Here is a 55,983-nt window from a genome sequence, read left to right as displayed (position 1 = left end):
TTTTTTACACGAGGAGGTTTAGGGCCCTGTCAAAATGGGGTGTATACGGTAGGAAGCTTGGGCTATCACATGAGGCTTACGTTGACAAGATATTGGCAAGGTTTAATATGACAGATTCTAAGAAGGGATTAATCCCTTTCAGGCATGGAATCAGGCTATCCAGGAAGATGTCTCCAAAGACATCTGAGGAGAAGCAAATGATGGATAAAGTTCCCTATGCTTCGGTTGTGGGAAGTCTTATATACGCCATGTTAAGTACAAGGCCAGATATCTGTTATTCTGTAAGTGTGGTTAGCAAATATCAATCAGACTCAGGTCCTGAGCATTGGACGGCAGTTAAACATATTTTTAAATATCTTAGGAGAATGAAACATTATTTTTTAGTTTATGGGGCAGACGAGTTAGTCGTTTCTAGCTTTACAGACGTGGATTTTCAGTCTGACGTTGATGACATGAATTGTTTTTACTTTGGCTAGTGGAGCGATATCTTGGAGGAGTTGTAAACAAGACACCACATCAGATTCTACCACTGAAGCAGAATATATCGCTGCCAATGAAGAGGCGAAAGAGGCAGTCTGGCTGCGAAAGTTTTTGGATGACCTTGGCGTCGTTCCCTCTGTTGAGAGACCAATTACATTGTATTGTGATAACAACAGGGTTATTGCTCAAGCAAAGGAACTAAGGTCTCATCAGAATTCCAAGCACGTCCTTCGGAAGTATCATGTGATACAGGAGATCATTGACCGAGGAGATGTTGCCATAGCAAAGGTGGCTTCAGCGGATAACGTGGCAGACCCTTTCACAAAGTTCCTTAGTCAAAAAGTGTTTGACAAGCATGTAGAGGGAATGAGTCTTAGATATATGCACAACTGGATCTAAAGTCAGTGGGAGATTACTTTAGATTCCAGTGTACCTTGCATTTTTATTAATAAAGAATTACTTCATGACATCTATGGGTGCTATTTTGTTAATATGTGAGATGTGCTTGTTTAACACATATTAGTCCTTAGGTAGCAAAGTAGGAATACCATGCTCAAGGATTCACAGATCCTAGGGGGCAGGGAGATATGGAATTCCGGTTCTTTGTAAACCTTAAAAGTTCCTGGTTGGGGTGGAGATTGGACATCTCCTCTTGTACACAACCAACACCGATCTTGCGGACATGCACATGTCGTGAGGTGACTTATCCTAGTCACTTGGGTAGTGGACCCTAAGCAAGAAGAGTGGGAGCGACGATTGAGATCGCGCTCTGAACTGAATCTCATTGGAATAGCTTGTGGACAGGAGATAGTAAGGTCATTCCACCAGACAGGACCCTTTACATGTCCTTTGACCTGAGGGATTTTATTGCTCTGTAGGCCCGTCCCGTTATCTTGGTCCATATAACAATGGTTCTCTTAGGAATCATTTGAGGGTGGTACCAGAATCTTAACAAACCTATGAGACTAATAGTGATACTCGACAAAGAATTCTTTGCCTCATATACATGAGGGTACCATCTACAGTTTTGGTTAGAGCAGTAGGCCTATAAAATACTTGGCCAGGTGGATTTGATATTTTTACGAAAATATTTTGAATGGTTTTAGCAAATGCATTTGCGGGCCTAAGCTGCTTGACTGAAAGGTATACCCAGAGTGGGCCCAGGGGGTAGTGTATGTCCACCCCCCGTAGGGCTCAACTCAGTAGATGGAGAACGGAGAAAGGACTTGCACATATTGGATGTGATTAGGGGTAAGATGATTTGACGGTCATCTTCAAAGTTACATCTCGATGGAGGCCATTGACTCAATGCAATTGTGGTTTGCGAACTACGGAAAAAAGTAACAGTGGGATCCTTCATTGGGTTCTGCAGGATCAACTGTTGAATCCCTGCAACGATCCCACTTACAACTCGATTGATCTATTTGTATCTACTAGATACGAGTCCCGCATTTATTTGATTGAACAAACGAATTTGTTTCGTTGCATTTGATGCAAAGGGAACGGATATCATAGTGTATGTAGTACACTATGGGATAGATTGGGAATACCAAATTGGTTAAGTGTTAACCAAAAGGGTATTAAAGGTATTATATAATGTCTAGATGGAGCTTTATTTTCATTGGATGGGAATCATTTATTTAATTGGAAGAATTAAATAAATATTTGAATTTAACCTTATTGGACAAAATTTCATATTGAGGGCAAGTGAGAGATTGTTAGTAAAAGTGCCCTAAATAAATGGAATTTCTTCCAAAGATCAAGGGTTAGATTGGAAAGATATGATTGTTAAAATATCTTAATATTTATGATAAAAGGAATACAAGTTGCATAAGGAAACTTCTTTCCTTGGAGATAAAGAGAGAGTGAGAGATCTTTTAGGAGATTATTTTGGAGTTTTAAATGCAAACAAATTTGTGTTTAACAAATCACATGCCCAACTTGGGGAAGCAAAAACGTCCAATAATGATTGGAATTTGTATTTTACAGATAGGAAAAGTTGCTGGGCTATATATGTGAATTTTTCCTCTTCCTGTGTAGACGTGTTTTCAGCATCTCCAAGGGGCGGGCCCCACGGAGTGGACTGGGCATGGTTAGTGCTGCTGGAAAACAAAATCGGAGAAGGTAGATGACCCAGAACCGAACAATATCTACACTGTGGGGTCGGAGCGTGACATAATAGTATCAGAGCGGGACCTCCCATCCAGTACGGTATGCTAGCAAGGACGCTGGGCCCCAAGGGGGTGGATTGTGAGATCCCACATCGGAAATTATTTTATTTAATTAGAAGAATTAAATTTAACCCTATTTGACGAAGTTGCATGTTACGGGCAAGTGGGAGATTGTTGGATTTAATGCCCAGAAACAATGCAATTTCATGGACCCACTCTCTTTTGGAGGATAATTTTTATCTTGGATTACTTCTATCTCACCTAGTGAGAACCGAACTTAATTTTTCTCTCTTTCCGATGTGGGATCTCACAATCCCCCCTTGGGGCTCAGCGTCCTCGCTAGCACACCGTACTTGATGGTACTGGATGGGAGGTCCCGCTCTGATACTATTATGTCACGCCTCGACCCCACTGTGTAGATATTGTCCGGTTCTGGGTCGTCCACCCTCCCCGGTTTTGTTTTCTAGCAGTACTAACCGTGCCCGGTCCACTCCGTGGGGGGCCGCCCCTTGGAGATGCTGAAAATGCGTCTACACATGGAGAGGGGAAATCCACACATATAGCCCAGTAACTTTTCCTCTATGTAAAATACAAATTCCAATCATTATTGGACGTTTTTTCTTGCCTAAGTTGGGCGTGTGATTTGTTAAACACAAATTTGTTTGCATTTAAAACTCCATAATAATCTCCTAAAAGATCTCCCATAAGATCATCTCTCTTAATCTCCAAGGAAAGATGTTCCCTTATGCAACTTGTATTTCTTTTATCTTAAATATTAAGATATTTTAACAATCATATCTTTCCAATCTAACCCTTGATCTGTGGAAGAAATTCCATTCATTTAGGGCACTTTTACTAACAGAAATGGCGAAGGCTGCAGAGCATATGAAGAAGGTTGTTTCCGTAATTCCTGGAAATCAAGGTTGGAAGCCTAATCCTAAGGTGATTACAGTTGTATTGGGTTGGTTAGGTGATGAGGGTGATGTTGGAGAGAAGAGGATTTCGGCCGAAATTTCGGTAAAATATTAAAATAATTTAAAAAATTAAATTTCGGGGAAAAACGAAATTTCGACCGAAATAAAATACCACTTCGGGTAATGGCGATTTCGGTGTCGGTCTCCACCGAAATTTCGGTAGAAATTTAAAACCATGGATTTGAGTCATTTCACGTAAAAAAGCGTTAAACTAGGGGTGGCAAGATTGGCCGAACAAAAACCGAGCCGAAACTAAATTGAAAATTCGGTTTCGGTTTGGTAAAACCAAACTGATTCAAATTTCGGTTCGGTTCAGTTCGGGGGTCAAACCGAACTGTTGCCCCCGATTTCTAGTGAATATGAGCAAGGGGTAGCGAAATTGGCCGAAACAGAACCGAAAATTCGGTTTCAACCAAACCGATTCAAATTTAAGTTCGGTTCGGTTTGGCGTCAAACCGAACCGAAACCGAACCATTGCCGCCCCTAACTCAAAGTCTCAAGCGAGTAGTGCCATTAACATATGCCAGTGCGGATATCAGCCTTCCAAAAAAAATTATCTCTTCGTTCTTTTTCACTAAAAACCTCCGCTCAAAATCTCTCAAACCGGCTTGCTGAAAACCCTAGCTTTGGAAGGGAATGGCGAAAGATCGGAACGGATCTCTACCAGAACGAGATCGCAAGGGAGAATCTCCTTCCACGAGAGATCCTGGCCGGAAATCAAAGAGGAAAAAGGATGAAACTTCCGATTCATACGAATCTGAAGAAGCAGAAGAAAGGAGCAGAAACAAGACAAAGAGCTCGAAGAAGAGATCTAGAAGTAGTGGTAGAGATGATGAAAATTCTTACGAATCGGACGAAGAAGGAAAAGAAAGAATCAGAAGTAAGAAAATGAGCTCGAAGAAAAAATCTCGAAGTAGCGGCAAAGATGAAGAAGATTCTTATTCTTCTTCAGAATCCTCTTCTGAAGAAGAATCTTCGAGATCTAAATCGGACGGTTCCGATTCAGAGGAGAAGCGTAGGAGGAAGAGGAAGGAGAGGAGGAGGAGGAAGGAGAGAGAGTATGAGAAGGAGAGACGGCGGAGGAAGAAGGAGAAGGAGAGAAGGAGGAGGAAGGAGAGAGATGGAAAGGAGGAGGAGAAGAAAAAGAAGAAGAAGAAGAAGGATAAGGAGAAGGAGGCAGGGAAAAAGGGAGCTGTGACGAATTCGTGGGGGAAATATGGAATTATTAGAGAAACTGACATGTGGTGAGGATTCTAGGCTTTCATTTCTAGTTAATTTGCATCTTGCAATTCTTTTTGCTTCGTGTGTTTTATTTACTAGTGCCTTTTGAAATTAGGGTTCTGATTTCTTTGCTGCTAGTATAAACCATTATCCTTTTTTTTAGATATTTGAAGTTTTGTTGGCAAAATTTTGGTTCGCTAGTGTTATGTGCTAATTGGCCATAACACAAATAAAGAAAGAAAAAAGGTAGAAAAAGAGAGGGAAAGAGTTGATTCGAGGCAACCGGAATTCCTAGAGGTTCAATTCGAGAGGAATAGTGGGGCTCTCTTAAAACAAAGTTTCCTTTGTTGCTGTAGAATTCTATTTCTTCCTTATTCCATTAAATGATAGGATTTTAAATACAAACGTGCCGCTTGGCACATGCACAATGCAACCACTACCAACAAAACCACCTTAACCAACTACCACTGTTATACATGCCTACAACCCATGACTCTTAAGTCTTAACTAAACACCTATTGAAAACCATTCACACTGCATCACCTAGCACAACTTGTTGGAGGTAAAATCAGACTATCAACTGCACAACGCCATGTGGCAGCCCCCGCAAGGGCAGGACAAAGCCACTCGGATAGTCATGGAGTTGAGTGCCACTAAATCCAACAGTGCAAGGAGTCGAATGACCGACTGGACGAAGGGCCTTCGGACCATAGTCCCTCGCTCGAGTGCCGCCTCGTAAATACCGCCCGAGTACCGCCTCGTAAAGATCGCTCTCCTTCAAGTGGAGAACCCTTGGGGACTCCTTCATAGCGTAGCCACCAGGCCAGCTCACCTCCACTAACCTGGGAGATCACACAACATGCCATCACTAGGGACAAACCGTACAAGATCCAAGGATCCTGCTACCGGTGTACAATATCTATGTATCTCCTTGCCGTCATAGGAGGAGACAACGCCTCTAATCCGTCAACATCATATCACGGGCTTGACATTTTTGGCCTGCCGTACAACGTCTGTGCTGGCGCTTGCTCCAGCGATTATCATAGTGTTACGTCACTGTCACATCATGCCCAGGAATACGGAGCTCTGCCTATAAAGGGAACCCTCCACTCCACGTTCGAGGCTCTCTCTCTCTCTCTCTATCGGCTTTTGCATGCTCTTCTCCTCTCCAAGCCATTACGGCTATAGCACAATACCCAAACACCACCCCCAGGTGCGTGTATCTACTCGGACCTCCTAGCGGCCGCTCATCTACTCTCTCTCTCTCTCTCTCTCTCTCTCTCTCTGGTGTTCCGCTCTCATTCTGGTGCCTTCTTTTGACTTGAGTGTTGAAGGGTTACTTTGGAGTTCCAACTTTGGTGGTCTTAACCTTTTGTCTTTGAGGGCAGGTCACAGTCATAGGTCGAGGCAATCTCTCTCCCTGCCGTCAGAACTAGACATAAGGCGGGACCCAACGTATCAGGACCGTTCGAGCACCTGGCCCGATTCGAGCAGCATCACCACTGCTTAGTAACCACACAGCACTACCACAGTGACTCCACATTACATAACAATACCTAATAGCCACAAACAACTAATGCCACTAATATGCATGTATCAATCCCTCCCCCTTACAAACGACCTTGCCCTTAAGGTCGAATTATTGGAGAAAATGCTTTAATCCATCGTGGTCCCAATTTGTATCGGGCATAATTTTATTGAGCAACACAATTAACGTTGGACTTCCTTCTTCAAAAATAATGGCCGCAATCTTTTGAACTCCACTTTCAAAATCCGTTGTGAGCAAACTCGCAAAGAAAGATGATTTTTCATCTTTGTCGCCATCAGTTCTCGCACTTCTCTCTACACGAACACCAACTTTTTCAAGTTTCAACTTTTCATCTTCTTTGCGCATTTCGTCTGTCGCTATGTCGATTTTGTCCAAGCCTTCTGTAAATCGTCGGTGTTCTTCTATCAATTTTAAAACAAGTGTGTTGATCTTTCAAAACTCATCACGCATGGAATCCAAAATCTCCCAAGCTGTAGCCATGGCGTAGGATCGACCACTATGATACCACTTGTTACATGCCTAATTGGCTGTAACACAAATAAACAAAGGAAAGAGAGAAAAAGAGAGGTAAAGGGTTGATTCAAGGCAACCAGACCTCCTAAAGGTTCAATTTGAGGGGAATCGTGACTCTTCTAAAACAAAGTTTCATTTGCTGAAGTAGAATTCCCTTTCTTCCTCATTCTATTAAATGATAGCATTTTAAATACAAGCATGCCACTTGGCACATGCACAATGCAACCACTACCAACAAAACCACCTTAACCGACTACGACTACTATACATGCATACAACCCATGACTCTTAACTGAACACCTATTGATGACCACCATAACTCACCGACACTACATCATCTAACACCAGTACTTAGTAACCACACACCACTACCACAATGACTCCACGTTACATAACAATATCTAATAATCACACACAACTAACTCCACTAATATGCATGTGTTTTGTCAGCTTTTCGCTGTAGCCCTGAAAATGAGGCTATTTTCTGATATCAATGCATTACCTTGCAATTTTTATTGATGGATTGACTCGGCTTAGTGGGGTCAGCTCGGTTTGGCTGGCCATGTGTCATCGAGTCCTACCTCTAATTTATCATGTGGTCAAGAGAACAGAAATGTTTATAACAATCTGCATAAACAGGCTTTGTTTCACGCAAACACGGCCTTCAACACATTTTAAATGCATCACTGAGTTTCTTTAAAATTCGTCCTAAAAGCAACCTAAGTAATCAGTGTATCTTTCATTTGGTAAGAGGATTGAATGCTGATAATTTTGCGGTTAGACTAGCCACTTTTTTTCCTTATGCTCACATTGTTGTGTTTTATGTTTTTTCTTGCCATATATGAATGCAGAATGAAGTATTATTGATATCTTATTTACCATTGTTCTATATTTTGGGTGTTAATCCGTTCTTTCTCTCTATCTCTTCTTTTGTAGGAACAAACGGCCTGAGTTTACTGCATGGTTAGCAGAAGTAAAGCAGGTATCCCCTTCTTACATTGTGCCATATGGTGTATTGCATCTGTCAAGTATGTGTGATGCATTCACATTGTATTAGTAAGAAACTTCTGACAAGGGATGCTTTTATATCTTATCATAGTCAACTCTTTATCATTGCTTACTTATCCTAACCATATATACTATTATACAATCTAGTATCTCGATTCTTTGAATGATAAATCATAAATCAAACGTAGACGGTAGTTTGAAATTTGAAACATATCTTGGGAATTCTAATACTGGAGAGAACAAGTCTTTGAATGCAGTGGATAGTTGTTTTTTCTTGTTTCCAGTCTGTGTCCCTCTCTTCATTCTTATGCTCATACTTCATACCAAGCATCAACCATAGCTTGGAACTAAACAACATAAAGCCCTACAGATACCTTCAGAGCTATGTTGCATCCGTGCGGATACGGGTGTCGGAATCCGACACGAGTATCGAGTGTCGGATTCGCCAGACCTCAAAAAGAAGGATTCGTGGATTCACCAAAATATTTTAATCAATTCTCAAGTTTTATTTCTTTAACACAATAATATGACTGTAACAAGTAATATTTTGAAACTTTTAATAAGTTAAATAAACATAATATTTTATTTCCATTTCAGAAACTTACTATTAGGATGGGTAAAATTCAAAACATGCGGTAATTTTAAATTTGTGGTTGGTATTCAGAAGAAAAACAGAACAAATAGAAGAGATCTAGAGGTGTCTCAACTAATCTTGAAGTATTGGAATCCTAGATGTGTTCAACATGGATTCTTCACCCATTCAGAAGAATCCATATAACATGGCTCCAGAGGGAGTCATTGTAAACGAATTCTGAATTTGTTACTCAACATTTTTACACTTTAAATTTGGCTAGCCAAAGAATTGATATGCATTTCTGTGGTTTTATTTTGACCTGAATTCTGAACTTGTTGCATGCTTATTTTCATTTTTGCCAGTCAATTTATGTTGTTATATTTAGATCCGATGCTTTATAGTAAAATACTTTTTTACGAGGATCTCTGTTTCTGGTACAATTAATTTATAGGTAAGCCAAAAAGGACTGATAGGCATTTCTGTGGTTTTATTTTGACCTGAATTCTGAACTTATTGCATGCTCATTATCATTATTACCATCTTTTGCTAGTCAATTTATGTTGTTATATTTGGTCCGATGTTTTATAGTAAAACATTTTTTTAGGAGGATCTCTGTTTCTGGTACAATTAATTAATAGGTAGTGACATTTAATTGGAGATTGCTTCACCACTTTATAATTCCTTGGAGTTTGAACTACAGGTAAACCTAGAAAGTCTACCCAACTGGGAAGAGAAGCAAATGTTCAAGCAGTAAGGAATATAACTCTCTTTAGTTTAGTCATGTTACTATTTGAAGTATTGTTATCACTTTTCATGTCTTGAGCTTACAATTATCACTCCTGCAGGTTCATGGAGGATCATAATACAGCTACTTTCCCTTCCAAAAAGTAAGTCTCTTATCTATTTCACCTTCCATTCCTATGGCCATTTGATTTCAAATGGCCATACAAGCCATTAAAAAAAGGATACCATACTTTCTTTTTTGGTTAACACGTCTTTATCTAGTTTCATCTTCAAAATACAAACACTATAATTCCCACCACTCAAAATCTCTAAACCCTAATGCAATCCAGTTGAAAATTTCCAACCCTATTCCCTCCAATTTGAAAGTCCAAACCCCTACTTTCCTCCATTCAAAACTCCAAAATTCTACATCCTCCCTTTCGAATATCCAAAACCACATCTCTCATTTTTCGAAAACTCTAAACCCTCTTTCATACCAATCAATCACACAAATAGCCCATTCAATTTCAAGCTTCTTTTGGAACTCTAGTCTTCGCTTATCTTCCCTTTAGGACCTTAATTTTCATTAGAATACCCTAATTCTACTCCTACCTCATTTCAATCCCTAATATTGTCAACTCTATCGTCGACACACTATATTCTTTCCACCTAAATGTAGAAATCATAATTCCTCTCTCCCCTACTGTTCTTCCTCGCTAATCCTAATTCTTAAAAAAGGGGGGCGTGGGAGATGCCTTATCCATTCCAATGATTTCATCTTCCAATAACAACTTTTCTTTCTCTTCTCTTGCTAATTAGTAAATATAAAATTTTCTTATTGTAAATTTATGCTTTGGAAGGGGCACATCACAATGATTGCATGTGCCCAAGGAATATTTGATCACGTCACTTGAGTTTTTGTGGCACCTAGTGAATTTATCAAAAGTGGGGCGAGCGAATCTACCGTTAGCAAAGAAAAACACCCTTATGAGAAAATAATCCTGCATATAATGAATGTTTGTGCAAAGATCAGCTTATCAATGCGTGGTGACTTCCACTCTTACTCTCGAAGTACTTGCTCAAATACTTGAAATCTTGTATTCTCGTGATTTGTGGACTGCACTACTTGAATTGTATTCACACCAATCTTAGGCTCGTATCATGCAACTCCTTATGGAACTTCACTCCTATTGTATAGGCAATCTTTCCATTTTCTCATTTCTGATAAGAATGGTCTTTTTACCAATTAGCTGTTATCCAGATGCCTCTTGATGGACATGATAAGGTTTGTTATGTACTCTATGCTCTCGGGAGATGATTATGTCATGTTTAAAATTTCAGTTCTCACATGTGCAAGGCCACCTACATTTTTTGAGCTACATGTACTACTCCTTCAACATGAGGGCTGTCTCACATGTGCAAGGCCTCCCGCTCCCACACAACAATCAAACTCCTAGGACTCCTTTGAGACTGTCTATGCTGCTCGTTCCTCTGGTCCCGAATCTGAGGGGTCGTGGTCTAGACAACTCCTACAATCAACAATAAAGGTATGCCCCTAATCAACTACAGCAGATGTACTGCCCTAATTAGCGTCCTAGTCAACGTCATGGGTTGTCCTTCTCAAGGAGAGCTATCTCTTGGGTTTCTACCTGATCTTCTTTTTCCACATGTCCGCACCAAGCCCTTCCTATCCTCGGAGCCTAGGTTCCCCTACTCCCTCTTCACGGTCACGGTCACGGTCATGGTCACCTCAATACTCCACTGACTATCAGATTTGTGGGTATGGGAATTGTTAAGCCATGAATTACTATCATTTCTTTAATTTTCAGTACCAGTGGAACTCTTCCATGGGCCTCACCCATTAGTTGAGCGATCTTTTATTGTCTACTCCTTCGGAAGCTTCTTGGTTGTTGGATATGGGTGTTAACTCATCATTTATTTGATAATTCCGATAATTTGTCATCCGGGGTGTTCTCGAATTGTCATTGGGGATGGGTCCTCTTTACTGGTCACACGTCACTTTAGTCTTTATTTTGTCTTCCCATGCTTCTTTTCACATTCCCGATGCTTATTTTGTCCTGGGAATTTAACTTAATTCTGTACAGTGTTTAACAGGTTACATTAGTTTTACTCTTATTTTTGTGAAAGATTTGAATTCGGGGAAACTCCTTGCTAAAGGATTTTGTCAAGGCAATCTCTATCTCCTCTTAGCAATCTGCGTTGAGGAACTTCCTTCAAAAGCTCAGCAATTAAGTCTTTTCGGCATCTGCCTCTCTCTCTCTCTCAGTGTGGCATCATTGTCTCACCCTCATTAGTGATCACATTCCACTGACTTTAATGTCTAATGCTTTCATTTATATTTGTAATAAAGCTCCCAAGCATAAAACTCTGGCACAATTATCGACTCGGGAGCATCATAAATGCCGTTTTCATCATATGATGAAATAAAGAGTATTCTTTTTAGATAATTCTTTCTGATGTGTGGGGATTCGCTCTTATTAGGTCGCGTTGTTATGTTGTCTTTGTAGATGATTTACATGTTATACATGGATTTTCTTTCTCAAACTTATGTCTGATGTCTACCTTTATCGCTCCATCTTATAGCACTCTCATCAAAGATCTAAGAAGCGACGAGGATGGAGAATACAACTTCATCCCATTTAGTGAATTTTGTCATTCCCATGGCATTAATCAATAATTCTCACTCCCCAGTCCCCATCTCATTATGGAGTTGCTGAACGGAAACATTGGCATATTATTGAAGCTGGACTGTTGCAACTTGGATACCAAGACAATATGCCCTCTTAAATTTAAAGAGCAGCAAATATGAGTGAACTGTTTATGCAGCATGATCTTGAATTGAAAAGTTTAAGCAGTTATGACGGTTATGGGCGTAAGGTCACAAAGTAATAGGGCACAGGTAGAATTTTGGTTGTTGAACATGAAGGATATGGTCAATCACTTCTTTGTGCGAGAGAGATGCAAGCCACTCGAGCTCAGGTCTCATCGAAAGGTGAATTTAATGGTCTACCAATGGAAGATGGATCAGCAGTTGTTGGTAGACTATCGTTGGGCCGAGTAGCAGAGATTGGAGGAACTGTGCTAGGCAGAACTGGAACTCCCAGTTGAGGGTGGTTGGTGGGAAGTGACGAGAAGTTGAAGAGGAAAACGCATCGAAACAACGACACAGATGAGGCTAGAGAGAAGGCTGGGTGATTGGACGTGTTCCCATTGCAACTTGGTCAACTTTAAAATAAGGGTTCAATACCGGCGATGCAACAAAATCTGGTCTACAATGGATAGGAACATTGGATGTGAGAGAAATCTGGAGCAAAGATCCAGTGGAGGCAGGCATAACCGAGAAGAAAGAGAACCTCTTCCTTTAGAAGAGAAGTATCCAAGAGCCAGGGAAGACAGGGAGAATCAGGAGCGAGAGAAAGAAATGCAAGCAGAAGAAGCTAATACAGAATCAGTTCCTATCCAAACAAGCCCTGATCCAGAAGAAGTTGATGGGAGGAACTAGCCCCAAAGTGGTCAGGTGCTCTTCATACACTCGGGACATGGCTTGAAAGAATTAGTAACATGTATGGAAAGATAGCTATGTTCCAGCTCGATGCCTTTGAAGTGGCTATAATCCCCCACTAGAAGAGATTGCAGAAAGCTCGAAGGAGATGTGGATGGCAAAGTTAGGATCTCAATATGTTGATAAGGAGCTGTGGTTCACCAAGCTTGCAAATATACTTGTGGGAACTTGATGGGAAATTACTAGGGTTCCGCCTCAGTCCTGGTGTGAGGAGAATTTCAGGAAGATCGTCACGAGAATAGGCAGGGTGCTAGTGGTGGATAATTCAGCATGAGAAGGTCGTGGATACAAGTAATGAAATCTTCTCATACAATATTCGTTGGAGGCCCCAAAATCCATGCCTATTCTGATGTTAATAGATGGCAACTGTTGTTGGGTCTTGGGGAGTAACATCCGTTTTAATCCGGTGTCCTCCGGAGAAGAAGATCCAGGAGTATCCAAGGGGAAGTCCAAAGGGTTCCTCCACCTGTGCATCGTTGACCGATCGGTGGTGGAAGGAGGCTTGGTGTGTAGGTCACTCTAGAGATTGAGATGTCAGCTGTGGAACCCTTGAGCGAAGTGGATCAGCTTCGTACCAGTTTTGGAGGCTATTGGGCATTGGCTGGCAGTGATGCAAGAATCAACATCAAGGTCGATGCATCCAGACGCCTCGCAATTTTGAATCTGCTGTGCGGTGCAGATAGATAGAGTGGTCAGGGAGAAGGATGTGATTGTGAAAGAGATTATGTATTTTTTACAAGTTTCTCTCCTCATCGGAAGATATAGTTCGCCCTACGCCCGAGGGGGTGGACTTTAGCTCCTTGGAAGACAGAGTCGCTCTAGAAAAACCTTTCACAAAAGAGATGAGAATGAGGCTTTTTGCACTTGAGAGATAGCGGGTCGGGTCCTGATGGATTCTGCCTAGCTTTCATTCTTGTTGGGATTACGTCAAAGTGGATATAATCAAGTTCTTCAAAGAGCTTTATGAAAGTCTGGAGCTAGATAAAGGCATGGGGCTACATTCACCACACTGATTCTAAAAGTGAAAGGGATTTTTAACATAAGAGATTTCCGTTCTATTAGCCTAGTCGGATCTCGGATGCTTATATATGGTGTTAGCCAAAATATTGGCAGGGTGATTGAAGCGCGTACGTCCAAATCTTATATCGCCTAACCAGTCCACCTAATCAACCCATTTCCATAGCATCAATCATTGGTTCATGGTTTCTTTTACATTTTTTTCTCATTTGTCCCGAGCTAACCCGAATGCAACCCAATCCAATCTGATTTAGAAAATTCAGGTTAGACGGCTTGGGTTAGGGTTGAAAGATTTATAGGCAGGTTGGGTTGGGGATGACCATCCTAGACCGGAGGCTCAGGTTCGGATTGAGGTAATGCCACCTCGGGTTTGGCCAGGGCTGGCCACAACCCAACCCAACCCAACCTTGACCAAGTTGCACCCCTACTCATTAGGCCTCCACCAAGAAAAAAATAACAACTGATAAACAACTTTATCTCTTTGAGGTTACTCCATGATGTAGTTGTATTACTCCTATTGTTAGCTAACAGAACGTATGTTTAAAATATCGTATCTCTTGTAGACCACTAACCATAGTTAATCACATCCACTTAATGTAAACTAACAAGTAATATAAACGCCTTACTTATCCCAATAAATAGAAAGTGCATAAATTTAGGAGTGATGAAGTTTAGAATGGTGGGTTCCGACAAATAGGGCAGGCCCCGCCGATGATGAGCCACTCATCAATGCATAAGCTATGGAAGTAGTCCCCGAGCAACAGGACCTTAAGATTGGGCCGTGACTTTTGGAGGTGGTTGTGGGACAGGATTGCCTCTGCCCTGCACTGCCATTTGTTGAAGTTGTTGCCAACGCCAACAGAGGTAACATTATGCAAGGGCAATTATAATGCCCAGGACAATTGCTCAAATCATAACCACCTTAGTTGAAATTTGGGTATGACTTAATCCTCTTGTGGGCGATGATGGAACATGCTTAAAATGCCTACATTTTGACTTCAAATGCGAAAACATTGTCATCCTCTTCAAAGAGTAAAACCTTGCAATTATTAGGAAAATTTTGTTTTAAAAAAACGAATGAAATATTTTTTGTAAAAACTAAACATAATAATTAAAATGTCATCATGGCCTGATATATTAAAGGAGAAATAATACAGATAGAAGATTGTTGTACATAATAATTAAAATATCATCATGGTCCGATATATTATAGGAGAAATAATACAGATAGATGATTCAACAACATTAGTTAACCAAGATAGAAGAACTAATGCATTCATCGGTTAACTTATGTTATTGAATTAATTTATATGGATTCATCTGTCCAAAATAAAAGTATTAGAACTCATTGTTAATAATGAATTCATTACCAGTAACATTCTCAACAACGAGTCCTTTTATCTTGCTAAGATAAAAGTATCAGACATTGGGATTACTTAGATAAAAAAATTGACAATTAGTATCAGTATGGCTTCATGCCTGGACGATCGACTATGGAAGCTATCTTCTTGATTATGCGATTAACGGAGAGATTTAGAGAAAATAAAAAGAGCCTTCATATGGTTTTCATTGATTTAGAGAAAGCGTATGAGAGGGTTTTCAGGAGTGTTATGTGGTGGGTCCTCGAAAGGAAAAAAGTGCCTACTAAATATGTTGATATAATTAAGGATATGTACAAAAAAGACCTTCATATGGTTTTCATTGATTTAGAGAAATCGTATGATGGGGTTCTCAGGAGTTTTATGTGGTGGGTCCTCGAAAGGAAAAAAGTGCCTACTAAATATGTTGATATAATTAAAGATATGTACAATGGAGCAGTAACTAGTGTCAGAACTACGGATGGCACGTCTAATGAGTTTCCAATTACAATAGGACTGCACCAAGGATCAGCTTTAAGTCCTAATCTTTTTACTCTAGTTATGGATGAACTTATGGAGGGTATCCAGGACGAGGTGTCGTAGTGTATGTTATTTGTAGATGACATAACATTAATTGACAAAACCAAAGCAGGAGTTAATGCTAAGTTAGAGTTATGGAGAACTACTTTGGAATCCAAAGGTTTTAGACTGAGCAGGACTAAGACCGAGTATATGGAGTGCAACTTTAGTAATGTAAGGAGGTGGGGCGAGGATGTAGTAAATATGACTGGACAGGAGGTACCTAAGAGGAATATCTTTCGCTTTCTTGGTTCAATCCTACATAAGGAAGGAGAGATTGAAGAAGATGTTAACCATAGAATAAGAGCAGGTTGGTTGAAGTGGAAGCATGCTTCAGGAGTTCTGTGCGATCGTAAAATACCTACCAAGTTGAAGGGAAAGCTTATAAGACAACTGTGAGGCCAGCCATGCTGTACGGCTCAGAATGTTGGGCCACCAAGAAGCAACATGTGCATAAGAGGAGTGTAGCAGAGATGCGAATGCCTAGATGGATGTGCGGCCACACTAGGTTAGATCGAATTAAAAATGAAGACATCCGTAAAAAGGTGGGGGTGGTACCAATTGAGGAGAAGATGAGAGAGCACCGCTTAAGATGGTTTGGGCATATTCGACGTAAGCCTTTGGATGCTCCAATAAGAAGAAGTGACTCGTGCCAAGTTGATGGAGTAAAAAGGGGTAGGGGCAGACCGAAAACAACTTGGGTAGAAACAATGAGGAAAGACTTGAGGCTAGGAACATAACAGGGAACATGACCCTGGATAAGATAGAATGGAAGAAAATGATCCATGTTGACGAACCCATCTAGTGTCAGGATTAGACTTAGTCAATTTGAGCCGGGTAGATCCTTTCACCTTCTTCATGAAAATTTTCTAAAGGATTCATTAGCTAACCCCAACTAGTAAGGCATAGTTGAGTTGTAGTATCTACATAGATTAATATTGTCAAGATATTAATTGGAGCCATGAGACATTGGGATTATTTATATGACTTGACTTCTTAAATATCCTGATTAAATAGAAAAAAATAACAGAAACAAGTGGGTACGTCATTCTTCTCCGTAAATAATCCTAATTAACTAGAAAAAAATTACAGGAACAAGTTGGTAACTCGTTGGCCTCTTTTGCTTCTCTATGATGGTGACAATCCGGCGGTTGTCATCGTGTAAATCAGGATATTAGTTCTTTTATCTTGGTTGACTAATGTTGTTAAATCTTTTATCTGTATTATTTCTCCTTTAATATATCGGATAATGATGATATTTTAATTATATTGTTCAACAATCTTCTATCTGTATTATTTCTCCTTTTAATATATCAGACCATGATGATATTTTAATTTTTATGTTTAGTTTTTGCATGAAATATTTTATTCGTTGCTTTTAAACAAAATTTTCCTAATAATTGTAAGGTTTTACTCTTTGAGGATGATAACAATGCTTTTGCATTTAAAGTCAAAACGTAGGCATTGTAAGCATGCTCCATCTTCGCCCATAAGAGAATTAAGTCACACCCAAATTTTAATTATGGTGGTCATGATGGGAGCGGTCGTCCTAGGCAATATAATCGCCCTTTCATATACGTACGTTGGCGTCAGCAACAACAACTTCAACAAATGGCAGCGTAGGGCAGAAGCAATCATGTTCCACAACTAGGGGTGTAAATGGATATTCGGAAATTCGATTACCGTCCGCATCCGAATCCGTTTAAAGCGAATATTATCCGAATCCGTTTCAAGCGGATATTATCCGAATCCGTTTATGAGATATCCGGCTCTTAGCGGATGCGAATCTGGTGAATGGTATATCCGATCCGTTTAACATCCGAATCCGAGAAGTAAATCCTTTTTATTTATTATTAATAATATCATTAATATTTATTTTTAGTAATGACACACTATCTTTTGTTTCTATAAGAAAAGTGAATATTCTTTTTAGAAAACTACAAATAAAAACAAAAATAGCCCAAACCCATTCCATCATATACAAAAAAAAAAGGAAAAACCCAAAGACCACTACCAACACTATCATCCATCCCCATCGCCTCCCTCTCTCTCTCTCTCTCTCTGCCTTTGTTTTAAAAGGAAGAAGAGGATCTCATATATTTTAGGGTTTGAGAGTTAATTTTGTGAAGAGAATGTAGAGGTCTAGTTTTAGGGTTTGGAAAATTCATTCGAGTAAGTAGGAGAAAAAAGATAAAGTGCTGCAATAAAATGTTCGAATTTACCGGATAAACGAATACGGATAATATCCGAATTCGAACAATATCCGACGGATACAAATTCGGTAATAGATATTAAATATCCGGCGAATCCGAATTCGGATAGTGTATACTGTAATCGAATTTGGATATAGCCATATCCGCTCCGAATTCGATCCGTTTACACCCCTACCCACAACCATCTCTAAACGTCACTGCCAAAGTTCAAGGTCCTGTTGCCTGGGGGCTCTTTCGATAGCCTATGCATTGATGAGTGGTTCATCATCGACAAGGCCTGCCTTATTTGTCGGAACCCACCACTCTAAACTCCATCACTCTTAAATTTATGCATTTTCTCTTATTGGAATAATTGAGGTATTTATATTATGGGTTAGTTTACATTAATTGGATGTGATTAACTATGGTTGGTAGTCTACAAGAGATACGATATTTTGATCATACGTTTTGTTAGCTAACAATAAGAGCAATACAACTAAATCATATAGTAACCTCAAATTGATATAGTTGTTTATCAATCGTTATTTTATTTTATTTTGGTGAAGGCCTAATGAGTAGGGGTGCAACTTGGCAAGGTTGGGTTGGGTGTTGGCCAAACCCGAGGTGGCATTACCTCAATCCTAATCCTCAGGTCTAAGAGGGTCATCTCTAACCTAACCCACCTATGAATCTTGCAACCCTAAGCCAAGCTGTCTAACCGGGTTTTCTAAATCAGGTTGGGTTGCATTTGGGTTAGCTCAGGACAAACGAGAAAAAATGAACCTATGATTGATGCCACGGAAACGGGCTGCCTAACCAGGAGTGGAATTAAACAAATCCCTACACACCACACGACATTGGGTGGGGTAGTTTTGCCATTTTAAGAAAAAAGCAAAAAAATAAAAATAAAAGTAGTTGTTAACGTGTGAAGAGGCTATTTACTTGTTCCATACTCAGGTTCCCAATTCGGTTGCCATATCATTTTTCTTTTGAAAATCACAATAGAATTAAAGGGTGCCCTAACCCAACCTAATAGGAAAAGGCCAACCTAACCAGGGCTGAAATTGTGTTGAGGTGAGCATGCCCCAGATTGCACCCCTACTATTATGGTGGCCAAAGATGAGCGTTCAATGTGTTCTCCACGGCATTTGACAAGAATTATGATTTTCATCCGGATCCATCGACCCGATCACATAAACAATGCAAAAGTAGTGTGCACAATTTAGGAAGGAGCTCAACGACTCTTGTTCTTTGCATTTTCCACTATAAAACTAAACATTGAATACACAGGTAAATAGGGTGCCAATACGGCATGAAGGGAAAGTATCCATCACCCTTGGAGATTTGCCACCTAGGTTAGGGCCTAAGACCCCTAATTAACTCTGTTTTAAGCATGGTCTTCACAGGATTCTGAGTAAGGGATATGGTTACATTCGGGGAAGGTGTTAGGCACCCCTCATGCCCAGGTAAACCGGGTCTCTTGACTTGACTTGGCGGATATAGGAAAACTTTAGCAAAGTTGGTTTTTAAAACACTTGTTACAATAGGGCTTATTCTCAGGGTAGTGATTTAAACAAAAAGTGAAAAGAGAGTGGAGAGAAGAGAAAGTGGTTTTTTTGCTCCAAATGGGGTAGAGGATTTCTGCTATATGACTCGGGGCTATTGGATCCCCGAATCCTATAACTACTGTCGCCCCGGAAAAGTAAATGTAATGCAGAAAGCAAAAAGAAAGCCACCGGACCTCCAAACCATATAGCTATCCTCAATCTAGATATTACGGCATGTAAATGACTAAAAGTAAATGACAGAAAGTAAAGAAATGGGTTCAGTTCTCTCCGTTTCTCCAACATCGTAGGAGTATAAACTCACTTCTCTACCTCTCCTGACCTATAGTGGGGCCCGAGATATTACATTCAATTATTTTCAAAGTAAGTTGCGAGTAAGAAATTTGGTAAAGTACTCTTTCAAAAAAAAAAATGGTAAAGTCTTGGAAGAATTTTATGTTATTTCACAAAAACTCGGGAAACACAAGGTTTTGAAATCACAAAATTTTTCGTTTTCCCCATTTATTCAAAATTTTATGATATTTTTAGGATTGTGAAGATGTTTATTTATTTTTATTGTTATATTGAATAATATGATTGGGAAAATGTTAGAGCCATTTGTGACATTGATGGCACTACTGTGGACTGTAAGGACTTGATAGTCAATTAGATGGAAATCCTATGCTTATTTTATTGATGCAAACCTTTAAAGTTTAAACCATATCACAGCCCACAAGATGATTTAATTATTGATAAAGTTTACTTAGCACCAACATAATCTAGATTAGACGGCCTAGAATATGAATCCATCATATTCTCTTACGTTTCAAAAGTTTTTTTTTTTTTTTCTTTTGGAAATTGTTATAAACATTATAATGATCATTCAATTTGTTTCAATTATACTTGGGAAAAATGATTTTAATATTTATCCATCCTTGCAGATATTATGGTTTAGATGCCTATCACCGGAGGATGGTAGCCAAAGAAATGAAAAAAGGTTTGAAGAACGTTGGAAAAACTGAGCGCACAATATTCAATGATGAAGAACAGCGTCGGTATGTTTTAGTGGCATTTAATGTCATTTCCCATGAAAACAGAAGTTACAAACTGCATCTTTTATTGAACTGTAGATTATTATAAAGAACACTGGTTTCCATGGTTCATTTGTAAATTTTAAAATAAATTTAGTTTGCTTGATGTTTTTATTTTGTTTTTGTTACTGTCAATACATTGTTCCGCATTTAAAGTTCATACTGTCATTTTTATCGCCAACAAGGTTTTCTGCTTCAGGTTCTGAGGTCAATAGGACACCTTAAAATCCGGTAAGTATTGTTGATATGCCTTAGATGTTATGTTACATGAGTACGAGTAGGAGTGCCAGAATGCGACACAGGTGTCCAATATGGTGATCCTCGAGAAAAAGGATTAGTGGATTCAGCAATATATTTTAATCAATTCTAAATTTTAATAGTTTTACGTAATAATATTGTTATAACAGGGTTATATATTGGGAATTTTATGTCTCACGGAATCCATATAAGTGTTGGAATCTGACAAGTGTTTGACACTGGTACTTCACCCATGATGACATTGGTCGCCATGCCAAGGAGTGGTGGATGAAGTTGGAGAGTCGACAACACACATGGAAGCAACTGCCAATTACCCTTTAGGAAGAGATGCGGAACCAATTGATGAAATAATATTTGTCAAGATCCTTTCAGAGAGGTGAGTTAATATTTAAATGTTTTGAAACAATCTAATATTGGGAGATCCAAAGGAAGAAATTGAGAAGAAAAGAACAGTCCACACAGATGACCAGAAGAAGATGACAAGAGATCAGCCAATAGTGAGATTCAGGACAGAGTGGTGGATTTCCCTGTTCACTTCCAGCATGTCAAGAGATCAGCCAATAGTGATCTGGATAGATTAGACCGGGATCGGGAGGGTGTCTTTGGAGATCTTTGACTTCCTCCTTGAGGCCTTTGTTGTTGTTTTTTTCCCTATTGTAGTTTTTCTGTTTTTTGCTGTTTCCCTTCTCTGATTTGACCGTCTCGGTTGTGGGATTCTCTCTTCTTTTTAATAATCCTGTTCTCTATCGTTCACAAAAGGGCCACTTGAAATTGCATGACACCATGTCACTTAAACTTAAGTGACCATTGTGGGCCACTGTGCAACAAAAAGAGGCCTTGTTTGATTAGGAGACTTATTAGTAGGACTTTGAGTGCCCTTGTAATGAGAGGATAGGAGACCTAGTTTGACGAAGTCCTAGTTTATGTGGCAATTTATGATTGGTTATTATTGATAGATGCATAGTAGGATAAGAATTTTAAAGCCCCCACCTTAGAATTTTCATGGAGCTTGTATGTCCTATAAATATGTAAGGTCTTTTGGCCTTAAAACATTATTGAATAAAGATTTGAACTTGGATAGCCTGGGAGCGGAGGAGATGTGGAATGCTGAGGATCAGTGTTCAGAGGTGCAATGATCTAAAGAAAAATGCCCGGTGCATGGAAACAAGCAGGAGTGGAGGACTGGCGATTGGAGTTTTCACGATTGTGGTCTCATAATTTCCTAGTTTTGAAAGTTCTATTTCCGATGTTAACCTCATTTAAATGTTGGCATTCCGAATGAGCTTGATATCAAAGAAGTTTGGATGCTCCTGGTAAGTATGAAGAAGAAAAAACCGATGCCTTGGCTTCACTCAACTTTGGGGATTAGGCTGGACTGACGATGTAGTTCTTGCGCCTGCACAAATTTTAGGTGGAAATTCGCAGGTGCTATCCTCAGGCAAATATACCTAATAAGTTGGCTAAAGATGGTGATCTGAGTAGCACTTCCCTTAGTATTGGAAGCTTTCCACTGCTTCAAAGTGCTTCACATGGTTTTGCAAACCCTATTCAGAAAGATCTTGGAGGAGAAATTTGGCCTAACGGTGGAGCTTGTCGTGCTCCCTACCACAACACCATGATTGTGGACGGAGTTATAACTAGAACCAGGCGTGTATTCCTTCGTTTCTGCTTAATCCGAAAACCAAGTGAAGTTTTTGTCAGGGTTTGCGTCTTGGTGAACGTGTGGAGCCCTATATTTGATCACCACTTTCGTGAAGTTGAAAAAAAAAATAGTGAAAGGTTAAGCAAGAAGTTTAGACCGGCGAGGCAGAGGGGAGCAATTTGCTGATAGTATCTTTCATCGGGCAACATGAAGGAGTTATTGGGCCGGGCCAAATTCTTAGGATCAGTCAAGACATTTTGAGGGTGCTGTTATGCAAATAGCTTTCCTACCATCAATCAAGTCCAAAAAGGGTTCAATGATCAGGATCTTAAGCAAAGGATTGGAAGCATAGGAATCCACCATTAGGCAAAGGATCTAATGGTTCGATACGATTTTGAGTCCAACATTAGGTTTAGGGTGGAAAATAGGAGGGGCATTAGTTTTGGGAGGACCAGTGGTTAGGTGAGGGTCCTTTATGCCATGCATTCTTGAAGCTTTACATACTTGGTAGCCATTGAGGGATCAAAATTTGTGATTAGGGTTATGTGAGAGGGATTGATCATTTTTTTGGACATTCCTTTTTGGATAAATCTCAAGCAATCCGAAATTGATAGCCTTGCGACGCTTCTCTGTGACACAGATGTGGACCATGTCTCTCCTAGTAGGGGTGATGACCGTATTTGGGATCTCCTTATATTCTCTATAAAAAATTGTTCAAACTCTCTCTCTCTCTCTCTCTCTCTATAGGTAAGCTGGAATTGAACCTCCGACCTCTAGGTCAAAGAACAAAGCCTAAAATTGTTCAAACTCATCACGGATGGTCCGAGCCAAAGTTACCGGGATCGCCCTCCCACCCTCTGACTAAGGGTGGCAAAATCAACCGAACCGAAAATTCGGTTTCAGTTTGGTTAAACCAAACCGATTCAAATTTCGGTTCGGTTTCAGTTCGGTAGAACCAAACCGATGGTTGGTTCAGTTAGGTTTCGATTCGGTTCGGACAATGATAAATGCGCCCCTTTTCATAGGAAAATGATAAATGTGCCCCTTTTCATCTGTTCGGTTTGGAGTGTATGTTTGGTTTGGTTTGGAGTGTTTCGGTTCGATGTCAGTTTGAAGGTAAGTATGTCGGTTCGGTTTCGGTTTGGGGGTCAAACTGAACCGAAACCGAACAGTTGCCACCCCTACCTCTGACCCGTGATTCGGGGTCGCTGATCCTAGACATGGGTCATTTTCGACCTGGATCACAAAAAATGGCAATCCGCAGGAAAGGGAGAGGTGCATAGAGAGAGAGAGAGAGAACCAAAAAACAACTCTCATTCCCAGCTTTAATCTAATCATACCTCATTGGAGGTCGGGAAAAAGAAAGGGGGGGTAGGGGGGGAGAAAGGGGGAAACAGAACCAAAAAACAACTCTCCTTCCCAGCTTTAATCTAATCATACCTCATTGGAGGCCGGGAAAAAGAAGAAATTGGGAAAAGGTAAAGAGACTAAACTGAAACTTGTTCCGACAAACTTCCACTGAAGATCGCCAATCGAAATACAAATAGTATTGTAAAACCTCCTTCCGTACTTCCTTGCTTTTGCATAGAGAGAGGGGGGTTTGTAAATGACATAAGAGATGAGGGAATAGGGAAACGTGGAAGGAATGCAACCACCTAAAAATCCTAAACAAAAAATCCGACCACAAACCTACTGATATTGACACTACAAGTTTTAACCTCTTTTTTAAAGAGTTGTCAAATGGTATTGCCTTTCCCAAAAACTGATATTGGCACTACAAGTTTTAATCTCTTTTTAAAATAACTGTCAAATATGATTCCCTTTCCCAAAAACTGTCAGCAACCACTAGTTGATATGCTTGAACGTCATATTTAAGATAAGGCCTAACAATGCTTTAGCATCTCTTGGTATGACATTAAACTAGAGAGAGCACCAGAGCGACCCGGATTAGCGCTCCAAACCGACCCGCGACCCCATATAGCGAACCAACTTAGCCTACGCTCATCGTACTGCGTACCAAGATACCATCGTACCCCGTACCCGTTCCCGTACCACGTACCGGAACAAACCGCTTTCCAGGTAACCTTGGTCTGAGCATTGATCGCCTATTGCTAAGGCTTGGAAGCCATTGAGCCCTTCTAGGGTTGCCGCCTTTTCTTGGGCGATGGAGTTGACTAAGATTAATCCGTGTGAGGGTTGAAAAAATAGATTTTTTTTGTAGGTGAAAAGGCAGATTTTTTTTGTTGAAATGGTTGAAAAAACAGAGATTTCTCCTTGCTAGCCATTTATTTATTTTATTTTTTTTGCAAGGACGTTGATGAAACTATGATCACTCGTTGCTTCATTCTCCACACGTGCATAACCTTTGGATGTAGTTGTGGGGGGCATTGTCATGACCTTATTGGGGGGTCAGGTTCCTTTGGCTGGGATGAGAAATAACTTTGATCAATTATGTCTTATGTTGTGATTTGGAATTTGTGGGAGGAATGAAATTATGAAACTTCTAGAAATGTTTGCAAAACAATTGGAAGGAGACTCATTGAAACAACGATTGACATTAACCATTGGCTCTTCATAAACTCAATATCAATGGCACCCCAATCAGTCTCTTTCTCCATAATTGGAAATCCATTGCAGTAATTTAACAATCAAACTCTAAGGTGATCGATGGTGCAGAAGGCCAGAAGCAAACTTTCAAAAAATTTATCCCTAGATCTTCGAACCAAGCACGAAATCACGTAGATTGCCACTCGTAAACCAAGATTGGATTGGATGGAGTGAAAGACAATCGATACTCCTAAGGATTTTTTTACGTACATCACTAGGGCGTTCACCTGTTAGATCTCAAGCCAGATGAAGATGAATGACAGATATCAAAGCTGGATACTCATGACAGATATCAAAGCTCAGGGAAAGAGGAGTGGAGGGTTCTCACCTTCTCTACATTCGTTGGAATGAATCCCATAATTCATATTTATAGAAAATAGAGACCCTAATCATAATTACACTCACTCAAATTATTAGGAATTCTAACTATATCTCCAAAATCTCTACACATCAGGGGCATCATTGTAATTAACTTTTCTCCTGGTAATTACAAGTATGCTATCAGTAAACAAATACCTTTAATATTTAATATATTCACAATAATGCCACAATCTGTTAAATGTTAAATATCAATGTACTTTCCAATCAAACCGATAACATATACTAAACGCTAATTACCTCCCGACAAAGCATCCAACTCCGATCCTTCATTCTGAGACCTAAACAGGTGAGACCTCCGGAATTGAGCATCCTCGCAATGCTGAGAGCCCCGTACAGCCATACCAAATCTCCATCTAATCAGCACGACAACATTCCAATTCCATATATATATCGAAGCTACTCAGCTCCAATCCGACACGAGCTAATAACTCAGAGCCTCCATCCACTGCAACACACTTATTAGTTCATCGAGTAAACAAATGTTTCACAAACCTCTTTTTACAAAATTAGTATATTTTACTAAATAAATATATTTAGAAATCAGTTTGCAAATTTTTGATAAAGCACTGAGACACCATCAGCAGATACGAAGACATTAGTGTGCCGTGACCACCTTATCACGATCTTAGATCGGCGATCAGTTCCACAAAGGTCGCAATATAATATCACGAAATCTTTTCCAAGCACTAATGTCATTTCGTATCAGTCTAAATGCTATCCCAGGAATGCTCCGACTGATTGAATCGATCACTAACATAGGTAATCATGACAAAGTAGAGGTCACCAAATTTCAATTTCCTAACAAGTTGAAGGGGGTTGCTAAGGGCAAAAGGCCACCTACAAGACTGGATTCTCACAGGGTAACAAGAATAGGGATTAATCTTGTGCCTGCAGGTGCTGTTCTACAGCATGTGGTATGATACACATATTGTGGTATAATTCCAGAAAGCTTCGAGCAATCTCGAACTAGGTGTCGCCCAATTTCACCATGCAGGATAAGTCCTAATCGACTCAGGTCATCTGACCAATCTCAGATACCCCATCCTGGCATATTAATATGCATTCATTCATCCTAATCTCCTGAGGAATCAAAGCAGCTTATCAACTACGTGTGATCAGGCTCATCCCACTCAACGGAGATGGTCTCGCTGTGCGAGTAGCAAAACAGCCTGTGGACGATCATTAATTAATTACTCATTAACTTAATTAATTGTCCTAGTTCATTAGTGGGTGCTATGAGCTGGTAGTAATCATGTTCCTCCCACTTTTGCCCGAGGAGGCCAACATATTCTTCAATTGGTAAATTGCCTTGCTGCATATTTGCAATCTCCATATATAACTGGTAATTCGGGCTCAATCCTCTACATGAGAGTTGATTCTAGCTACAAGTTTCCATACATCCTTCGCAATTTTCAAAGAAATCAAACTTCTAATATTGGGTTCCAAATTTAAAAGCCATGGCATAGCATTAAGGTCCTCTCTTTTACGATCATCATTGACTGAATCATCTTCTAGTAGTTCTTTAACCTTCCCGGTTGTATAACCCATAGTTGCTAGAGTGGGAAACGAGTGCAAGAAGCGATGCGGGAAGCGAGGGGTTTAGAAAATAGAAAATGTGGGAAGCGAAAAGATTTAAAGAAAACAAAGAGAATGTGTGGGAAGCATCGTTGAAAGTCAACATGAAACCTCTAATAAGCCTCATTGGAAGCCAAAAAAAAAAAAAAAAAACAAAGCAATACAAGCATTGTATGAGCACGGAAAGGGGGATATTGTGTGGGCCTTCTTGAGTCCTATTGGGGTGGAAGGAAATTTGTATGAGCACGGAAAGCAAGCAAGAGGTTGAAGAAAAATGGGATCCTCCACCTGCAGGCCATCTAGAGCTAAATTTTGATGGCTCTAGCTTGGGAAACCCGGGGCCGGCAGGAATAAGGGAGTGCTTTGAAATGATCAAGGGGATATTGTCCGGGCCTTCGCGGAGAAGCCGAGGTTCGTGCTGATCATCAAGGTATCAAACTTTTGGCGTCAAAAGGGGTGGATAATGTGGGGGTGGAAGGCGATTCATTACACGTCATCAAGTGGCTTGGAGGATCCCAAAAGAACCCGTGGAGGTTCGATAAATACATTGATGAGGTGTCAGATTGCTCTAGAAGACTAGAACTATGGCTCTTTCCTTTATGCATGTGCGTTGATCGGCAAATGAGGTGGCTGATAGTCTGGTTAGATTGGGGGTGTCGAAAGAGGCTTTGGCCCTTTTTTATTCCCTCCACCCCCATAATTTCTCCCTACTTTTGTTGCTATCATTATTGTATCTCTCTTTCTTTGTATTTTGAGCATCTCGGTCTCCTAATAAAATTGGCGATCATCATTCAAAAAATACAAAAATACTAGGATTGTAGTAGTTTAGGAAGGGTTAATATAGCTAAGGATTACAAGTAGAAAAGAAGACTTCGTGAAGAATTAGAATTACTAGTTTTAAGAATTTGCAATTTCACATGTTTTATTCATATTTATCTAATGTTAAGTTCTTGTTATCATTTGAAACTGAGGATGAGTTTTTAAGTTTTAAATGCATTTTTTTAAAATAAGTATCAAAAGAAGGAAATATTCTTTTAAGAAGAAATAATCACCTAAATAGGAAGCATATTCTTAATTAGGTGGAAACGCGTAGAAAGCGTCTAGGAAGCGTGGTTCCCCTAAATTTGGGAAGTGAGTAGCTTCTGAAGCTGAGTTTCTGGGAAGCGAGCTTCCCATCGAACTAGGAAGTTTCCGGCAACTATGGTATAACCCACCTGCCAATGATCGTTCTAGCGAATTGCACCCACTCCAAATACTTTTTTCCTCTATATTAAGCATTGTAATCATCAATCCTAGGTGGTCATTGAGACCGCTTCCAATGGGAGTGATTACCCTTTGGTTCACATCAAAAACATTTCTTGATCCCTCTTCCAGAGTCAGCAATACAAAGAGATCTCATCTAAAGATAACATAGTTGACATGAAACAAACGGAAAAACATACCTTGGATTTTCTCCATGTAGATCGTCTTCCACTACCTCGATCTTAATCTTAATCTTAATCTTAATCTTAATCTTGTTCTTGATCTTGATTATCTTTTCTCTCTCTCTCTCTCTCTCTCTCTCTCTTATCTGGCATGAATTCACATCACTTTGGTATCATAGATAAATTCACATTAATTTGGTTTGAGTAGGATTCACATCAATTTGGTATCTGAGCTAGTTTTCCATCACATCCATGGCTGCGAGATTTTGTAACCCCAATTGACACGACCATCTCCTTGTGCATTGTTGTTGGTGATCTTTGATTTTTTCTAAATGTTTAGCAATATTGAAGCACCTCTTCCAAGGGAACTAGAAATGAGCAATCCATTTCTGGCCTTCCCTTAGAAGCATACTCTATTGGAAGAAAGAGTGATGAACCAAGGTGGAAGGCATCAAAGAGGAGCGAGGCGAGGCAATATAGGCACAAATTATATCACTAGTGCAAATTATGGAAGGAGAAAGACCTCTAAAGATCTGATTGTTCCCTTCTTTCTGAATGCATCACAGCAAGTCGTAAAAATTTTGGGTTACTTGTATAAAAGTTAATTATTACAGGAGCTACACTCTGTACTTTCTACTCCAATAAATAGTATTCTTTCATTCTTATGGATCTAAGCAAATGCCTATATTTTCTTCTATATGGCATGGTAAATTTTACTTACCAATTGAACCATGTCGATGTTATAGTTGATTGTCTTAGGTCTAATCAGGATTTTTTCTTTACTTTGCAGGCAAGAGTTATTGAGAGAACGTGAAAGACAAAAGGAAGAACAGGTGGAAGCTTTACAGCAATCTATGCAGAGTGGAATGGTAAAATTCTTCATGATTATGGAACCATAATTTCTTTTCTTTGAAGAGTTAAGAGTTTGCTTCTTGTTTTTTTTGAATGGTGAAAAAAATTCATTACTGAAAACGAGACCGAGAAGGTCCGAAGATATAGCGAAGCAAGGAAACATAATAAAATAGGAAAAGGTACAATGAAAAATAGGAGCTAGGTAGCCAGAAAATCAAACAGCTCTAAACTCTCCCTCGGAACTCCTTCCCTTGCCAATTTATCCGCCTTCCCCTTGGCCGACCGCCTAATGTGGTGGAAGGAGAACGATGCCAACCCCAATCTATCCTTCATCTCATCAAATATAGCAGCAAATCTCCAAGGTGCAACATGTGAGCCCCTTAGCCATATGATGACATTAAGGGAATCCCCTTCATTCTCCACCCTATTCAAGTCTACGGTGTGAAGCATTTTGATACCTTGGTGAATAGTTTCCGCCTCATTTGCATATGCAATCCCAATCGGCCCTCTAAACGCCCATAATACTACTTCATTCTATAGCAAACCTTCAATACTAGAAGGCCCTGGGTTTCCCAAACTAGAGTCATCAAAGTTTAGTTTTAAGATCCCTTGGGCCATTGGTGACCGAGCTTGAATAATTTTGGTTAATTGCTAGACGTGCCACATATCTCCTTCCATCCATGCCATAATTCGTAAGATGATACAAATCTAAAGCTTTCTAAAGTTTTTACCTATGATATTGTTAACGCAATTACCTTATTGAACAGGAAATGAGCTCCTTGAGTGAACCCCTTAAAAATTCTTGTATTCCGTTCTTTCCAAAGGAGACCCAAATTGCAGCAAAGGAAACATGCCATAATATTTTTCCTTTACTTTTTCCATGGCGCCATTGCCCAGCTTTCCATTAACTCTAGAAACTTAGCCGGGAGTACCCAGGCTATTCCAAATCTGGATAGTAATCTGCCCCATACCTCACTAGCATCTTACAATGGACTAGGAGATGATCCATAGACTCACCAGCTCAATGCACAATGCACAATGCACAATGATTAGTATGTTCCTTTCCTGTAGTAAATATATGGTCTGGATCCTCTCAAGGCATGTGGCCTAGCCAAAGATGCATACCCTCGGCGGCGCTTTGATGTTCCACACTTAGGCTACTTTGGAGGTAGCGAGGCAAGGTAGAAGGATTTAACCGTGAATTCCCCATCTGAGTTCCAAACCCATATTCTATTATCTTCCCTATCTAGCTTGATATAGCAATGCTCCAATGTCTACAAAAATCTTCCCACCATGTCCAGCTCCTTATCAAAGAAGTTCCTTCTGTATGGAGGGGACCATATCACCCTATTGTCTAACGATTGAAACACTCCTTTACCACTACATCCTTATTTGATGCCAAAGCAAACAATTGTGGGATGACCTCTTTAAGTGGGATGTCTGTACACCATTTGTCCCAACAAAACCGTACTTTATCCCCAGAATATACTCTGAATCTGACTCCTTCCGTGAATTTAGCTTTAAAGCACATTACATCCCACCATATCGTTCTCCCTGTCTTTCTAAACTTATCCTCTGACTGCCAATTCCCTTCAAGGAACCATACTTACTTTCAATGAGTTTAGCCCATAATTTAGATTCCTCCTCCTTAAACCTCCATAGCCACTTGCCTAGCAATGCCTGATTTGTCTCTTCTACTCTTCTGATACCCAATCCACCTGCCTTAATGGGCTTACAAACATCTTCCCAGCTTACCAAAGTGATACGTCTCTTGTCATTTGTCCCTTGAAGAGTTTGCTTTATCTTCTCCTTGAAGAAAATAATTAATGTAGAAATTCATTTCTTTTATTCTAGTGCAAAAACGTTATCACTAGTTATATATTACTAGTAAAGTGCAAATGCAGTACACATAACAGAAATGCCATAAATACTTAGCATATATATGCAATAATGTATAGGATGCCTATGGGAATAAAAGATATAAATAGGAAGAAGATCTGCAATATAGTGGATGGGGATTTCAGAACAAATAGTATTAAATATGTCAGAAAATTAGCAATCTAATGGATGAATTTATTATGATTATTAAGGGATTTGCTAGGGAATTTCGCAGAAAGGCATTTTGCAGCTGACTTTTTTTTTAATGGCATTTTGCAGCTGACTTTTGCATGAGAGAAAAGCCACACAAGCTCACTTTTCAGCAGATTTTGTCTTATTAATTTAATTCATCTGAGGTGGCTGTTCTCTCATGCAAAACTCACAGCCGAGAAATGCCTTTCTGCAAAATTCCCTAGCAAATCCCGAAAATTAATTGTATGATACCTAGGTTGGTATAATGTGAGGGGGAATTTTGGGCATATATACTATAAATAAGACTGCAAATTAACAAACTGATGGGGGTTCAGAGTTTGCATATTATAGGTCTGTTATCTATAGTATGAATTTCTTATAGTTTATGATAAATGAGGGCCTGACTGGATGCTTATAAAATATTTTCTGCAGTGCCTTGGTTTAACCACGGCATTCCTATCTGTCTTTGACTTTTTTCATTAGCTGTTAACGGTTGGCTTCAATTTCCCAAGAAGTTATCCACAGCCAATCAAGGAAGTGTTTGATAATGCAAGATTGCCATCATCAAAATAAGGCAATGGGGATATCATTTCCCATTTCTTATTTTGATCATTCTTTCTCTCACAACACTGTGAGAGAGAATTAAGAAAGAGGGTGAGCCTTGGCTCAATGGTAAGGTTGCTCCATTGTGACCTTGTGGTCACGGGTTCGAGTCACAGAAACAGCCTCCCTGCAAAGCAGGGGTAAGGCTGCATGCATCTAGCCCTCGCCAGACCCCGCAATGGCGGGAGCCTCGTGCACTGGGCCGCCCTTTTTTTCTCTCTCTCACAACACTATATAATTTATTGCATAGAGCAAATAAAACTTTCAACAGGATATTTTCTCATCAGAGACCATGCGTAATACGTTCATTTATGCCATATTTTCTCTTATAATATATTATATTTTGTGGGTGTGCCATAAACAAATGATGTTATTTTGCATCCAATCAGGCCCCAAATTTTAAGTTTTATCGACACTGAATGGATGAAGTTTTTACATTATAACTTAGCAGACTGAATGACTGAAGTTTTTACTTTATAACATAGCGTAAATTACTTAGCTTTACACAACACTTGCAAATTGTTGCCACACACACATTGCTTTAAAAAAAAGGCTGAATATAGTTTCAAATTTCCATCGAAATCGACACGTAACAACCGAAATTGTATGGTTTCCATTTAAAACTGAAACACATACCGAAACTAAAACCATAAATGTATTAGTGGTATACTATATAAGTATTTGTTGCATAATTATATTTATATTAATTGCATATAAAATATGATGTACATATTATATATATATATATATATATATATATATATATATATATATATATATATATATATATATATAGTGGTATGAAGTACACTTGAAATGTGGTATGTACTGAACTATTAGACACGCGCGACAACACAAGCCATCATGGATGGGTATCTTGCTCTTGTGTGTGTGTGTGTGTGTTCCAAAGTCCCATCTTAAAAATCCATCAGTTGTATACATTTTCGTGATTTTACAGGATCATCATCGAAAATTTCAGCCAAAACCGAAACTGAATTTGAAATTTACAACCTTGGGCTGGACTCTACAATCATTTAAAAGGATCTTAACTCTTTGAAATAGAACTGGAGCAGGCTTTTGATTCTTGAGTTCTGATTTCACCCTGAATGTGAAATTCTATGAAACAAAAACATTTTCTATTTTCTTTTTCTCAATTTTATAGCCATGTTAGATCTATTTAGAAACTAATATGTGTCCCTTCCTCTTCGAATTCTTAGGCACAAGCAATGAAAGAGCAGGCCCAATTGAGGGAGAAAATGCTTTACGAGTACCGAGTGGGCAATGTTGAGGTGAGGGTAACCCAAATAGTTCATATTGTCTTTGTATCATTTGTGAAAGGTAATTTAGTTTTGTATTTATCTTATCTCCTTAGGCTGCAACTGCAATTCAGAAAAGATTGGACCCGGATGTTGCTCTGTAAGGTTTTCAATTGGACCTCAATACTTGTACTAGGCAAGTTCCAAATACTTGTACAGTAGGCCTTTTAATTATCTATATTTCCATTGTCTTTTTGAACTAATTATAGTTGATTTTGTTGGGATTGCACATGCATCCTTCTATTTTCAAATTCTGTTATTGAAGAAGCATGTCATGAGTAGTCCTTGTTATTGTTCTTGTTCTTCAGGAGAGAGAGTTGCAAACATAATGAGATAGATCTAGAAAAATTGCTTAAAGGATGTGGCTGTGCTCTTTCCGAATGGCTAGTTTTTGGCTCATGTTCCACATGGACGTGATCTGGTCCGTTGATCAAACTGGCAAGCACATGTCTTGCCCCTTTCTATTGACCCCACCTCGATTGCATGATCTTACATCCTCGATCCATCAAGCCTTGTTCAGGGTTCTGCTAATGAAAGCTCTACTGAATGTTAATTTTTGTAGGCCCTGTTTCTCTTTTGAGTGATTCTCATTCCTCTGTTCATGCCCATCGTCTGCTTTTCCAGCAGGAAATTGAGAGTAGTTAGTGAACACGAAGCTGTTGGTACATGTACTTTTGATAGCCTTCTTTTTCTCTTGGAATCCTATTAAACCCATATTTTGACTTGGATGCATACTTCTAGTCTCTAGATTTCTCAATCAGACCATGTTATGTGTATATTGGGTAATTGTTGGAGGGGGTAAATCTTTGTCACTGATTGGAACTATTCATTTGTTGGTCCCCCACTTGTGAGAGATTGGCAAAGGGAGAGACCTAAAGAGGGTGAGAGTGAGGAGAGCATGAAAAGCCCCTGAGAATTCAGTGAAAACAAACCAATTTGAAGGTATTTTTTTTGCCTTTGGTCCCATTTATTATAGGCTCCAACAGATGAATGGTTTGGATAACATCACTGACACAGTTTTGTTTTCAGTATTTCTCCTCAGAAAAATACACACCAAATTGCTACCAATTTGGTATCTCTAGATAAGATAGGGGAAGTTTATAAGCGATTGTAATTGCTTCTATATTTCATTTAATAGTGGTAGGGGTCCCTACCATTCCCTCAACAATGTGTTATTCACAGCCTTCAATGGCAGAGAAATAGGTAAATCACCAGAAGAAAAATTTCTCTAATGCATTTATTTCTGAGTGAACCTTGAACCATCTATTATTCCCTTCTAAATACAATAGCCCAATGGATCCAGATGATAGAGTGAGTTTAGGCAAGTTGCCTATATAAAGTTTGTCTAAGTGAAATATTAATTTCTTCTCCTCTTGAATTTGAATTTCAAGGAAAAAGATTGTGATAAAAATCCCGGCCATGAACAATGTTCAGAAGAGTGAGGAAGCGAGAGAGGCAATCGTATCGAATTTTTTCCCCTTCTGTTGTGATGTTTATTTTAAGGAAAAAAGAAAATTGGCATGCTAGTTATTTGAAATTGAAAAATAGTAGCATGGATTGCTCAGGCCGAAGAGACCATCTATTGCCATGTTTTCTACTACAATTGGCATGTATGTATGGTGTGATCGTGACCGGGAATCATGATAATTGGAAGGGAGATGAATTTTTCGCCCTCCCCCCTGTAGGATTATGCGCCCCCTTGTCACGTGAATTGTGGCAGACTTTCTGACGTCAAGTCATGTGAGGGGGTGAATAATGCTTATGGGGGGTGAAAAAATCATCACCCTAATTGGAAACAAATACTATCCATCCAGATGAATATTATTTATTGAAGCGGAGATGATAAATTCACAACCCCTTAGGATGATTCGCACCCCTGTCAAAATGAATTGTGGCAGACAAACACTTTTTGACATCAAATCACGTTATAAGGGGTGCGAATAATCCTGCAGGGGGGTCCGATTTATCATCACTCTTTGTTGAATTTCATCATTTCATAGTACTAATTGTATTTAGGGAATTGCTAGCATCCAACGCAAAAGGCATGTCTTCATTCACAAGGTGGCTGGTCTGACATGCGACAGACCAGCCACGAAATGCCTTTTGCGATGGACGCTAGCAATTTCCATTTTAGAAACATTTTTTTCTATACTTTCCCAGAAATTTGATGCAATCCAAATTGGGCTGAAGTGAAATTATATTTCCACCATCCTCAGCTGCATCTAATAAAATGGTGGTAATATTTATTTGATCATTAAGAAAGCGGACTGCGTAAATCCGAGATCGAGAAAATGTTGAAAAAATTTAGAGAAATAAATATAATATTCATTTGAACCATCTCAATTCAGAATAGGAGTAGAAAGATGAGTAAAAATAAGAGATGAAAAACGAGAAAAATAGCAGAATAAACAAAGGCTTTTGATGTTTCCTAATATTCCAATAGTTAAAGTAAGAAATCTACCATTTTATTTTGTAACATTTTTTGTTTCTAAGTTTAAGCAATTTTCTTGTTCTCATCAATTCATATTGCTACTGATATTGGCACCACCATATTTTGACAATGAGACAAACTTACCTCGTCTTTAAGTATTAAACTTCCTGTCAAAAGCTATTATAATTCGAGAAAAACTATCAGCTTCCTATTAAAAATGAAAGGACAATGCGAGATCGTCTTATTATCAGAATGACATAGGTAATAGTTGAACCCTTGGGCTAACAGACTTAGAAGTGTCTAAGTCAAGGAAAGAAGCTTGGGAGAAATATCCCAGCTGTGTAATTCATCGAGCATGTGAGCTTGATGGGACTTAGAAGAGTCTGAGTCAAGGAAAGGTGTTTGAGAGAAATACTCCTTATATGAATGATCGAATAGATCAGTAAACTTATCAGTGTATTTTGGAATCTCCCAAAGAGGTTACCACACTTACAGTGTAGGCGGGCCCCCACTCAGGACCGTAACATCGAACCATCGAGAGGAGAAAAAGAAACAGGAGAGAAATGTTTTTGGGTTTAGTAAGGATTAGTGTTTTGAGAAGGTTAGGTTTAGGGTTTCTTCTTTTTCCTTATCTTTGTTTTCGGGTTCTGATTTTAGCTGAAGAATCTCTCTCGTATTTTAAATGTAGCAGTATATGGTGCGATGAAGCAAGTTATGACACGTGGCGAGAAGTGATTGGAGAATAGGTTCTATCCTTTATCTTTGTATCTTGGGCTTTTTCGTTATAAAGCCTTACCCATGACCATAATTAGTCGTCGGCCCCAAAGTGAGCCTTCTAATTGGGCTCACACATGCTATCATGATCTTAACCGTTCACTAAGTGGGCCCCAAAGTAATACACATTCACAGTCATTTGATCATCTAGACCTATGTTACGTGTCTCATTGGTTCGTCTGGTTTGGGTTTAGTTTTTCAATTTGAAAATTTTGTACAAACCCAGTTCATTATTTTATTTTATTTTGTAGGTAAGGCGGAGACCCTTACAGGTTTATTCAAATGAGAAAGATGAAACAGTCTGCATACAAACTCACCATAAGACAACAACATCAAGACCTATCCTTAGAAGCAGAGTCTAAGGAGAGGGAAGTACAAAGAGTCACGAAAACTTCTAATAACTACAAGCGTCTATCTTCTGACTGAACTTCCTAGCTCTGTGGCTCTTCCACGGGCACGGACTTGGGGCTTCGATAATTTTTTTTTCTATTGGAACAGAGTGTTGTTCAATACTGTCCCCAATGAACCTAGATCGTTATGGGTGGCCTTCTTCGGTTAACTTCAACTTGCTAGTTTTGTACACTATTGAATTGACATTGTGTCTAATAATCAGTTTGGACTCAATTCTGAACATCCAAAACCAACAGGGCCTTAGTCTTAACTCAGCTCGAGAGCTCAACTTTGCCTAAGCCATGGGGTGAAACTCTAAATTGGCTTGGGCTTCAATGATCTGTTATATAGAGATTTTCTATGGTGTAAGCCCGTATAGTCCAGTGTTTTTTTAAAGAAAAAATGGTACTATACGGACCACACCGTATGATGATCCAAACCGTCCATTTGATAGGCCACAATGATACGACCCTTGGATAAAAGTAAAAATAAGAGAGAGAGAGAGAGAGAGAGAGAGAGAGAGAGAGAGAGAGAGAGAGAGAGAGAGAATGTAGGCCTGTTCGAGATGGCCAAATCTCCCAAAACAGTCCTTGCTTTTCCGTTCATACGTTAAAAAGAAAGAGATTACATACTTATAGAATTAGCATTTCTACTATTTAGGAAACAATCCAAACTTCCCAAATCCTAAGGGATACTTAGGAAACAGGATAAAAATAAAAGGAAACTAATATTAAGGGGAATATCCTAGCTATAGCAAGAAATAAGGAAATATACTACTAAGAAAACCAAGAAGATCTTCCAGCTAATCTTGGGTACACAACATTCCCTTCCTCTTAAGGGTCCTTGTCCTCAAGAACTAAGATCCTTCTACTTGTATTATTTCTTCTTCCTCGCTTTCAAATCCAAATCCATCTAATATCGCCAACTGTCCTCAACATTGATGGAGTGGGCTATACTTCTCACCGCAATTATAGCATAACCCTTTCTTGCGCCGCACGATCAATTTGGTAGGAGTTACTTTTTTTTGCTGGTAATGGTCCTTCCTTCATGAGGGCGACCACCGTAAGAGTAGACATCGATGGATTTGTGGGGGGGGGGGGGGGGGGGGCGAGTATTGATCACTAGCTAAAGATAATTCCTCATGTAACAAGGCTAGTTGGGAAGCATGTTGGAGAGTAATTGGTTGAAACATTTTAAAGCCGGTCCGGATATCGTCATGAAGGCCCGAAACAAAACATTCGATCAAGAATGATTCGGGTAATTGTACAGTTTGGTTGACCAATCGCTCAAACTGCGACTGATATTCCCGAACAGATTTCATTTGTTGTAATTCTGATAGTGCTCCTCCTGGATCGTCTCTTCCGGGAGGCCCAAACCGAGCACATAAAGCATGCTTGAGTTGTGACCATGCCATTACACCCATGGTCTTCTTCATCCAACAAAACCATGGTATTGCATCCCCAGTAAGGTGGATCGATGCAAAATCTACCATACACTCATCGGGTATTTTATTGAACCTTTGAAATTGTTCAGCACTAAAAACCCACCCGGCTGGATCGGATCCGTCAAATCTAGGAAATTCTAGACGGAGGGTATGGAGATGTGTCTATACATCTTCAAGATTTCCTTGATTTACTTGTGGTGCTACGGGGGCATCATTTACTTCGTCCTGAACCTTTGATGAGACTAAGCTTTGGCATGTTGCATCTAAGGCCGTCAATTTCTTTAGAATATCTTCAAGAATATGTTCGTGTAGACACCCAATTTTGACCGAACCTTGATATACCTTATTTGAGCAAAACCTTATCAAATGAATGAATTAGGGTCCCAAACTTCACCCTAAGCTAGGTTAGGATCCCACCAAGGTCCCTGCAAAATTTCGTCAAGAATCGAGAGCGTTTGCCTAGCGAACGAACCAAAGAAATGTCGTAGTACAAATACGCAGAAGGGGGGTGATTTATCCTGTGGAGGTTGTGGCAGGATCCAAATAGGACATGATTCGGGCGTGCGCCCATCAACAATTTCGTAACCGTGCCCTCATCAAATCTAGTTGTGCTGATATCAGTTTCCCTTATTTCCTATAAATAATAATGTAACCCTCGTTTTTTTTTGAAGATTTGACGTAGGGGGGTCAAATAAATCGTATAATGACACAGGGGTCTAGCTATAGCAAAAATGACATAAGGGGGTCAAAATTTGGTTTTCTAAATTTTCAATGACGAGAATGCCCTTGTGGCAGAAATAGGTGATATGACTTTTAAGAAATAAAAAGCATTTCAGTTTCCCTCTCTTTCTCTTCCCTCTTCTCTCTTCCCTCTTCTCTCCTCCCGTCTGTGTTTTTTTTTTCCGTCCTCTTCTCCGGCGATCTCTACAGGTCTGTTTGGTTCGTGAATCTCGGCGGGAAGGGGGAGTGAAAGGGGATTTGTGCAGAATGGCAATGAAAGGACCTTATGGGGGTGGGGTTTTGAAGTAACGTTTGGTTGTAGGGATGCTTACTAGGATTTTGTTGGAACTAAATTCCCAAATGCCATTTGGTTACAAGAATTTAGCGGAAGATATGCGACGAAGCAGTGCGTGGAGCCTCATCCGTCGTTTGAGAAGGCCATTCCTGTTGAAATTCTAATACAGAAACTCGGTTTTGGGGGTTTGCCATTCGGTTCTCATTGGAGAGCCACGTGGGCCGACCATATCCCGACATTGTTGTGGGTGTTTTGACCATCGGGTTTGAAAAACACAACCAAACGACGTGCCGGCATCTAAAATTCCCACGAAATTCTAATGAGATGCCTGATTTTTGACAACCAAACAGAGCCGTAGGCAATCTCTCCGGCGATCTCGACGAAGGTGAAGCACGTATGAAACCTGGAAAACAGTAAACCCTACCTGGTCTCAGTTTATTTTTCATGATTTGTCTTCGGTGTGAGTACGAAGTAGAGATGTAGTTTGTAGTCAGTTGACAAATTTGTATTCTCACCTGTCATAGTAGAGATGTAGATGTAGTTTGTAGTCTCACCTCTCATACTAAAAGCTTTTGAACTACATTTATGCTTTTGAACTTTCCATGAATAAAAGCTTTCTTAACATCCATTTATTTTGAGCAACAAATTCTTGAAAAGATAAACATTAAAAAAATTGATGCTTTAACAATAGGAGTTGAGTGTATATTTAGAGAAAAAATAAACCATTTGTGGCAAACACACCGTTCTTACAGTTGGCGTACATGTTTCCAGATGGCATTCTTATACAATCACATATCTTTCTCCATTGTCTTCACCCCCTTGTTATCTTTCATATTATTTTCTTTACTATCTGAAAGAAATAATTTGCAAAGATTTTATTTAAGAGAAATGTGGCAGTGTGATATGATAATGCGCAAATGGTGGTTGTGCTCCATAAGATATTGCTATTATTAGTATATCAAAACTCATGCTATCCCATTTAACTTTGGTTGTTAAATGTGAAAGTGCTTGCGAAAAGAAGACAGACATGAGTTTGAAGAGTGTAGGGATTGAATTTTTGAGGGCCCATAATCCCTTCTCTAATACCATGCATAACTCCCCTCTATTGCCCTTGAGAAGCCCCCCTTAGGTACTAATAACCCCTTTTTGTAGCTGAAAACCCATGACTTTCAACTTGACGACCATCTTCTGGATTTGATGGACCCTCCAAGGGTACTTCTTCTACCCCATTTGAGGGCCCATAATCCCTTCTCTAATACCATGCATAGCTCCCCTTTATTGCCCTTGAGAAGCCCCCCTTAGGTACTAATAACCCCTTTTTTGTAGCTGAAAACCCATGACTTTCAACTTGACAACCATCTTCTAGATTTGATGGACCCTCCAAGGGTACTTCTTCTACCCCATTTGAGGGCCCATAATCCCTTCTCTAATACCATGCATAGCTCCCCTCTATTGCCCTTGAGAAGCCCCCCTTAGGTACTAATAACCCCTTTTTTGTAGCTGAAAACCCATGACTTTCAACTTCAGGACTTTCTTCTGGATTTGATGGACCCTCCAAGGGTACTTCTTCTACCCCATTTGAGGGCCCATAATTCCTTCTCTAATACCATGCATAGCTCCCCTCGGTTGCCCTTGAGAAGCCCCCCTTAGGTACTAATAACCCCTTCTTTGTAGCTGAAAACCCATGACTTTCAACTTCACGACCATCTTCTGGATTTTATGGACCCTCCAAGGGTACTTCTTCTACCCCATTTGAGGGCCCATAATTCCTTCTTTAATACCATGCATAGCTCCCCTCTATTGCCCTTGAGAAGCCCCCCTTAGGTACTAATAACCCCTTTTTTGTAGCTGAAAACCCATGACTTTCAACTTCAGGACTTTCTTCTCGATTTGATGGACCCTCCAAGGGTACTTCTTCTACCCCATTTGAGGGTCCATAATCCCTTCTCTAATACCATGCATAGCTCCCCTCTATTGCCCCTGAGAAGCCCCCCTTAGGTACTAATAACCCCTTTTTTGTAGCTGAAAACCCATGACTTTCAACTTCATGACTTTCTTCTGGATTTGATGGACCCTCCAAGGGTACTTCTTCTACCCCATTTGAGGGCCCATAATCCCTTCTCTAATATCATGCATAGCTCCCCTCTATTGCCCTTGAGAAGCCCCCCTTACGTACTAATAACCCCTTATTTGTAGCTGAAAACCCATGACTTTCAACTTCAGGACTTTCTTCTGGATTTGATGGACCCTCCAAGGGTACTTATTCTACCCCATTTGAGTGCCCATAATCCCTTCTCTAATACCATGCATAGCTCCCCTCGGTTGCCCTTGAGAAGCCCCCCTTAGGTACTAATAACCCCTTCTTTGTAGCTGAAAACCCATGACTTTGAACTTCAGGACCATCTTCTGGATTTGATGGACCCTCCAAGGGTACTTCTTCTACCCCATTTGAGTGCCCATAATCCCTTCTCTAATACCATGCATAGCTCCCCTCGGTTGGCCTTGAGAAGCCCCCCTTAGGTACTAATAACCCATTTTTTGTAGCTGAAAACCCATGACTTTCAACTTCAGGACTTTCTTCTGGATTTGATGGACCATCCAAGGGTACTTCTTTTACCCCATTTGAGTGCCCATAATCCCTTTTCTAATACCATCCATAGGTCCCCTCTGTTGCCCTTGAGAAGCCCCCCTTAGGTACTAATAACCCCTTCTTTGTAGCTGAAAACCCATGACTTTGAACTTCAGGACCATCTTCTGGATTTGATGGACCCTCCAAGGGTACTTCTTCTACCCCATTTGAGTGCCCATAATCCCTTCTCTAATACCATGCATAGCTCCCCTCGGTTGGCCTTGAGAAGCCCCCCTTAGGTACTAATAACCCATTTTTTGTAGCTGAAAACCCATGACTTTCAACTTCAGGACTTTCTTCTGGATTTGATGGACCATCCAAGGGTACTTCTTCTACCCCATTTGAGTGCCCATAATCCCTTCTGCTGTAATTTAATTAAGAAAATATTATATCCTTGCCAGATGTAAGATGTTAAACTAATTTCTCGTAGATTTCGTCTTTAAACTAGATTTCGTAATGTGGCCTGTGTACTTGAAATGCAATGTTCACTTATGTTAAATTATTTCCATGCTTCAGTCTGGTATTAAATGTACTGAGAAAAAATATGTTATCATCTTCTTCTCATGTTTAAGTCTTAACCATATCATATACTCCTTTTGCAGACAAGTTTTCAATCAGGAAGGTCATATTTTCTTCTTTCAACGTGTGCCTCCGAAGGTTTTGCTTATGTCGGCCTCTACTTATTCGCCTTGAGAAGCCCCCTTTACGTTCTGGTTCTTATCATATCTTGTCTGCCCTTTGCAGGTCTTCGTAAACTGGCACGCACAATGCTTTCTCTGCTGTTACACTATGATGGCATACTGAAGGATGAAGTTAATTGGGAATATGTTGGTGGGAGTAAGAAATTGTTATTGGTAAGTCCCCGAATGAATCTTAAAGAATTGGAGGCTCTAATCCACAGTCAAATTGGGAGTATTGGAGGAGGGGTGTCACTATCCATCAAATGTCGATATGTTGTTGATCCATATATAAGCACTCTGATCGACGTCGATAGCGATGAAATCTTCCAATCGTTGGTTAAGGTGCTTGAGAAAGATAATTTCAACTCTGTGATGCTATACATAACAAAAATTGACAATGGCCTAAATTCATCTTATTCTTCAATTCTGCCCACAAACAATGTCATACCTTCTACTTCCTTTTCACCTCGAAATCCCTCTCATAACCTGCCCATACGTTTGACTTCTGTACCACCGATTCCCTCTCAAAATCTCTCTCATAATGCATGCATACCTCCTACTTCCGTTCCACCGATTCGACACCTAAGATATCCATCGGAACGAGTAACTGTCACTCCCGACTCTCGTTTTGAAGTAGACTTAGAAAGAGAATATGAAACAGAATTGGGTAATACAAGCATAGGAGGTGACTCGGCACAATTTAGTTCAAGGTATGTCTTGTACAATTTTATTTATATTGAAGTACTCAATCTACTATCCTAATTTTATATTGTTGAACTGTGTAGGGTACGAGTTGGCCAAAATGAAAACTTCTCGGACGATATGTATGAGAACCCTACCTCCGAAGATATCATTGTTCCCGGGAATGATGCAGATGTGCCGTTGGAGCATATTAACGTTTTGGAGGATGATTTTCATGTCTTCGGTTGTGATTTCGAAGAATTTAGAACTGAAGATGACAATGATGATGATCCTGCAGAGGATGATGATGAGGATGATGACGAGGCTGAGACTGAGGTTCAGGATGAGGAGGGTGATGAGGCCGCCCATGATCCTGAAGTGGCTCCCCCTACCGCCAATGGTTGGCCATTTCTACCTGCTGGCACAAGTCGGCCACTGGAAGTAGACGACATGTATGTTGGGGCTGATGAGGTAGATGCAGATAATCTTCAGTTCGATGAGTTAACTGTTGGGGCTATGTATCCAAATATGAAGCAGTTCAAGAAGGCCGTTAAGGAGTATGCAATTCGGCAGCGATTCATGTTCAAGAAGTCACGGTCAACTCCCAAGAAGTATGCCGTTGTATGCAAGGAACCAGGTTGCAAGTGGCGTATATCAAGCATTAGCCGTATGACTTATGTGTTAGTGAAGAAGTTTGTGAGCGACCATACGTGTACATCTCACTTAAAGGGCAATGATAATCATCTGGCTACATCCCCATGGGTTGCCGAGACATGCTTACCCCTATTTGACCGTCCAGAAGATGTGGGGACAAGGATCATAAGACAGTACATGAAGTCGCACTGGGGTGTAACCATGACCTACCGTAGAGCACACCTTGCGATGAACATCATCCTTGAAATAAAGTGTGGAAATGTGGAGGACTCGTACCGCTTGCTCCCTGCACTGATAGTTGAGATGATGAGAACAAACCCGGGCACCTACATGCGTGTTTTTCGAGCGAGAGATCTACGTCCAGGGGGAGATGATAAATTTGCTCGCTTATTCTGGGCATTTGGTCCCAGCATACGTTCTTTCCAACGAACACTCAGATCGATAGTTTTGGTCGATGGGACGCATCTACGTGGAAAGTATCTTGGAATCTTACTGATCGCAGTTGGGGTAGACGGGAACAACGGCTTAGTTCCATTAGCTTTTGGTGTTGTCGAGACTGAGAACGAAGATAGCTGGTGCTGGTTCCTCTATTTGGTGAAGCGGCACGTATTGCCTGAGGGGATAGGCGCATTGACCCTGTGCTCCGATCGACAAAAGGGGTTGATGCAAGCAGTGCCTAAAGTAATGCCTATTGCAAACCATAGCTACTGCATGCGTCACCTCGCCGCCAATCTGTACACCGACTTCAAAGACCCTTTACTTAAGAAATTGTTCTTGAGAGCTGCTAGGGCTTTGAGAGAGAGTGTTTTCAGAGACACAATGGAAAAAATTAAGGCGAGGAATGAAAATGCACACAACTGGATAGCCGCTATTCCGAAGGAAAACTGGGCTAGTTTCTACTTCAAGGGGGAAAGATATGATGTGTTGACCACCAATAGATCGGAGTGTTACAATGCAGTGCTAAAGGATGCCAGAAAATTGCCGATTGCAGCTGCGGTGGAGCTGACTCGTTTTAAGAGCTCCGAATACATACAGAAACGTCAAGCGATGGGCCTTCAATGGGAAACAAAGTGCACGCATTATGCAGAAAAACATTTGGGACTGGCCAGGGAACAGGGTCGCGGATATACTGCTTATCGAGTAGGTGTGCACGAATTTGAAGTAAGGTCCCGTGATCATCATGATGTCGTAAACTTGCTGCAACAAACCTGTACATGTCGTGAGTTCCAAACGCTTGGCCTTCCGTGCGGACATGCCATGGCAGCCATTGCCATCACAGATTTTGATGAGTACGATTATTGCCATAAATGGTTTCGTATAGAGATGTATCGGAAAACGTACTGTGAGGTGCTTCACCCTACAGTAGATCGCACTCAATGGGAACTGCCTCCAGAACCTCTGCAGACTGTATTACCTCCAATAGCGAAAAGACCACCTGGACGGCCGCGAACGAGAAGATCTGACCGCGAATTGCAGAGTGGAGTGCATCGCAAATGTACGATCTGTGGAAAACTAGGCCACAACAAAAGGACTTGCAGAGAACCTCCCATGGAGAGACAACTCCCTGATGAATCTTCCATTGGACCCTCTGCCCCTGTTTTCAATAGGTACATGATACGTAATATATTGAGGTCAATAAGTAGTATAGAACATCCCCGATTCCATACTTATTCGGTGTGGTGGTGGTGTTGTAGGTCGGGTGTACCTTGTGCAGCTCCTTTTTTCATGTAATTATTCCGCGGAGAATGCATTGGAGGCTCCAGTTGGATGAAGGAGAAGTGGATTAATTGAAAGTGTGCACAGTAATTAGTTCCTGTATATAATAATTTTTTGAGGGAAACCCTTTTTTGGTATACTGTAATTAGTGGTGTGCATAGTTGAAGGCTGGCAAGTTTTCTGAGGAGAACCCAATTTTTTGAAGGTGGAATACTCTATTTTTTGTTATACTGTAATTAATGGTATACTGTAATTAGTGGTGTGCATAGTTGAAGGCTGCCCAGTTTTATGAGGGAAACCCAATTTTCTGAAGGTGGAATACTCTATTTTTTGTTATACTGTAATTAATGGTATACTGTAATTAGTGGTGTGCATAGTTGAAGGCTGCCCAGTTTTATGAGGGAAACCCAATTTTTTGAAGGTGGAATACTGTATTCTTTGTTATACTGTAATTAATGGTATACTGTAATTTTTGGAGGGAAACCCTGTTTTCTTAAGGTGGAATGGGTTATCATAGTTGAAGGCTGCCCAGTTTTCTGAAGCTCGAATGAGTTCTACCTTGCAAGCATTGTTAAAATAAGCTTTGCCCTGCTGGTAAGAAAATTCAAGAACTGGAAAATTAAATTGGTTGTATATATATATATATATATATATATATATAAATATATATATGACCTTTTTGTTCATTTTGCAAAAAGTTTGTCATTTTGCAAAAAAGTTTGCAAAAAGCTTTTCCCTGCTGGTAAGAAAGGGCGAAATAAAGTTTGTCATTTTGCAACCTTTATTTATTGACCTTTTTGTTCGTTTCATGGGCATTGATGTCCCAAAAAAATGGAGCATAGAGCTTTACTCCCCCTTAATATATGCATATTATTATGACTTGGGAGCTCAAATATTCTCCCCATTTTGTCATCACCAAAAAAGGTGGAACAAAAGGAAAGAGAGTAGGTGTGAGCCAATGAAAGTGCATACAACCACTCAAAGGACATAGCATCCACGACACATCATAACAGTGACAGAATTATATAAAACGGAATACATCCCAAAAAGATCCAACTGACTATCCAAGCAACTACCTAAATATGATCCATACAACCAACTGATAATCCAAACACTATAGAAACATATAGATAAGGCTAATATAAAAAAAAAATCTGAACAAGACAGGATCCATCATCAGAGAACTAGAGCCATCTACTGCTCCGAAGGAGGCGGTGGGTGATGAGAAGAACTGCCCGGCGCCTGGCCCCACTGACCACTGGAGATGTAGCGATAATAGGCGGCCCACTGGTCATCAAAGTGGGAAGTCATGGTGTGGAAGCGAGTCGAAATCGCAGAGTCGACATGGGTAGACAACTGCTGAAACTGAGAGGCCATGGATCGCTCAATGGCCTCCTGCATGTGAGCCAAATCCTGGCGAGTGCAGAACTGAGATGTATCTTCTGAAGGCTGAGGTGCAGGTGCAAGCTGGTCCTCGGCTTCGTAGCCTCCTCCATCATGAACATCGATGTCAATCGCTGCTTCATTAAGAGCCATGCGGTTAAAGGTCTGAACATCAAACGGGGCAGTAGGAGTCATGGTCATCTCTCCATCCAAGGTGATGCCGAAGTGCCGGAAGACACGGGTGAGAATCATGCCATATGGCAAGGAAGATCGGTAGCGTTCAGGGGTCTGAAACATGAAGCGAACATGATATATGGCAACAAAGCTGGCGGCCCTCTAGGATGCTGTAGATAATATATGCCTCTAAGGGTCTTACGGCTTCACGCATCCCACCACGAGGTATGAAGATGTGGTACATGAAGTTATGGAGCACGCGCGCAACCGGAATGAGGTCGGCAGATTGTACGGGCATATTAGGGTGGTAGCGCCGTGTTATCCGCCCATAGACAGTGTCATGATCAATATCATCAAGTTCATGCGTCCCATCGTCCGGCCAAAAATAGTGTAAGAGGCCCTCATGGCTAATCCCAAATATTGTGGCAAAAGTCTGATAGGTGAGTTTGATGACAGTTTTCTTGACCTTAGATTCGATTTTGAAGAAGGAAGGGGAAATTGTGAGATTGGCATAAAAGAGACGCACCAATCGAGGGTAAACGGGTTCGTTAATGTGAAGGATGGGTGTCCAATGAAGAGCATCAAATTTGGCCTTTAAATCAAAATTTTCAAGGACAGGGGGATCAATGTACCTACCGGTCAGGACGCGCCTAGTGCCGACGTCGTCCCAAAGTTTCTTCGCCTTATCCCCAGTGAAATAGGACTTGGCCACAACCTCGGCAGCCACAGCCTTGGCCTTGGACTTCTTCCGTGAAGGCCCTTCTTCGTCGGGAACTTCTTCACGAACGTATTCGGGGTCTTCAACTTGGGAGGAGCCTCCGATGTTGAGATTTTTGGTTTTAGGAGGCATGGTGAGAGGAAATATGGGTGGAGAGAAAAGTGATATGTAAAGAAGAAGAGAAATAGCCCTAAAATGGAGGCCAAAAAGAGAAATAGATAAGGGAAGAAAGAAAAAACGAAAAAGGGGTGAAATGCTAGGGTTTTAGGAAGAAGAGAGGGATTTGGAAGGGAGAAGAGGGTTTTGGAAGAAGATGTAGGGAGAAAATGACGGAACGAAAGAAAAAGTGGACTTAGGGTTTCAAGAGAAGTGGTTTAGGTATAGGGAAAGAAGAGAAGAAAAGTAAAGTAAAAAAAAGGAACCGGGTCCAGGGTTATGAAGCTCCTGGGCCGATTCTCGGAGTTCCGAGACACTGTGTCGGAGTTCCGAGAACAAAAGGAAATTTTTTTTTTCAATTGCCCGAATCTCGGAGTTCCGCGAATTACTCTCGGAGCTCCGAGAATTTACAGTTTTTTGTATATGCTACTGGAACGAATCTCGGAGTTCCGAGAAAAGTTCTCGGAGCTCCGAGAATATACAGGTTTTTTGGATATGCTTCTGGAAGGAATCTCGGAGTTCCGAGAAATGTTCTCGGAGCTCCGAGAATATACATGTTTTTTGGATATGCTACTGGAACGAATCTCGGAGTTCCGAGAAAATTTCTCGGAGCTCCGACAATAGACGGGTTTTTTCATATTATACTGGACCGAATCTCGGAGTTCCGAGAAAATATCTCGGAGCTCCGAGAAGACCGTCGCGGAAATCTCGGAGTTCCGAGACATTGTCTCGGAATTCCGAGAATCGTTGGAGGTTCCACTTTAGGATCTGATAACCCATTTATTTTATATTTTTATTTTGTATGAATTGTCTTTTGCTACACAAACTATTGAAATTGTGGCCCATCAAATGGACGTTATGGATCATCCTATGGTGTGGGGTGGAAAGTCCATTTGGAAAGAAGAGGGTGGCTGTTGTAAGAAATTAAGTGTGGAATTTATGAACAACTTTGAGGAAGAATTTTTTTCTTCCAAACAGTTCAACCAACCAAACAAAACCGGAAAAGCACAAAAAACAGGGGTCCCATTGCCAACTATGACGATGAAAATATAAAGTAGAGAGAATAACCACAATTACAAATAAATCATATTTCCATCCAATAGAAATATAAATTCCCCCAAAACTTTATGAACAAATATTTGATGATTTTCAAAGACCTTTACCATATTTCGCAATGAACCCAATGCCACAACCACCATCACTTCACAGAACTTGATTTTTCATTACAAATACATAGTTGTCAGTATGCTGAGATACAAACAAACCCTCCCTCTGTATCTCTACACCCTGCTTTCTATCCTACACATATGCGCCCAACAATTACAAATAAATTTAGCCCATTTTATCCCATTTTGCTTACAAATACACAGAAAACTTCACTGGAAAGACCATCAATGTCCACCATGTTTACAACATCCATCAGAACTTGAAGAGAGGTTCTTCATTTTTCAGTCATATATCCCCCTTAAGGAAATCACCACAGTCCCCAAACTCTCCGCGCAAGAATCTTTCGCACAGCTGCAGCCGATAAGCGGGAATGTCAGACTTGCTGAAAGTAAATGGATCATTTGCATACAGATGGTCGATCACTTTAAGCACGAACAAACCACAGTCGAACCTGCATAACAACAGTTGTATTGAGCGAATCAAAATCATAGCCTAGAAAAATAAACATTTAAATATACTAATATACTGACCCATTGGCCTGTTGTGGGAAATTTTCCATCTGCGCATATTGAAAGTGGTCTATATCACAGCCCATTTCCTTTAAGTACTCCTTCAACAACACAACCTGCAAGTGGTTAACATTGACAGGTTTAGGAAACATAAGTGTTATACGTATAGATTTATAAGTAGGAAAACATTAAAGATGCTAACCCACTTACGATCAATCCTGCTCTTTCCTGGAACTCCATTCCTTTACAGGAATTGCATTCGTGGAAGATTTTGTTGACCATATCGACAATGAGGAGAACCCAATGGTTGTCCTCACATAATGGTAATAGTACCATTTTTACTGCTTCGAGGTGGTGGTTTATAAGTCTACTGTGCAGAGCGTCTTTCGCTGTCCTCCACTTTTCTACCCTCTGGACCTCAGTGACTTCGGTCCCTACTGCAGTAAGAGTTCCCTATAAAAAAAAGGAATTCAATGGGATACTACAGATAAAATCTTATGTAAACCTCAATGTGGGATGATAGAAATAACACTTACATGTACCACCGATGGAACGAAGACAATTCCCCCCATTGTAGGATCTGCTAACCCATCGTCGTTGGAGGACTGCACGTGCTTCCCATATATATCGACAATCTTCAAGGAAGAGAAGTAAATGTCAGATGTACATTATTCCCTACAGTAATGTAGAAATTAATGATAAAAAATGACACTTACAGTGCCAGTCAGGTATTGTCTGACATTCCAAAGATGTTGTAGGTTTTCAGCTATTAGGTGTACATCATCCGTTTCCATGAGGATATCACTGCAAAATTGTATTAAATTGTTAGTTAATAATTTTCAATTCTGATCAACTTAAATCATGGTATAATATAATTCACATCTACTTGCCTTTTATCATGCTTTAGAAGTCTCTCTATCAGAGCTGTTCTCCTTCCCTTACGCATCTTCCCGTCATCCCCTTTCTTCTTGGGCGGTGGTTTAGGTATGTTGGGGTCCTCCCCCTGTTTCTTCCCTTCCTTCTGCCTCCTCTTTCGGGTCTTCCCTGAATAGTAGGGGCTTTTTCTAGCTCTCCCAGGTTTCCTACTCCTTCCATCCATCTTCACACCCCTCACAATGCTCCCTAATTCGGAATCCACCATCTCATCCCTTACACCACTCACTTTCATCTCAACTTCAGTAGATGGTGCCTCTTCCTTGGTCACCTCCATTTCGAACAATCGTTGTAAAGGGTTAAGGATCACCCCGTCTGTGGTGCCGAATATTTCTTCATGTGACTTGGGGTTCTGAGCCGATACATCTATTAGGGTGGCGGCTGCATCCATGTCACATCCAAGGTCAGCTAAATCCGTCCAATCCTCGCACAGCTGCGAAGATAATCGTGCACCTTGAGATGCATTTTCGCCCTTCCTCTCCTCCTCAACCCCCTCCACCTCAACCCCCTCCATTCTTCCCCCAGTCTCTTCATTTGTTCTCCGCATACGCTCCCATCCTTTTTTCAAATCCTCCTCTTTCTTTCTGACATCTTCCTCTCTTTTTCCAACATCTTCCTCTCTTTTTCTTATTTCTTCACATGCTGCTCTAATCATCTGCCACTGTCTATCAATTACATCTCCCTCTCTCGCCAAAAATTTTATATGCTTCGACTCATCTTCACTACTTCCTTTCTCCATTTCACTATCTACTCCCAAAACTATCCCCTCGGATTCCAACTGTTCCTTATCGACTTCCATTGTCTCATCAACATCCTAATGTTTAAACATGACAGTCAATGATCAAATTTAAAAAAATCAATAAGTAAAATAAAATAACGTACGCAACATAGTCCTGCTCGACTGCATTACCTCATCCTGTAGGTACTGTGACTTCTCTAACAGAGATACTTTCAATGTCACCACCACCTGAATTTTTGGAAAACATAGTCAGTTATCAAGATACTAGTATTGATATATACGTTAACAATTTTTTCATATCTCACCTCCGATTTCTTTATCTGCTTCTGCTCCACTAACCGATATGTCTTTGATTTGTTTGCTTTCCAGTCCCATTTAAGGACACGTGGACGAGCAGTTGGATTGGTGGGAATCCAAAATGTGGTATGCTCGTATAACCATACCTGCATACATACGAAACACCATGTTAATCAAACTATAAACAGCACGGTTAGAATATTAAATGTCATGACTCCAAATTACCTGAATTACCAACGAGCAGCCACCAAGGTACCTGCCACCCTTGCTGACTCTGTCTAGGTAATCTACGAGCCAGTCATACACTGCCATCGCCCAGTTATAGTTGCCAATGTTTCCTATGTCGTCGATGTAGGGCCAGAAGAGCTCGTCAGCTCGATGTGGGCTTTTTGTGAAAAGGACAGAGGTAAAAAGATGCAGGAGAACATATTTCACTGTCTTCTCTATCGAAACTTTATTGCGTTCTCTAACTAATGCTGTAATTTCATTCTCAATAACCGATGGCTTGACGTTGGCCTCTGGAAATGGCCAGCCAGGCACTTTAGGTTGCGGTTTTGTCCTGTCGAATGACAGAACCCTCACCACGTCCATTCGCTCTCCACTAAGTGGCAGTCCTAATGCCAATGCCACATCTCTTGGAAGGAAGGGGACATTTATACTCCCTAACGTGAACGTGTTAGTGCCGGGAGTCCACTTATCGTGGATAGCTGTTATGAGAGGCTTGTGCATGATAATGTCCTCCATGCCAAACAGATGTCGGAAAGGAGTCTTTTCTATGGCATGAAAATGGACTGGCTTGAACTTTATCCTGTCCATTGCCGATTTGAAAGAAGCTGGTGAACATCGTGCTGGGACGTATGGAGCCTGCAAAACAAATTACATCGCCAAAATATATGTGGTAAATGAATTAACTTACTATGATTGATACAATTAACAACATACACACTTACATCTGTTCCTCTCTTCTTCACAGCTGCAGTTTTTGTCTCCTCCCCTTCTAAACTCCTTTTCTGTCCTTCTTGGAGGCTTTGTTACTTTCACTCTATCACTTTTTCGCATCACCATCTTTCAAGGCTTTGAATGGCTCCTGACCGGATAAAAACTGTATAACAATGAACAACCAAATCAAAATCACCGAGATCAATTCATAACCCAAAAACTCAGTTATATTGACAATCATTAAAAATCTCGTCCTCATCATCTCTAAAATAAATTACAAAGAAAATCAATAAAATCCAACCCATAGCATAAACTCATATTCCCAATCAGTACTATTATGAAGAAAAGCTACCAAGCAAACCAACAATTATTACAATTCTCATACTTACCTGAAAATATGTATCATGTCTGTAACCTCTAAGGTCTGGCTTCTTAGATATGAAGCAAAGCAAACAAGAAATAAAAGAGCTAACCAATAAGTGCAACGATCAGTGTTCTATATGAATTTTCTGAAAGCACAACAACAAGGACAAACCCCCAAAACAGATTAGGAGGTCTGTTAAAATTCTCATCCACATGGGCATCAGGCGAGTATTAGCTCACATGCATTTAAAAAAAAACTTATAGCATCAGACCTTTTGAGAAACAAAGCAGATAAGCACTAGGTATTGGAATTCAATGACCACCATTGGACCAATAATTTAATAAATGAAATCGAAGATAAAACAAGTGAACCATGACTGCTTCAACAATGAACATGGGTCTCCACATGGTATTAAAGAAGGCCCAGCAACTATAAATTGTGCCCTCTACATAGTATTGAAGAAGGTGTTTTTGAAAACCCATTTCTCCACTCCACCTATTGTAAAAATAAAAGCCTAGCATAAACAAATAGCAGACGACCATTTGCATTTATTTTACTCCGTAGGTGGAAATGCGGTAACTGATATGTACATGAAATGAAATCGCATTTCTCCATTCCAAAAATTAACGTAAAAAATAAAACCTAGCATAAATGCAGAAGAAGGTCCTGAAGTTCAAAGTCAACTCTATTTCAGCTACAAAAAATGGGTTATTAGTACGTAAGGGGGGCTTCTCAAGGGCAATAGAGGAGATGAAATTCCACTTAGCAACCCAAGAGGGGGTCAATTGGGTTTCTTTTCAAATTTTACGAATTTTGAGAACTTAGATTGCACTAGTTTTAGATTGAATAGGAAATCAAAAATAGTATTCAAAGCAATAGTGAAAACTTACCACACAAGAAGAGGTGAAGAGGCAAATAAGCTTTGACACAAAGATTTTTATAGTGGTTCGGTCTTATCTCAAGACCTACTCCACTCTTCTCAAGTTACTCTCCTTGAGGATTCCACTATCTTCTCCAAGGAACTTAAATACGACGTTCCTTCCGCCTTGTACAAATTGAGCTCTACGCTCCAAGGGTCTTCTACGGCGCCCTTTGTGCCAAATACAAAGAAGATGAAATGAAAAAGCTTGCTTGCCTCTAGATAGGCTAATTTAAGGTAAAGCTCACTCACTCTCACAAGAACAAGATGAACAAATGAAAGTCCTAAGGTCTCTCAAGAATAATCTAAGGTAAATGGCACAAGAGAGAGATTAAGAGTGAAGATCTTCAAGAGAGGGAGAATAAATAGCTTTTAGTGCTCTTGAAATATTTGTAAAATCCTTAGGTGAAAAGCCCAAGAGTTCCTAGGTTCATATATATAGGGAGGGCAAGGAAAACACAAAATTTCGCTCCCCAACGGTCGTCTCGGACTCCGGGCTCGGAGCTCCGAGCGGCTATTTTTTTTGAACCTGGAACCATTCTCGGAGCTCCGAGAATTTTCTCGGAGTTCCGAGAAGCCTACGAACAGCAGAGTTTCCTTATATTTTTGCTGTTTTTGTTTGGGCTTTTGGAACTTTGATTTTTCAAGTGAAATGGAATGTCATGAGGGTCCAACAATGTTAGGACACCACTATGTTCATTCACAAACCCATTAAGTTCAAATTTGTTTGATTTTAGATCTCTTTTGTGCCATGGACCTAGATTAAACATAAGGACCATTTACATTCTAAATTTACTTGATCTTCGATCTTGTTGGCACCTTGTAGAGGCTTTGACATGTCTTCACTCAATTCCATCGATGCTTGAGCCAAGCTTGAACTTTTAAGATGATTTGCCATTCTTGTGCTTGAGTTGAGTTGCCATTCTTGTGCTTGAGTTCACCCTTGTCATGCACTCTTGAGGATGGTACACTGTGAACATCATAACTTTGCCGATGGAAATCATTAGTGTAAAAAGCCTTTCTTTTATAACAAATTTAGTTTGTTAATCATCAAAACAATTCAATGGGAGTACTTGTTGAACCCTTGGGCTAACAATCTCCCCCTTTTTTATGATGACAAACATAATTTGTTTTAGGGTAGGAGCTCCCCCTTTAGGGATGAATAAAACAATTTTGGGCTCCCCTAAGAGTTTGATTTAATTGATCATGTAAGGCATTACTTTTAATGATTAAAGTTTGATTGCAAAATTTTAAGCATAGAGCTTTGCTCCCCCTTAATATATGCATTGGGAGCTCAAATATTCTCCCCTTTTTGTCATCACCAAAAAGGTGGAACAAAAGAAGTGAGGGTAGGTGAGAGCAAAGGAACAAGTAACGTGTACTGCTATAAAAAAAGTAGGCAGAATACAATGTATGCAAGCAAAGAGAATGAAATATTAAAGCACACCGCACATAAAACAAAAGATATATATATATATAGAGGATGTGAAATGACATACAGAAAAGTGCATACAACCAGTCAGCGTATGACATATCATAATAGTGACAGATGTAGATAAACCTAATACATCCCAAAAAAAATCCATACAACCAACGTATAGTCCAAAGACTATTGATACAAAATAGAACAGATAGATACGCCGAATAGAAAGAGAAATCTGAGCAAAAACAAGAGTCAATATCAGAGAATTCGAGCCATCTAATGCTCCGGAGGAGGCGGTGGCTGATGAGAAAAGCTGCCAGGCGCTTGGCCCCACTGGTCACCAGAGAGATAGCGATAATAGGCGGCCCACTGCTCATCAACGTGGGTAGTCATGGTCTGGAAGCGAGCAGAAATCTCAGTGTCGACATGGGTAGACAGCTGTGCAAACTGTGAGGCCATGGATCGCTCAATAACCTCCTGCATCTGAGCCAAATCCTGGCGGGTGCAGAATGGAGATGTATCCTGTGACGGCTGCGGTGCCGG

At 40.2% G+C, this 55,983-nt stretch overlaps 2 protein-coding genes across 2 annotated transcripts; one reads left to right on the top strand and one right to left on the bottom strand.

Moving 5' to 3' along the window:
- Positions 1–4,161: 4,161 nt before the first annotated feature.
- On the top strand, positions 4,162–34,039 carry LOC143858059 (uncharacterized). The gene is made up of 9 exons (XM_077368650.1): positions 4,162–4,869; positions 7,845–7,890; positions 9,191–9,240; positions 9,336–9,377; positions 20,428–20,541; positions 29,255–29,333; positions 33,207–33,278; positions 33,362–33,441; positions 33,614–34,039. The coding sequence occupies exons 1-8, from the start codon at positions 4,262–4,264 to the stop codon at positions 33,407–33,409; spliced, it is 1,059 nt and encodes a 352-aa protein (XP_077224765.1). The 5' UTR covers positions 4,162–4,261; the 3' UTR covers positions 33,410–33,441; positions 33,614–34,039.
- A 15,418-nt stretch (positions 34,040–49,457) lies between these two features.
- Positions 49,458–51,558, bottom strand: LOC143858239 (uncharacterized). The gene is made up of 6 exons (XM_077368896.1): positions 50,717–51,558; positions 50,543–50,630; positions 50,363–50,461; positions 50,037–50,279; positions 49,848–49,942; positions 49,458–49,668 (listed from the first exon to the last, which is right to left on the bottom strand). The coding sequence occupies exons 1-6, from the start codon at positions 51,556–51,558 to the stop codon at positions 49,599–49,601; spliced, it is 1,437 nt and encodes a 478-aa protein (XP_077225011.1). The 3' UTR covers positions 49,458–49,598.
- Positions 51,559–55,983: the final 4,425 nt, after the last annotated feature.

Source organism: Tasmannia lanceolata, unplaced genomic scaffold (assembly GCF_043159265.1).
Source record: "Tasmannia lanceolata isolate RefF3 unplaced genomic scaffold, GAP_Taslan_0.1 ptg000025l, whole genome shotgun sequence".
Classification (NCBI taxonomy): Eukaryota; Viridiplantae; Streptophyta; class Magnoliopsida; order Canellales; family Winteraceae; genus Tasmannia; species Tasmannia lanceolata.
Note: the sequence above shows the minus strand (reverse complement) of the source record. Positions and strands in the feature narration are given on the sequence as shown.

Bases quoted from the DNA above. Each gene is read 5' to 3' on its own strand.
- LOC143858059 (XM_077368650.1), top strand. From the start codon at position 4,262: ATGGCGAAAGATCGGAACGGATCTCTACCAGAACGAGATCGCAAGGGA. The intron at 9,241-9,335 runs GTAAGGAATATA...TCACTCCTGCAG, and splicing joins GAGAAGCAAATGTTCAAGCA to GTTCATGGAGGATCATAATA. The intron at 20,542-29,254 runs GTATGTTTTAGT...TTTACTTTGCAG, and splicing joins AATGATGAAGAACAGCGTCG to GCAAGAGTTATTGAGAGAAC.
- LOC143858239 (XM_077368896.1), bottom strand. From the start codon at position 51,558: ATGGAAGTCGATAAGGAACAGTTGGAATCCGAGGGGATAGTTTTGGGA. The intron at 50,280-50,362 runs GTAAGTGTTATT...TTTTTTTTATAG, and splicing joins TCGTTCCATCGGTGGTACAT to GGAACTCTTACTGCAGTAGG. The intron at 49,943-50,036 runs GTAAGTGGGTTA...AACCACTTGCAG, and splicing joins AGGAAAGAGCAGGATTGATC to GTTGTGTTGTTGAAGGAGTA.